Source organism: Perca fluviatilis, chromosome 19 (genome assembly GCF_010015445.1).
Source record: "Perca fluviatilis chromosome 19, GENO_Pfluv_1.0, whole genome shotgun sequence".
In the NCBI taxonomy this organism is placed as follows: domain Eukaryota; kingdom Metazoa; phylum Chordata; class Actinopteri; order Perciformes; family Percidae; genus Perca; species Perca fluviatilis.
Genome location: NC_053130.1, coordinates 1,776,658 through 1,848,746, shown reverse-complemented (window position 1 = coordinate 1,848,746; position 72,089 = coordinate 1,776,658). Strand labels below are relative to the sequence as shown.

General features: G+C 39.5%; 2 protein-coding genes, 2 long non-coding RNA genes and 2 pseudogenes across 5 annotated transcripts; 3 read left to right on the top strand and 3 right to left on the bottom strand.

The window, feature by feature from the left end:
• Positions 1-4,911: 4,911 nt before the first annotated feature.
• Positions 4,912-8,174, bottom strand: LOC120548427 (annotated as a pseudogene).
• Positions 8,175-17,992: 9,818 nt separating this feature from the next.
• LOC120548426 (psychosine receptor-like) lies at positions 17,993-20,782 on the top strand. Its single transcript, XM_039784689.1, has 3 exons — positions 17,993-18,664; positions 19,748-19,935; positions 20,245-20,782. Exons 1-3 carry the CDS (start codon positions 17,993-17,995, stop codon positions 20,780-20,782), a joined length of 1,398 nt encoding a protein of 465 aa, XP_039640623.1.
• Positions 20,783-31,604: 10,822 nt separating this feature from the next.
• LOC120548173 lies at positions 31,605-32,663 on the bottom strand. The gene is made up of 3 exons (XR_005637147.1): positions 32,574-32,663; positions 32,250-32,345; positions 31,605-31,928 (listed from the first exon to the last, which is right to left on the bottom strand). It is a non-coding gene; the product is annotated as an uncharacterized LOC120548173 (long non-coding RNA).
• Positions 32,664-32,986: 323 nt separating this feature from the next.
• Positions 32,987-34,320, bottom strand: LOC120548281. The gene is made up of 3 exons (XR_005637163.1): positions 34,289-34,320; positions 33,320-33,405; positions 32,987-33,040 (listed from the first exon to the last, which is right to left on the bottom strand). It is a non-coding gene; the product is annotated as an uncharacterized LOC120548281 (long non-coding RNA).
• Positions 34,321-37,196: 2,876 nt separating this feature from the next.
• On the top strand, positions 37,197-39,882 carry LOC120548425 (annotated as a pseudogene).
• A 15,263-nt stretch (positions 39,883-55,145) lies between these two features.
• LOC120548357 (alpha-synuclein-like) lies at positions 55,146-69,450 on the top strand. 2 transcript variants are annotated; one of them, XM_039784587.1, is made up of 6 exons: positions 55,146-55,422; positions 62,628-62,669; positions 63,075-63,202; positions 63,560-63,586; positions 66,242-66,289; positions 68,774-69,450. In XM_039784587.1, the coding sequence occupies exons 1-5, from the start codon at positions 55,302-55,304 to the stop codon at positions 66,287-66,289; spliced, it is 366 nt and encodes a 121-aa protein (XP_039640521.1). In that variant the 5' UTR covers positions 55,146-55,301; the 3' UTR covers positions 68,774-69,450. The 2 variants fall into 2 exon arrangements, with proteins under 2 accessions (XP_039640521.1, XP_039640522.1); XM_039784588.1 differs by lacking the exon at positions 63,560-63,586 and having other exon boundaries at positions 55,150-55,422.
• Positions 69,451-72,089: the final 2,639 nt, after the last annotated feature.

Below are 72,089 nucleotides of genomic sequence, written 5' to 3'. Positions count from 1 at the left end.
GAGAGTTTCCTGGGTGAAAGTCTTGTGTTTTCTGAACCAATCATAAATTTTGACCGTAAATAAATGTTGTGGGAGGATAGGGATTAAATTGAAGGGAAATGTAAGAACACAAGACCTAATTTTGAAAATGTCAGAAATGTGGGACCATAGGGCTGACCCCTAGCTAAGAATCATATTATCAGAAGTATCTGGACTATGAAGAGACTGTGAATTGGGCCGATTCAAAAGAAAATAACATACTGATTTAGATGATTTGAAAGATTTTGTGCATAACGAACAAAATTTATGACTTTCTCAAAAATAATGTTTTTATTACTACAAGTTTTCTGAAATCTTATGTTTAAAGATGTAAATGAGGCATTATACAATGCTAACTTTTGGTGATTTTAGGAGAAATCTACAGAAACAAACAGACAAAGTGTGTCAGAGTGTGGTGCTCCACCATACAGCCCAGCAGGCCCCGTGTGGTGCTGATTATGGCATAGCATTCTCCCCACCCAATTAGGCTCATAAAGTAAGAAGTTGTCATTGTCGGCTCAAGTTTGGGTTCAGGCTCGGGCTGAGAATCTAATCTCTTTTATGTGTCTCTTTATGATCATTTTGCTAAGAATCATATTATCAGAAGTACCAGGACTCTCTCTCCCTCCTCCCTCCCTCCTCTCTACTCTCCCTCCTCTCACCCTCCTCTCTACTCTCCCTCCTCTCTCCGTCCTCTCTATTCTCCCTCCACTCGACTCTCCCTCCTTCCTCCCTTCTCTCAACTCTCCCTTCTCTCCCTACTCTCTACTCTCCCTCCTCTCTCCTTCCTCTCTCCCCCCTCCCTTCTCTCAACTCTCCCTCCTCTCTCCATCCTCCCTCCCTTCTCTCTCCTCTCCCTCCTCTCGACTCTCCCTCCTCTCTCCTTCCTCTCTCCCTCCTTCCTCCCTCCTCTCTACTCTCCGTCCTCTCTCCCTCCTCCCTCCTCCCTCCCTCCTCTCGACTCTCCCTCCTTGCATATGAAATCTTATGTTTAAAGATGTAAATGAGGCATTATACAATGCTAACTTTTGATGATTTTAGGAGAAATCTACAGAAACAAACAGACAAAGTTTAGTAACATCAATGTTTTCTTTCCATTAGTCTGAATAAAGACATCTGATGGAAGATTAATGAATTGAAAAATTATCTTTTTGCCTGCAATGTCTCGCCTTAAAAGTGACGAAGAAAAACTGATTCATCTTCTCATTTCACACTAAAACATCATGACTGTGTATTGTCTTTGTATCACTGTATTTACAGGACAAAACGACGACAACACATGAATAAAGAGACTCTAAACAGTTACAATAAGATGAATTAGAGCACAAAGAAATGCAAAACGACCATAAAAAAACCTCAATATGACCACAAAGAAACAGAAAACAATTCAAAATGACCACCCTACAGGTGCATCAGAGCAAGGACTAACAGATTCAAGAACAGTTTTTTCCCAAAAGCCATAATCAGTCTGAACTCACACATGCACTGACTTCACAATCTTACCCCCAAGCCCCGGACTATCTCCTACACACATACTGTGCAATATTTAATACTTAATATTTAATACTTTTGATAATATTGAGAATTCTGTGCAATTTCATTACTTCACTTCACACTGAATATCACACTGTACATGAAACCATATCTACCTTTATATATATTTTTTTATATTTTTTAAATATATATGTATATAGCATCTTAGAACTGTGCACCTTACACCCTCCCCCACACCGAGTTGACTCTGAAGAAGGAGTTGCTTTCAATCTCGTTGTATATGTGTATAATGACAATAAAGGCTTCTATTCTATTCTATTCTATTCTATTCTATTCTATTCCAGATGACTGTGCCCAGGGAAAACACAAGACTTTCACCCAGGAAACAGGTGCATCTTTTTCTTGTTATGATTCATCTTTTTTTGACTGGTTTTGAGTGTCTCTGTGGTCATATTGTGTGTTTTTCAGCAACATCTGAAGAGTCAGGGCCCCTGGCTCTGTGTCTGTTTGTAATCTCTTGAAACAATGTGAATGAATGTGACTCTACATGATAAAGGATCACTCTGTGACAATCATGAATGGACCAATCACAGCGTACTGTCTGTGATGTTGAGTTACATCAGGTCACTTGTGATTGGTCCCTGCAAAACAAAAAACAGGGGGGAGGGAGAGAGAGAGAGATAGAGAGAGAGAGAGAGAGAGAGAGAGAGACAGAGAGACAGAGAGAAAGAAATGGTAGCAATAATATAACTTACAGTTATGTATTTTAGGAACTTTATCTTGTAGCTAGGATACCACAACAATAATGATATTGAATTTAAAGTTAACAGTGAAAAAGAAGAAGAAACAAAGCTGTGCAGCACGATTTATAACTCTTTTTATTTCACTTCTGTTGTTTTGTAAAAGAAGAAATAAGTTAATATCAGAAACACAGGTGTGTGTGTGTGTGTCTTTCTCTGTGTGTGTGTTTGTGTTTGTGTGTGTTTCCATTTTCATTTCTGTTACATATTTGATTTCTCTCCTAAAACGTTCTCAGAAGTGCATTTAGTTGTGAAATAACGGATGAAAATTGTCGGACTTGAGACCCTCCAGTCTAACGTGAGAAGCCAGCAAGTTGCGACCGGCCAATGAAGCTCAGAGACTCTGCTGTCAGCTGGAAGTCTCTCAACCCTCCCACCAGCCGTTGGGCCACGCCTCCTCATTTGAATTGACAAGTGTCACTTCAAAATGAAAAGCCTTAATGTTAAATAGAAATAGCAATGGTGAATGATCTGTGTACTTTTTCGTTCATTCGATTTTCATTTCATAAACAGGTATTAAAAAACAAAAAACAAATGGTTATTTGATTTTCGTTTTAAAATACAACATTTGAAATTGAAATACATGGTCAAAAGGGGATGCGAGAAATTTAAAATATGCTGTGATTTTCATTTTCTAATTCATATAACAAAAAAAAAAACACTCGAAAATCGAAATGAAAAAAGTCTTGTTTTTTCATATTCAGAGACCGGATGTTGTCATTTCCAAGGCAACAGCGCCAGCCTAGCCTACCAGTGTTGCTTTCAGCCCAGGCTAAAATTACTTTGGAAACCTATACTCTTGATAATGCTTGGGGGGAGTTTTATTTCATAATGTGACATTTATTTATTACCCTCTCTCCCTGCCTCCCTCTGACTCTCTGTCTCTACCCGCCGCAGACAACTTCTGTTGCTGCCGTAAGTTTGCTGATCTGGCAGAGAGTCACCGGCGGTTCGGGATCAGATCATGGGGATCAGACCTCCGGTGCTGGGTCTAATATTCTAATATTAGCTGCTGCAGCTAGCTAGCAGCTAGCCACCAGCCCTGTGACCTCGGTCCCCGTGGTTGGCTCCCCGGTGCTGACTGAGTCGGTCCGTCTGCAGAGCTGTGTTACCCGCTCTAGCTGAGCTGGCAATCCGCCGCGCTCGTGATTTATTCATATTTTCCTTTCTTTGCAGATAGTGATATGCTATGATGCACTGATGCCAGGCAGGCTAGCTGCTTTTAGTCGGAATCTGTGAGATAACAAAACTTCCTTTGAATATAATGTGCACATAAATAGACAAAATAAAGAAAAGTCCCCTGAAATAAATATAAAATAAATAAATATAAGTAAAAATAAATAAGTAAAACATATGTATTTAGGCTATTGAACTATAATGACTAATGCCTATGTTCATATTGCCTCATTTATGTATTTCATCATCTATTTCATAGCCATATTATTTATGTATAGGGAGGCAAAAAACGGATGATCAGTCGCTCAGGAAGTTATGGGCTACAGTTTCCCTCAATTGCAACCGGGATATAAAACGCTTAACGTGAAAAAGCTTAACGTGGTTTAATTTACCTAAACAATGATCAATCAGATATCATTCAGTTATCAGTCAGATATGCCCCAGCTGCAGTTGAGGAAAACTGTAGCCTATAACTTCCTGAGCGACTGATCATCTGTTTTTTGCCCCCCTTTACATAAATATGGCTATGAAATAGTCAGCACCGGGAAGCGAACCACGGGGACCCAGCACTGGAGGTCTGATTTTCATTCATTTCAGTTTCATTTCTATTTCCGAGTGATTTTATTTTTCTTATATGAAATAGAAAATGACAATCACAGCATATTTTAAATTTCTCCCATCCCCTTTTGACCATGAAAAAAAAAAAAAAGCCTTGTATTTCAATTTCAAATGGTGTATTTTAAAATGAAAATCAAATAACCATTCATTTTTTGTTTTATAATACCTGTTTATGAAATGAAAATTGAATGAATGAAAAAGTACACGGACCATGAATCTTAAAATGTCAAAAGGCAATTACCAAATGTAAAATTTAAAAGATAAAATTAAATTATTAATTATCTTTTTCTATTTGAAATTTTAATTTAAGTATTTTTATTTAAGCTTTTCCATTTCACATTTTGAGTTTCATATTTTATGTTTCTGTCATTCAATAAAAGATTTCAAAAATTTCAGTTTAAGCATTTATATTCAAGCTTTGCATTTTAAATTTGACTTTTTACATTGAACTTTACATTTTCAAATTATCATTTTACATGTCAACTTTGCTTTTTCAGTTTCCTTTTTCTTTTTTAAATTTAATTATGGCATGATTTTTCCTAGTAGAGAAGTAAAATAATATTTTTAACTTGATCTTGCTTCGTTTTCTCTTTGGACTTTCAATTTGAATTATTAATAAATATTTCTTCCACATGCTTTCGCCTCCTGCATTGGGTCGTTATACAGTTCTATCTGACCATTCACACGCACATGCCCAGTGTGTGTAAATGGTCATGTGATATGTGTAGTCAGACGTGTTAATATGGACTGAGATTAGTTCTGCTATTGGAGCTAAAACTCATGTGTGGACGGAGATCTTCTGGTCTCAAAAATGCTGCTTAAAAGCAGTGTGGATGTAGCCTGGATCCACTTTTCTATTTCTAACTGTTAGTGTTGTTTTTTCCAGACTGTTGACATCTTTGTCTTCAGCTCTGCAACAACACACAGAAGCCAAAATCTTGTCCAGGGCCCCTTTCTTCATGAAAATATACAGAACCAAGTCTGCAAGAGGATTCAAATTAAGAAACACAGTAGACAGGTAGGCGACAGTATTAGTTAGTGATTGGTCATTTGTGTATCTAACTACCGTTATCAAAATGATGTTGGGCACGAAAAGCAGCGTGTAAATTAGCAGCATCAGGACCAAAGTTCCTACAATTCGTCGTTTTTCCTCAGGCAGGATCGAGACGGAGGCAGACAGGACTTTGAGAGTCGCACAGCAGAAGAATATGAGCAGTGGGAAGGGAAGGAGCAGAAAGACAATGGCAATGATTTGTTACCACCGAAAAATATTGTGAAAAGGTAGAGAACAGGAAGGGCCCAGGCCACGACACAGATCACCACAGTGGACTTGATGGTTCGTCTGCAGCGGTACCACAGTGGGAAGACGATCAGCAAATACCTGAAATACAAGAGTTAAGTTTAGACACCAAAACGACTAGTTAAGTTTTCTCTTTAACTGCTTCCAGGACATGAACTCTGCTCCCTCTCTCTTTAAAGTCCTGTGTTTTAGGAGCCAAACATCCCCCCTGACCTCCTTCCTATGAGGATTTTCACGCTCTTATACAGCAGCAGTCAATGTGCTGCTGACAAAATAAATACCTGGAATACATATGAATTACAGAGCTTTACTTTTCAGAGCTATATGTACGAATAATTCATGAGAACAGCCTGGCTGGATAGATAGATACCTTTCCAGGGCGATGCACACCATGAAGCCAACACTGGTCACCAGATTGTAGTTGTAAATACATTGGTTGACAATGTATATTATCCTGCTCTTAGGGCATGCCATCTTGCAGATCATGCAGCAGAGCTGGATGAGGTCAGAAATCAGAAGGTTGATGACGTAGATGGGAGCAACGTGATCATTTCGTACCTGCAGGAAAGTAAATCAGAGTAAATCTGAACTCTCTGCTCAGCAGTTGCAGTCAGTCAGCTGGCTTTTTTGTCATCTTTTACATCTGTTATCAAACTCTTTTGCTCTCTCAGGAGCATCAGATATGATAACATATTCTGACTCCCAACTCGTCAAATACTGACACTTAGTCAGGACCCTATGGTGTAATCTTTCAACATGCAGGGTAAAACCACTTAGGGTCAGGGAAAGATCATGGGTGGGGTTACTAAATGGCATATAAGTGACAAGAACGGGATGACAACAGGACAGTTAGGGTTGGAAAAGATCGTGGTTCGGGTTACAAAATGTACGTTTAAAGGGATACTTCACCAATTAGCATTAAGCTTTGTATCATTAAAGACCCGGTAGTATTTTCGAATTATCATGCTTTCCTCCCTCATGTCCCCCTAAGACGATAGAGCTCTGTATTATGTGTCTGGAAAAAAAACTGTGATGACGCAAAAAACGTCATTTTGCGTCATCTGAGGCTTTTATTGGACCGAGGCTGTGGACTACAGCCATAGTACAGCCAGTTTGAGCTATTTCCGCATGTTTTCAACCCGCCCATAGGGAGTAGGACCTCACTCCCAGAATGTCCAAATAGTGTCAGCCATCTTGAAGCTAAGCTAACAGGCTCTCTCTCTTCTCAGCAGCAACCTTCCAATTATGTGCATTCAAACTACCGCACATGTGTACCACCAGGATACATTGGTGCAGATCGGAGAATATGCAGGACACTTTATTACAGACGGAATACTCGACACACTACGCAAGCTTCGCCTGCTACGGAGACCAGCACCTCAGCCTGCGGTGTCGCTTGATGCCACTGGCCGGGGAAGGGACATCAAAAGCGGTGTGTGAAAAAACGGAAATGCAGAACGAGGGCAGGAGTGAGAGCTAGGCCACCTGTTCCATGTATCCTGCTTGCAAATGTCCGCTCATTAGACAAGAAACTGAACTACATCCAACTTCAATGAAACTCCCAACGTGAGTTCAGAGACTGCTGTGTTTTTGTTTTTGTGGAAACATGGCTGAACAACAGTGTACCGGACTATCCAGCTACCAGGCCTGCTAGCCCTCTGAGCAGATAGAGATGGTGCTCTGTCGGGTAAGTCTCATGGAGGTGGGCTGTGCATATATGTTAACACGGACTGGTGCAGCAATGCGGTGCTTGTATCCAACTACTGCTCACCGCTGGTGGAGTAAAGTGACTGTTAGATGCCGACCATTCTACATTCCACACAAATTCATGGCTGTGTTTATACTCTATGTTTACATCCCCCCAAGCGCTAATGCTACCAATGTGCTAGTTGAACTTTACGGAGCTATCAGTGAGCTCCAAAGCGCTCATCCGGATGGACTATTTATTGTTGCTGTTGATTTCAACCATGCAAATCTCAAGAAAGTTTTTATATTCTACCTTCACCTGACAGTGAACCTAACTTATAACAATCAGTGCTCTGTTACAAGTCTACTTATGCCCTGTCTTTTGTTGTCTGTTGTCTGTCCTGTCCTTTGTATGGTCTATAATATGTGTGCACTAAATGTAGCTTGTCTCGTATGTCGTTTTTATATAATGTTGTTTTAATGAAATGGCGTTTTTATATATTTTAAATGTGTAACACCACTTGAGCCACGGTGAAACATTGTTTTGTTTCACTATATACAGTGTATATGGTTGAAATGACGATAAAACACACTTGACTTGACTGCCCTCTGTAACCGGTAGGCGTAGCTTGGGGGTGGCCTTGTAGGGAAGCAAATTTCTGGCTTTTCTCGGTCTAGAAGGCACCAATTTCTAAAATTATTTCACATATCTACTACATAAATGACCCAATTTAAATACATATTCATCTTTCCAGTGGTGAAATATCCCTTTAAGTGACCCACAGGACAAGAAGAGGACACAAAGATTTGAAACTTGGTGCCCAACCCAGATGAAGATCCTTTACATACAGTAAATGAATAAATCTCATTCCTAATGTTCATACCTGAGAGTAGAGAGAGTAGATGGCGACGAGGGTCAAAGGAAGGCCGATGCAAATGATGATGCACGTCACCACATCTGTGATGAATCCAGCTTCAGTGTCATCATGGTAGCCTAATGTCCTGTTGCTGTAATCATTGTAGCTTAAAGAACCTACATTTTCGTAGTCGCTTTTCTCCTGTGAAGTGTTGTTAATGTCCATTTTTCAGAGGGAAACCTGTAAGTAAGGAGATCAGGTTATAGAAAGGACATTTGGAATTTCAAAATTTTTGAATATATCAACATTTTAGCATGAAAATCTCTCAGTGTCATTGAGTAACAGTACAACAAACCCCTTTCCTGCTGGTGCAGAACACATCCAAAAGGTGACACTGACGAGAACTATATTGTGATCTTGTGGTTTTAGCTGCTTGCTAATGTTAGCTTGCTGGTTCGCCAACTGGAAAGCGACCAATACAAATCGAATCAAGACAATCGTAATTATGTTGGGGAAAGTGCAGCTAACATGGATAAACGTTACTAAACATACCGATATAAAACCTGAAAGGACAAACTTGTCCGTGAACAGATAGATTTTAGTCGGCAACGGTGTTTAAGTATGAGCACTACAACTCCCATAATGCAATGCAACTTGCCGACGTCATCAAAAGTCTGTGTTTACATCCATTGTTTGGTGTGACCCCTTAGCAGCAGAAAATTACAAACTGTACGTTTAAGACAAATATTTTCTGTATTAGAAGATTTCTGAAATGTTAACAATAAGGAAATACTCGTAGTTTGAGCTAAGGGGAGCATGCCTATAGCTAAGTTTCCATCCACTTGTCAATCGAATTATCTGAAGTTCGGTAAAAAAACTCATGCGAATAAAGCTGGTGAAAGTGTGTTTCCATCCAACAGTTTTAAAGTGAATAAAAACCTATGCGTAATGACGTCACATGCTGTCTTGCGATTAAATTGGTATATCGAATTGATTTGAGACATTTTAAGGTGTTTCCATTCATTTTTGCACTGAATCACACGACATTCAAGCAAACATTTGCGAACAACGTTTTTCTAGACAAAAGTAGTAGTTGTTAATATTAGAAGCCAAGGAAGCTACGATAGGCCTTTGGCCGAGGATCTGATCCAGCTCATCAGAAAGGTGGAACTTGCCTTTTATTTTCCCTCCGGCTCCGCTGAGAGACAACTCTCTTTTTTGAGACATGTATCGCTGTTTGAGCTCCTTCCATTTACTCCGCAGGACGTCCCACGGCTTGTCGTAACCTTTGTTGGTTGGCATTTCTTAGATTTTTGCTATCTAAAATAGCCGTTATATTTTTCTTGTCAATTAAATTCAAAAAGTATCTCGTCTCCTCGTTTGTCCACTTCCATCATGTCTTTGTTGACACCCGCCATGTGTGCAAACAGAGTGGAAATACTGGGCGGAAATGAACTAAAACAACTTCTTCTTTGTTTTATTGCGGGTTGCAGCCATAAAAATGACCTAAAACTTAATCGCAATTCATTAATTTATTCGGCAAATAACGTTTCCATCAGCGTTTGTCGCATAAACCGTATATATATATATCAATCAAGAGAAAATCCTATGAGACCGAACGTATTTTCTTTGAGTCGATATTCATGAAATTCTATCGAATTTTACTGTTTCCATAAGGCATTTTCATTCGATATCACTTAATTCGGATAAAAACGTGTGGATGAAACATAGCTAATGTTACCACAGCGCTATGTTCCCACATTTCTAAGAATTGTTTTTTCACTGAAAATTAGGCCCTACGTTTCCTTTTTCATGAATTTGTATCAGATTTTATCCCCCTAACCCTAAACATTTTTGTGGGAGGATAGGGCTTAAATTGAAGGGAAATGTAGGAACACAAGACCTAATTTTGAAAATGTCAGAGAAATGTGGGAACATAGGGGTGTGGGAACATAGGACCGAATTTTAAGAAAAATTCTTAGAAATATGGGAACATTGGGCTGACCCCTAGCTAAGAATCATATAATCAGAAATATCTTGACTTTGAAGAGACATTGCTGTAAATTGGGTTGATTCAAAAGAAAACAACATACTGATTTAGATGATTTTAAAGGTTTTGTGCATAGGGAACTAAATGTATGACTTTCTCAAAAAGAAAGCAAATTTTTGGGTGATTTTAGGAGAAATCTACAGAAACAAACAGAAAAAGTGCAACACGCTATCAACAATCATATTGTCACAACACAAAGGTATTTTGCATATCTCAACTGTTGTTCCTGGAAAACTGCTGCAACAACATGCAAAGATGAGAGCCATGTTCATTATATGTCTTTTAAGAGTAATTTTCAGTCTTTTAAGTTATTTTGGGTCTTTTTATGGTCATATTGTGTCTTTTAAGAGTCATTTTGTGTCTTTTGAGAGAAATGAACACGGCCCTGTGGCAGTTTCACGGAATCGCTAAACATTAAGTAATGGGCACACAGCTTACGGTTCCATGACACGCGAGAAGAACGGGACGTTTGGGTTTAGGAAAAGAAGAAAGCGACTTTAGGAAACGTGACATGCGGGACACGATCCCCGGTCTCCTGGGTGAAAATCCTATGTTTGACCCATCCACCCCCGAACCAACCTCCTTACTCGGAATTTCAGCCTTACATAATACTCTCTACCGTAGTCGCTCTCGTTCTCATTGACTTTACATTGGCATTGTTTTCCGTGGTGGCCACACAGAATTTTCACACATTCCGTGCCACCACCACGTAATGAGCTGTTAACAGTTCGTGATCATTTTACGGAATTCTGTGAGACCGGGCTGCTTTTAAGAGTCATTATGTGTCTTTTAAGAGTATTCTTTTGTCTTTTAAGTAACGTTGTCTTTTTATGGTCATTTTGTGTCTGTTAAGAGTGATTTGGGGTCTTTTTATGGTCATTATGTATCTGTTAAGAGTGATTTGGGGTCTTTTTATGGTCATTATGTATCTTTTAATGGTCATTTTGTTTCTTTATATGGTCATTATGAGTCTTTTAAGAGTCATTATGAGTTTTTTGCATATCTCATCTGTTATCGATTCCTGGAAAACAACATCAGCAACACCAAAAATAATTATAATAATTTGTAAAATGTACTCTAGATATATGGACTCCTAGCCTAGCATGTCTAAACACTACTTTCTAATTCATTGATATTCTTATATATCATTTTCTTCTTTCATTCTTCCTCTACCAAAGATTGTTTTACTTCAGAACACTGTATCTTTTTTTAAATTCTCACAGTGAAACACCCAAATGAAATGCCCAAATCTGTCTGCTCGTTACAGTTTCCATTTTATTTGCAGATCTTTTATTCTTGTTTAATAATCTCTCTTTATAAGAAAATGAGTAATGTTTTAAAGTGTACCTTTTGAAAGCTGTGAGCCGAGCTGAAAGAGTTGTCAGATGTTGTGTCCTCTGCAGTCTCCAGTCAGTACGCTGACATGGATGATAATCTACATCCTGTTCTGGGAGGAGAGGCGTGGTAGAGGATGTGGTGATGGTGATCTAGCACAGCAGCAACCTTGTGGAAAGGATGAGAGCCATGGTCATTATTATGGTTTAATCCCGGGAAACGGGATTCCCGGGAAATCTGATCAAAACCATTTCCCGTTTCCCGGGAAAGGTTATGACGGGAAACGGGAAATAAAATAAAATAAAAAAAGGCAAGGAGTGCGTGTCTATTATTCTCATACGGTAATGTTGATGCAGGCGACGGTAGCTACGGTAATACAGGCTCCCTAAATCATTACACAGGCTCAATACATTCATTCATTAAAGAAGAAGAAGAAGAATAAGAAGAAGTTCATTACGCAGCACGCACTACGCAGCTGGGCTACCTAGCTCCGTTAATGTTGTCTGTGGCCAGCTTTGTTTGGGAGCATTTTGAAAGACCGGACAATGAAACAGCTCAGTGCAAGTTGTGTGACCGGTTTATAAGGTGTATTTGTATTTGGTTAACTTTGAGTGATTATTCCCGTTTGCAGCCTCTTACACATCCTCAACAGGCACAGAATGGATTTCGATAACGTAATGGTTTAGAAATCATTCAATGGTTTACTTAAGCATATTTCGTTAGTTTGTATAATAGATTTCTATAAAACATTGATTATATAAGGGTTGCCTAGATTTTCATAAGACAAGTCCCAGACATTCCACCTGACATTTCATAATTAGCGCTGCAGCACGCAGCAGAATTGATCATTGCAAACTGTGTTGATGATGGACATAAACTGTGTTCTTTAGTCCTAAAAATGATACAAATAATATAAAAAACATCAGTTTGGGATTTTGGGAACACATATTTGAATGATATAGATACATTACTTGGGCTAAAAACAAACCAAAAAAACAGCCATTTCCTCGGCCATTTCCCGGGATTCCCGGAATATGGGCTGTCTATTTCCCGGGATCTGATTCATCTCATTTTCGGGAAAAATATTAAACCCTAGTCATTATGTGTCTTTTTATGGTCATTATGTGTCTGTCATGAGTCATTTTGAGTCTTTTATGGTCATATTGTGCCTCTTTGCATATGTCTTGTATATGTGTACACATATGTTGAGTACTGCTGTGAGGTCTTTACCTTCAGTCAGGTGTTTCAGTGATTTAATGTAAGGTTTAATATAAATGGACACTGGTTGAAGCGTTTCCTGAGTTTAGATGAGGATATTTATTAATTAACTGTAACTTCTCTTCTGTTACACAACTCTATTCTGCTGGGAGACATTTTATCAATAATCATGTTGTCACAACACACTAAAGTCTTTTGCATACACCAAAATAAATACTTGTTAGTTCCAGTCAGAAGGGAAGTGAAGTAGAAGTTTGCATTTGTATTTGCATTCCTGTTCTCCTTGTTTTTGTATCACTGTATTTACAGGACAAAACAACGACAACACATAAATAAAGAGACTCATAACTGTTACAATAAGATGAATAAGAGCATAAAGAGATGCAAAACGACCATAAAAAACTCAATATGACCAAAAAGAAACAGAAAACGATTTAAAATTATCACCCTTTTACATGTATGTTACCAGGAGAAAACACAAGACTTTCACCCAAGAAACAGGTGTTCATGTCCTGAAGAAGTTAAGGAGAAATGACCCCCCTTTTACATGTCTGTGCCCAGGGGTCCATTGTCTCATAATCCATCCATGGCACTCATCCAAAGATCGCTGCACCTCGCTTGATTACCATCACCACACCCTTTACCACGCCTCTCCTCCCACTGTGGCGCACGGCGAGACACTAAAGAAGAGGTGTAGAGTATCATCCATGTCAGCGTACTGACTGGAGACGGCAGAGGACACAACATCTGACAACTCTTTCAGCTCGGCTCACAGCTTTCAAAAGGTACACTTTAAAACATTACTCATTTTCTTATAGAGACTAGAATAAAAGAACCGCAAACAGTTATGGAAATGAAAATGGAAACTGTAACGAGCAGACAGCTTTGGGCATTCCATTTGTTTCAATGTTAGAAATTTAAGTTTGAGTTAAAAAAATGAAAAAATCTTTGGTAGAAGAAGAATGAAAGAAGAAAATGATATTTAAAGGATATCAATGAATGAGAAAGTAATATTTATACATGTTAGGATAGTAGTCCATATATCTAGAGTACATTTTACAAATGATTATTAAAATTATTGATGTTGTTGCTGATGTTTTTTTCCAGGAAACGATGACAGCTGAGATATGTAAATAGCTTTGTGTTGTGACAATATGACTGTTGTTAACGTGTTATATAACCAGAGACAGTACACAGTCAGTTAATGATGTTGTAGTGTGAAATGAGAAGATGAATCAGTTTTTCTTCGTCACTTTTAAGGCGAGACATTGCAGGTAAAAAGATAATTTTTCAATTTATTAATCTTCAATCAGATGTCTTTTTTCACACTAATGAATTTCTCCTAAAATCTCCAAAAGTTAAAATAAATGTAATTAAAAACTCTGGTCTCACAGAAATCCGTGAAATGATCACGAACTGTTAACACTGCATTACATGGTGGCATGGAATGTGTGAAAATTCTGTGTGGCCACCACGGAAACCAATGCCAATGTAAAGTCAATGAGAAGATGATGTAGCATTAGCATTTGCATTATGGTAGCGAGTAGTATGAAAGCCAGAAAATCTGCATAGGGAGGTTGGTTAGGGTGGTGGATGGGTCAAACAACACAGGACTTTCACCCAGGAGACCGGGGATCGAGTCCCGCGTGTCACGTTTCCTAAACCCAACCATCCTGTTCTTGTCCCGTGTGTCATGGAAACGTAAGCCCACCCACGACCTTTTCCTTAACTTAAGGGGCCGTGTTTATTTCACGGAATTTTGTGAGATCAGGTTGTAAAAAATGCAAACTTTAACAATCGGATAGCTTTGGATTGCAGGTGAACAGAATATTTTATTTGAGTGTTTCACTGAGAGAATTATAAATAAGTGATTGAATAAAAAAATAAAAGCAGTTTAAGAAAAAAGCGAAAAAGATAGAAGATGCCAAAATGTATTTTAAATTAAATAAAATTGGCTGAAGACAGAACATAATGACACAGAGATGCACAATTAATAAGAACATCAATAAATAAGAAAGAAGCACTTTTTAGACATTTAAGGACTGAATTATTATTATTTTTTTTTTGCAATTTCTTCTTTTAATTTGTATTATTGTTCTGTCTTTTGTTCTGAGCTAACATGAATCCACTGAGAGTTATTTAAAGGGATGTTTGGATGTTTTGTTTTCCAGGAAATGATGACAGCTGAGATATGCAAAAAGACTTTTGTGTGCTGTGACAATTTGTTTGTTAATGACACGTTCAGGCTGTTCTCCTTAAATATTCGTACATTCAGCTCTGAAAAGCAAAGCACTGTAGTTTGTGTGCATTCCATGTATTCATACTACATTTTACACGCACATTATATTCTGTGTTTTGCCCTTTTTTACGAAAAAGACAATGGGCCTCATTCACCAATATCTTCCTACGTTTTCTCTTAAATATGTCCTTAGGAAAGTTTCTAAGAAAAGTCTACGTCGGATTCATGACGTGTTCTTAAACAGCAGAATTGTTCGCACCTGTGTTCTTAGGATTGATGAATCCCACGTCTTCGTAATTGAAAATGCGTGCCAGTTGTTCCTAATTAGCATAAGAAAACGCCCCGCAAATTCCCATATAAGGACATGACTCTTCCTGTGCACCTCCTGGGAAGCACTGAGATGGTTGTCGGAGTCGCAGATGACTTGTACATTGCAGTGGTGTACTGAATCTCAGTACAAATAACCAGAGACAAATTTACTTTATTAAAAGTAGAAGTACCACAATGACAACCCTACTTAAGTAAAAGTAAAAAGTACCTGATTTTAAATGTACTTTAAGTATTAAAAGTAAAAGTACTTGCATAACGAGTTATTCTCTTAATCTTATTTGCATATTACCATTTTAAATGGTAATATGTCCACTACCACAAACAAGCATAAGCATAAAACGGAAATATGTTGTTAGAATCGGAATGCGGTTGGTTTTATTCATGGATTGATTTTAAGACGGTTTTATTTTCTATAACCGTGGAAGCGTAAGGAAATAAAGTGTGTGAAGCAGCGGGAATGGGGAGGAGATGTGAAGAGGTCCAGCCAAATAAATAAGATATGAACGCGTCTTACGCAGCCTGGCGGAGGAGTAAACAATGCTGTGGAGAGAAAAAGATGGCAACTATGATTTAAAAACGGGAATAATAAAAACCAAACATTTTCATTTTCACTTTTACCGGAGGCTGTATTACCGAGGGTCAGCTGTGCTGTGCCCGGGCTCTGGAGCACCGGAGCCGGCTCGGAAGCCGATGAAGGATCGGCGGGGCCCCATATATACAGTATCTATGGCAACCAAACTTTACTGGTGACGGTCAGGAAGACATTTGGCAGGGGGGAAAACTGATCAGAAAATGTAACGGAATGTTGTATAAATGTAGTTGAGTAGAAAGTATAGATAATTGCTGCAAAATGTAAAAGTCAAAAGTATGCACTATTGATTCTACTTAAGTAAAGTACAGATACATGAAAAATGTACTTTAGTACAGTAACAAAGTATTTGTACTTCATTAAATTCCACCACTGCATTTTGCCCCTATAAATAGCGTGATCAATCACCAAATAACGCAGGATTTAATCAGTTTAATTGCTAATGTAAATTTCAGTGTTAGTGTTTCTTTGCATTCATTCATTTTTTTTCAACAAATGATCTGAAATACATTAAAGTACAATAATATCATTGTAAACGATTGTAGAATTAAATAAAATGCAGTAACCAATTATTTGGAGCAAACTGTCGTCACCCAAATGTGCATAAGAGTGCTCTTGAGTGTTCGTAGATTTTATTCTTAGATAAGAACAAGTCCAAGATAAGAAAACATTAGTGAATGTCAGAATATTCATAAAATCTGCGTAAGTGGGGTTTAAGAACACGTTTCTTCGTAAGCTGTTTAAATGGTGAACGAAAGACAATATTCCACTAATATTCCCGTTTTCCTGCAGCCGTGCAAAATCAGTGTTGCGTTGTTTCTGCATATCCAAAATACTGTTCAAAACTAGCTGTTTCTCCTTCTTTTCTTTTGGCCGTGCATCTCTACCGCAGCCCCGCAAACTGTTAGAGGCCGTAAAACTGTCACAAACTGCAGTAAACACCCCATTTGAGACGCTGATTGTGAATGCGTTGCAACTGTGTCCAAAAATGCTTATAAAACCTGAATAATACCAGAATATCACACATCATACATATATCTATGAAAAGTAAGGCTCTGTAATTTGTATTTATTCCAGGTATTCATTGCTGTATTGCAAGAAGATCCTCATAGGGAGGAGGTCGGGTTTGAATGTTTGGCTCTTAAAACACAGAAGTTTGCCTGAATAAGATAGTGCCTCATTTACATATTTAACACTCCTGTCGTATTGGGTCAAATTTGACCAATTTTCCAAAATATGTTTCTTTCAACAAAACATTCCCAAAATAACGGATGGTTCCATACAATGCTTAACTGAAAATTGATGATCACTACTTTCATGGTCAAAATCTGTGAAAATGCATAAACATGTCCCTCTGATTTAAATATTAGTAAAAATAATTCTTAATTTCTCCTCATTTTACTCTATCTAATTAGTTATAATTTCATGGAAATGAAGCTTGTTTTTTTACCATGAATTCCAAAAGGTAGTGTAAAACTAGAAATAAGTTGGAATGTTGCAGGCTCAGACGACGTAACGCAGAATTGGGGGATAATTTATATGCTACTGTATGCTTCATTAACAGGCAAACCAAACAACAAGAACAAGGACAACAAGTGCATGTTGACGGGAAGGCATTCCGATGATTAAACCAAACATTTCTGAAAGCTTAGTTAAATTGTTACCCTATTCCCTAAATGGTGGAATGAGCTCCCTATTGACATCAGGATGGCCGAAAGCCTACGCATCTTCCGCAGAAGAAACAACAACAAAAAAAAATATCTCACCTTGGATAAACATAAAATATATATATATATATACATATATATATATATATATATATATATATATATATATATATATATATATATCTTGAACATGCACTTTCAAATGGCTCTTTGTAGCTTTGCTTATTCAAAACTAATATACTTGCACTTACTACTTATTGTGTGGAGTTTGAACCTTCAGGGTTGAAAGCATAGATATAGAACTATATCTATGGTTGAAAACACCATGTCTCCAGCCCACCCACCCCCTTGAAATATGATAGCTACCCCACAATTCATGTTTTCATGACAACTATCCAAAATTCTGATACCATGGAACCAGCACTGGAATAGTTTTGTTTGTTTTTAAAGGCAGACGGAGCCTATAGAAAATGTGCATTTTATTCAGATATACAATTAGTTAATGAAAACAATTGAAATTAATAATGAAACATGTTGATTTATTCCTAAATGTTAGAATTCCAAAAGTCCCTTTCTATAACCTGATCTCTTAAACTGCAGGTTTCCCTCTGAAGAATGGACGTTAACAACACTTCACAAGACAACGGCAACAGTACCTTCAGCATCCTTGATTATTTCAGGGGTAACCCTTTAGGCTCCGCTGATCACAATGACAGCAACTTCAGCATCCTTGATTATTTCAGGGGTAACCCTTTAGGCTCCGCTGATCACAATGACAGCAACTTCAGCATCCTTGATTATTTCAGGGGTAACCCTTTAGGCTCCGCTGATCACAATGACAGCAACTTCAGCATCCTTGATTATTTCAGGGGTAACCCTTTAGGCTCCGATAATCACACTAACAGCAACTTCAGCATCTTTGAGTTTTTCGGGGCTTTCCCGTTAGTGGCCGATACTTCCAGCAACAGCCTCATCACGGATGACAGTGAAGAACTTGACAACCTTTTGGCCAGGGATGATTTCAGCAGCATTTCCAAAGACTATGCTGATCACAGTAACATCCCCTCAGGCTCCAATACTTACAGCCACATCCTCTCAGGCTCCAATTATCACACTAACAGCACTTTCAGCATCCTTCATTATTTCGGGTCCGATAATCAAACTATCAGCACCTTTGGCTACCTCGATGACAGTGAAGCTGGATTCATCATAGATGTGGTTACGTGCATCATCATTTGCATCAGCCTTCCTTTGATCCTTGTGGCCATCTCCTCTCTCTACTCTCTGGTATGAACATTAGAAATGAGAACTATTCATTTACTGTATGTGCCATGTGTCTATCTGTGTGTAAAGGATCTTTATCTGGGTTGCAAAGGTTTGTGTCCTCTTCTTGCCCTGGGGGTCACTTTAACATACATTTTGTCACCCATGACCACATCTTTTCCAAAGCCTAACTGTCCTGTTCTTGTCACTTAAACGTACATTTTGAAACCCTACCCTTGATCTTTTCCTAACCCCAACTGCCCCGTTCTTGTACCGTTCTTGTCACTTAAACATACATTTCGTAACCCCACCCACAGAAAAATGTCCTAACCCAAACTCTCTTAAAAGTAGGCTACATTTTGTAGCCCCAGCCACGATCTTTCCCTAACCCTAAATAAGTGGTTTTACCCTGCATGTTTGAAGGTCCCATAACATGGTGCTCTTTGGATGCTGGGGGGGGCGGGGGGGGAAGGTGGAGAGTGGGGGTGTGGCCTTGCCCAACTGCCACTTTGCTCATTTGAAAGCCATGATATCTCTCTCTCTCATGGACGGGCCAAATCTTCTGAGTGGGCAAAGCAGAGAAAGGGGAGGTAACCTTTCCCCTTATGACCTCATAAGGAGAAGATTCCTGATTGGCCCATCTGAGCTTTCATTTTCTCAAAGGCAGAGCAGGATACCCAGGGCTCGGTTTACACCTATCACCATTTCTAGCCACTGGGGGACCATAGGCAGGCTGGGGGAATGCATATTAAAGTTAAAACACCTCACAAAGTGACATTTTAATGCCATGGGACCTTTAAAGATTAAACTATACAGGGGCTGACCAAGTATCAGTTTGATTAAAAATGTGAAATACAAAAAAGGCTGACTGACTGCAACTGTTGAGCAGAGAGTTCAGATTTATTTTGATTACTTTCCTGCAGGTACCATAGGGTCTTGACCAAGTGTCAGTATTTGACGAGTTGGGAGAATATGTTATCATATCTGATGATCCTGAGAGCACAAAAGAGTTTGATAAAAGATCTAAAAAAAAAAAAAAAAAGCTGGCTGACTGACTGCAACTGCTGAGCAGAGAGTTGAGATTTACTCTGATTTACTTTCCTGCAGGTACGAAATGATCACGTTGCTCCCATCTACGTCATCAACCTTCTGATTTCTGACCTCATCCAGCTCTGCTGCATGATCTGTGACGTGGCACGCCCTAAGAGCACGAAGATATACATTATCAACAAATGTATTTACAACTACAGTCTGATGACCAGTGTGTGCTTCATGGTGTGCATCGCCCTGGAAAGGTATCTGTCTATCCAGCCAGCCTGTTCTCATGAACCATTCGTACATATAGCTCTGAAAACCTGGGCGGGGGTTGCATGTTAACAGCAGGGAAACACTCAACGGGAGAACAGACTTTTACACAACACCGGCTCAAAATCACCTTCTGTCGGCTAAACTCAATACATATACAAATTCAAATTCTTGTGCATACATTTTCGTACCATCGTACGAATCACGTTCTTGAGAATATGTCGATCCAGCATGTGTAGCTCCGTCTATGTCTGACCGTTGGATTGTTGAAATCTGAAGCTGTTTATCTTGTATTTCAGGTATTTGCTGATCGTCTTCCCACTGTGGTACCACTGCAGACGAACCATCAAGTCCAGTTTGGTGATCTGTGTCGTGGCCTGGACCGTTCCTGCTCTCTACCATTTCACTTTATTTTTTGGTGGTAATTTTACTATACCACAAATCATCGCCATTGTCTTTCTGCTCCTTCCCCTCCCACTGCTCATATTCTTCTGCTGTGCGACTCTCAAAGTCCTGTCTGCCTCTGTTTCGATCCTGCCTGAGGAAAAACGACAAATTGTAGGAACTTTGGTCCTGATGCTGCTAATTTACATGCTGCTTTTCCTTCCCAATGCTATTTTTATAATGGTAGAGAGATACACAAATGACAAGTCCCAAACTAATACTCTCGTCTATCTGTCTACTGTGTTTCTTGAGCTGAATCCTCTTGCAGACTTGGTTCTGTATATTTTCATGAAGAAAGGGATCCTAGACAAGATTTTGGCTTCTGTTTGTTGCTGCAGAGTTGAAGACAAAGATGTCAACAGTAGGTACACAACAACAACCATAACAGTGTAACCTAGAAAAGTGCACTCAGACTACATCCATACGTTTTGTTTTTAATCGGCTTTTTGAAACAGTTTTAGCTCCAGTAACATAACTAATAGCCGTTTGACAACACATATCACATGACCATTCACACGCACTGGGCATGTGTAGTAAATATTCATTAATGCTAACCCATTATAGCATATGCTGACATGCTAACATATTTTTACATATGCCAACAAGCTAGCATATGCTGATGTGAAGATTCTACTGGGTTTTCTGTGTCAGTAAAAAAGGTTATCTGTGTTAGTAGAAAGGTTGCTATCATATGCCAACATACTGGCACATGTTAACATACTAACACTTGCTAACATATGCTAACATAACATATGCTAACATTTTAACCCATGATAGCATATGCTAACATATACTTGACAAATGCTAACATTTTGTCTTGATCTTAATTGGTTTCATTCTGGTTTTGTTGCGCATTGTTTAAAATGTTTTAAAGTTTTCTTTGCCTTTAATAGCCTCCATGTTTGAGGTGTGCTGCATAAATATCAACCAGACAATGACTTCTGTCATTTATTTCTATCGTCAAAGAGACCCACAGGAGCGTTTCATAAACTAGCCCCCCCTAGTGGCGGCAGGAAATACGTCCAGATATTTAAACCAGAGAAGGTAACGGTTGCAGTTTTAAACACGTGGTTAACGTTGTGAAACGGTCCCAGTTTGGTTAGGTTTAGACACCAAAACTACTGAGTTAAGTTGATAAAAAGACGGAGGTTTGGGTTCAAATCAGACATGACTTCACTTCCTGAAGGTTACCATGTGACGCAGAACGTGACGCAGCTCCGTTTGTTCCCTAAAGGCAAAAAACGTCTCTGTTTCCTTTTCTTTTCAAACAGGACATGAACCCCCTGGGTGAAAGTCCTGTGTTTGTTTGACCCATCAACTGCCCAACCTTCCTCCTTACCAGGACATTTGTCGCCGTAATAATTCCTCACCTTACTTCCTGCGTTGCTCCCATCAGAACTACTACGACCACTAGAGGGCGCCGCCACTAGAAACCTAAATATAGGCTGTTAAATCTTTAGTGTTCTGCTGCAGGTAAATGTTTTGGTCACCTTCTCTGGTTTCAACAGATATTAATTAAATGTTAGTTAGTTAGTTAGCTGTAAGTTGATGTCTCGTTTTTATCATCTAGTCACGGAAGTAGAGCAGATATTATATTTTAATTCATTGAGATGTTCAAAGAGTTTCCTAACAAATGTTTTTCCTTTTTTTTGGTCTTATACGCATTTTAATTTAATGTAACTAATGTGTTTAACTAATGTATGTCTGTCCAAAAACTGGGTTTGTTTTGCTTTGTTGTTATTTTTGTACAGATAATAAACTAAACTACAAACTGTTTGTTTGTCTTTCTTTGATAGGACTAATTTCGGTGTTTTAGTGGGAGGCAGGTATGATGTGATTCATAACGTAAAAGCTTTTACATGTCGTTATGGATCAGATCTAATCCCAGGAAAAAGCACAACATATTATGGTAAATGAAAAAATACAAGTATGAACCTGAAAACAGTAAACATTAATAGGTCTCCTTCAATACGTCACAAGCTCCCCTGAGTCTCTATAACACTGACAATTAGCTATTTGCAGTGGTGGAATGTAACCAACTACATTTACTCCAGTACTCCAGTACTTAAGTCCAAATGTTGAGCTACTTGTACTTTACTTGAAACTGTTCCTAATGGCGTTACACTTCTTATGTATATCATTCCTGAGCGAATAATAGAAGTTTTTGAGCACAGAGAACTATATTTTGCAAGCACATTACATTTTTGCAAAATATAATTTAATTTGAGCACACAAAGACCTATTCCGTGCTCAATAAATGTATTTGCATATTGCATAATGTTTGCTATTATCCATATTAACATGCAATAATAAACCATCTCATGCAGTTTACTTATGTGCCCCCTCAAAACCTCTTGCTCTGCGCATAGTCAGACAACTCATAAAGAGAATGCTGATAACATGTCTTTTAGTCTCATAAAAATGCTACAGGATCTGAGTTTCTGGCTTGACAAGACGTCCTGGGTGACAGATCTACCCCTACTCCCCCCATCACATCTTCCTACTTTAAGTATGATGGATGCATTGCCCATAGGTTTCACATTTGGTTGTTTGCCCTCCTCCCAGTGTTTCTACATGGGTAAGTAAGTCTTCTTTTATTTGTCTCATTGCTGTATGTACTTCATGTGGAGAGGGCATTGGCAGTTCAACAGAGCAGTAATGCTAACCATGTTACACTGTACTCTCTTGTAAAATGCCCACATACAGTTTGTTGTTTGTTCCAGCATCAATTCTGACCTATTTTTGGGTGACGCCCTCTAGTGGCAGTAGTAGTTTTGACAGGAGCAAAGCAGGAACACTGGAAGAAAGGCCACTTCAAAAATTGAATGAAAAAAAAGTGAATCATGTTTTCTTTTTGATTGTAATGAGTACAAAAAAATCTGCCAATGGAACAAGGAAAATTCACTTGGTTAGATTTCTTGAAATAAGGTTTGATCTTCAAACATTAAACAAGATGATCCATCTTTTACATATAACACAGCAGCTTAAACACCTTATTAGATGTCAGAAAAGCTTGATTCATCTGAGATATCACTCAAACAAGATGTTTGCAAGACTTTCACTTAACAAGATATTTAAGATGCATCATCTAAAAACAAGTCCCTGTGTCTCACTGAAATATTATTTATTGATTCAATTCAATTCAATTTTATTTATAGTATCAAATCATAACAATAATTATCTTAGGATACTTTACAGAGAGAGTAGGTCTACACCATACACCATATACAAAGACCCAACGATTCTAGTAATTCCCCCAAGAGCAAGCATTTAGTGTGACAGTGGCGAGGAAAAACTTCCTTTTAGGGAGAAACTTTGGACAGACCCAGGCTCTTGGTAGGCGGTGTCTGACGGTGCCGGTTGGGGATGTGATGAACAGTGGCAATAATAGTCACATAAGTAGTTACAGAGTATAGCAGGACGTAGCAGGACGTAGCAGGGCACTGCAGAGCATAGCAGGGTGTAGCAGGGCACTGCAGGGCATAGCAAGGCGCAGAGCAGGACCACGGTGACAGCTGCAACCATGATTTAGGTGACACCCTAATCCAAGGAAAACTGCTGGGCGAAAAAAAACATAAGGACTCCGGGGAATAAGCTGCCTAGAGCTAGGTTAGTAACAAGCATTTCTGGGAAATGGATGCACACAGGTGGAAAGAGAGAGGAGAGAGGAGCTCAGTGTGTCATTGTCTCAGATCCCTGACAATGGATATACTTGGTGAGATTAAGCTTTTTTGCAAGGAAGTACGGTGAGTACTCTTCTGTCACTCTCTAGCTCACACCACAACACACCGTGCTCGCAGGCGCGCGTTGAGCCTCCGAAAAGAAGTATCATTCTACCGATAAGCTTCATCGGAAAAGACAACATGTAAGAACTAAGACCGTCATGTTTCGATCTGTCCTGCATAAGGTTGGATTTCGTTGTTTTTTTTACCAATGCCTGAACGCTACTTTTAAAAAAACAATGCAAAACGACGTTGACATCAAAGAATGGCTTGTTTATTGCTAAGGCCATATGGTCAAATTAAAATGTAAGAGGGACTTTACAACATACCGTTGGTGTTGTTTCTCCGGAAGTGTTCACAGTGTCTCAAAGAGCAGCTAGTCTACTCTGTCTTTAGCTGAAGACTGCTGGACGTCCCGCTGTTGTAACTTGACGCAATCTGACTAGATGGTAATTAAACTATAAACCCAATTCCAATAAAGTTGGAGCATTGTGTAAAACGTAAATAAAAACAGAATACGATTTGCAAATCCTTTTCAACCTATATTCATATTTAACGTTGGAAAAGCTAAAGCAGATAATAAAGAACTAGAGTCATTAGATCTGAAAAAAAAGTATTTTTGTTACAGTCATTCAGCTCGGGGGCTGCACCTAAACCTTATAATGGAAATCCCTGCACTGTAAACCCAAATGCTCAAATTCATTAATTGGAATAAGTAATATCAGCTTCAGAAGTTCTACTTACTTAGAATTGTTGAGTGCCAGTTATACTATCTTTTGAGTTTAGTTAACTCTTATTTTTTTATTCACATGAAGTTTAGTGAACATGAAATACTGAGTTTTAATACTTACGATTATTCAGTTTTGTTAATTTTATATTTTCGAGTTGCACATAATGATAGTATTTGAGTTGGTTTAATTAGCACTTTAACGGTAAACCAAGAAAATTCAAGTTCACATTAATCCAAATATTTAAGATCTAACAACCTCAGACTTTTGAGTTTATAAACTCAACTGTGGCAACTGATTACTGAGTACTGCTTACTTATTCGTGATTACAGTGTAAACAAAACTGCTTTCTTCATATGTCATTTTCTTTGTTAATTCTTTTTTTACAAAATGTTTTTTTTATTTCTTTTAGAAATTGCTTTCAAAACTCAAACACCCAAATTAAATGCCCAAAGCTGTCTGCCCGTTAGTTTCCATTTTTAATTTTTATGACTGTTTGCAGTTCTTTTAGTCTTGAAGTGTACTTTTGAAAGCTGCGAGCTGAGCTGAAAGAGTTGTCAGATGTTCTGTCCTCTGCAAACATGGATGATAATCTACACCTACAGCGACTTTCGGGTGCGGGACTCAGTAGCGACCTGGGCTCATGCTCACTGCAGACTCTCAACACCCTCTCTTCCCTGAATATGAACTTCTGCCATCGGGGAGATTTTGTGTGCTGAGATGTAAAACAAACAGACTTAATGTCCCAGAAATGCTTGTTACTACCTTAGCTCTGAGGAGCTTATTCCCCGCAGTCCTTCTGTTTTTTTCGCCCAGCAGTTTTCTTTGGATTAGGGTTGCACCTAAATCATGGTTGCAGCTATCACCACGGTCCTGCTCCACGCCCTGCTATGCCCTGCTATACCCTGCTACACTCTGCAGTGCCTTGCTATGCCCTGCTACACCCAGCTACGCTCTACTGTGCCCTGCTACACCCTGCTACGCTCTGCAGTGCCCTGCTACGCCCTGCTACGTCCTGCAGTGCCCTGCTACGCCCTGCTACGTCCTGCTATGCCCTGCTCCACCCTGTACCGCCCTGCAGTACCCTGCTATGCCATGAACTACTACAACTACTATTTCTAGTCATAGTTCCATTATCTTTGTTGTGACTATTATTGCTACTGTTCATCACACCCCCAACAGGCACCATCAGACACCACCTACCAAGAACCTGGGTCTGTCCAAGGTTTCTCCCTGAACGGAAGATTTCCCCACCACCAGAGGTTTCTCTGTAAAAGGGAGTTTTTCCTCGCCACTGTCGCACTAAATGCTTCCTCTTGGGGGAATTACTGGAATGGGCGTGTGTGTCAGTTTTTTTGTAATTTACAGTAAGTCCCTGCCCCTCAGGGAAATCCCTTGTCAGGTGAAATGTTCTGACTCATCCAAATACTTTGAGTCATATCTTAACAACTCATCTGTTCTTCAGTTTTTTTGTTTTTTTTGGGGTTTTTTTTGCGTCTTTTGTAGTTTTTCATCTTTTTTTTACTCATTTTGAGTACAAACATTTTGGGTTTTCAACAAAAACTCATTGAGTAAGAAGTCTGGTTGTAGAATGAACAAGGGAAAGTAGATAAACACACAACACTTCCTCCTCCTCTCCCGGTCTTTGCGTCCGTCTTAAAACTGAAAGAAGGAAAAAAGGACAAGGAGGAAAAGTTAAAAAGCCTTCCATCTGAATAAAGGTGTTTTAACTTTTAGGCAAAGAGTGCCCTAGACCTTTCTACTATTTAAAACTTGTCAATTCTTCTAACGGCCTGGTTTGATCTAGAGCAATGGTTCTCAAACTTTTTTCAATAATGTTCCACCTTTGAATTGTGTTTTTTTCAAGATTATTTTTTTTGGGGTCTTTTCCACCTTTAATTTGACAGGACAGCTAGGTGAGAGAGAGAGGGGGGGAAGACATGCAGGAAATTGTCAAAGGTCAGATTCAAACCCTGGACCTCTGCATCAAGGCATAAACCTCTCAGTATATGTGCACCTGCTCTACCCACTGAACCAAGCCGGCCATATGAATTGTTTTTAAGCCAAGCAACCCCTGACCAGCATGAAAAAATGTTGGTAGAAAAGACTCTCCCTCCTCCTCCCCTTGCTCTCTGTCTATTGTTGGCATCCATTGTTCAAAACAGGTAATCTGACCTTTGACCTCTGTATAGGTCTATACTAAAGCAGTGACTGGTTAGTGTTCAGTTATGTAACTAACCAGGTAAATAAGTGTAGCATTTTGATTGGTTGTGTTTAGAAAAGGAAAGCAAGTCACTTCCTGTTAGATTTTTGTGTCTTAGGTAGAGAATTGTGTGTAATGTTTTGAAAAAAGTGTTTTATGCAATTGAAAACTGAGTGAAAGGCTGAGAAATAGCTTATGATTTTGGAGATTTGCTGGGTAGTTTTGCACTTTGAGTGTGAGTTTCAAAAATCATGTGACATGAAAAGATTTTGTGTGTAAACAGTTGGAAAAAACTGTAACAGTAAACCAAGAAAATGCAAGTTCACATTACTCCTTAGTGAGTACTTCTTACTTATTCGGGTTTACAGTGTAAACAAAACTACTTCTTTATTGACATTCCTATATGTCATTTTCTTCTTTAATTCTTACTTTTTTTACTTACTTACTAACTTAATTTTTTTTAAAACCCTCAGGGACCTAAACGATCGTATACGATTGAAAACAACACCTCTGATTCATATTTAAGTCATTTAACAGCCGTAAAATATAGAATCTTACCGATTTCTGCAGCTAAAAGCTAAGGAGTTAGCCATCACGGGGTGTCTTTGGTATCTTTCTAGTCTTTACAGGGGATTTTCTATCCAGCCTGGAAGTTATGCCTTTTTTGGGGTCGTTGAGCAATAAATCCAAACTCTTACATCCAAGATTTATCCATAATGTATATCCATGTAACTCAAAAACATTTAAATATAAAGAATATTTCACTTAATTCATTGATAATTATAGTACAATTATTTTATGAATTATGCATGGCATATTTTGAAATTAGCTTTTTGCAAAAATCTCACATACCTCCTGCATTCCTCCAAAGTACCCTAGGGGTACGCCTACCCCCATTTGAGAATCAGTGACCTAAATAACAAGCTCCAGACTCCCTTTTGCGTGTTGACGTTTGAAACATGACGTGTTCTGGCTGCAGGAGGTGTCCAACCGGCGGGACAGGTCTGCCCTGCAGACACACCTGATCAATTAGAGAGACAATTACTGTAGAAACACCTGATCAGTCAGAGAGGGGTCTCCTGCAGACACACCTGATCAGTCAGAGAGGCGTCTAGTGCAGACACCTGATCAGTCAGAAAGGGGTCTCCTAGTGGCAGACAACGGTTTGTTGAATAACGCTGGAAACAAAGGCATCGCCACGGTGATCGGGAAAAAAACGGTGAGTAGGGGAGACCGGGGACGGCTGTAACATGTTTGACATTTCCTGTCTTTATCTTGGACTTCTTTAAAGCCGCGGTGCGTTTAAAACAGAGCCGGCCCTAAACAATTTAATGCCCAAAGTGCATCTAGTTGCATCACTTTTTCACATAGTTTTTGACCGTTGTTATCACCATATCTGTGTCTAAAACAATGGAAAAACTAGAGCAGATAATAGATAAAGAACTAGAGTCATTAGATCTGATAAAAAAGTATTTTTGTTACATTCATTCAGCTTGGGTGCTAGAAACCTTGAAATGGAAATCCCTGCACTGTAAACCCAAATGTCAAATTAATTAATTGGAATAAGTAATGTCAGCTTCAGAAGTTCTATTTACTTAAAAATGTTGAGTGCCAGTTACATATACTATCTTGTGAATTTAGTTAACTCTTATTTTTTGATTCATATGAAGTTTAGTGAACATGAAATACTGAGTTTTTATACTTAAAATTATTCAGTTATGTTAATTTTAATATTTTTGAGTTGCATATACTGATAATATTTGAGTTGGTTTAATTAGCATTTTAATTTAACGGTAAACCAAGAAAATGCACATTATTCTCTTATTTCACGTTACTCTAAATATTTAACAACCTCAGACGTTTACAGAGTACTGCTTACTTATTCAGGTTTACAGGTGTAAACAAACGTACTTTCTTATTTATTGACACTTGTGATTGACACATATTCATTATTATATTGATTGATTTATTATGTGATTTTCTTCTTTAATTCATATTTTTTCACAATGTGTTTTTTGATTTCTTTTTGGAATAGTTTTTAAAACTCAAACTTAAAAATGAAAATGAGTGAAAAACCCAAATGAAACACCCAAAGCTGTCTGCCCATTACAGTTTCCATTCCATGTTGCATCCCATAGTGCTAGGGGTATCAGGACATAAACATAAACCAGATGTAATTGGTATTGGCATTGTCATTTCACCATTGCGATATCTTAGAGAGACAAAACATTTTAAGCTTTAAAAATTTTAAACATTTCAAGTATGCTTATTTGGTACACTGTAAACCCGAATAAGTTACCAGAACTCAAAAAAAGTGAGGCAATCAGTTGCCTCACTTTTTTTAAGTTGATTAACTTAAAAGTCAAAATTTTCCGAACTTAAAAGGTTGGTTGAATTGCTACTTGTACCTTTTGATAACAGTTAAATTAAAAGTGCTCATTTAGCTCAACTCAAATATTTGCAGTTAATATGACTTAGTTTTCTGTTAAGGGAACTCAATTATTTTCAGTTATTATGACTTACAGTTTTGAGTTTTCAAACCACAGGAATAAGTTCACAGAACTTAAAAAATAAGTACACAACCACACAATTTTTATGTTAATAAAACTCAATGTTTATTAGTTTGTTTTGTCATTGTTTTAAGTACACATTAGTCAAATATGTTGAGTTTGTTTACTTAAAAACATGTGATTCAAAACAAAATTTTTAGGCAACCGATTGCCTCACTTACATTAAGTTTAACTAACTTAATATATCTTAAAGTCGTGAACGTCTGCTTTTGAACAGTTACATGTTAAAATTAAATAGAAAAACATTTATAAATTAAAATAAAAATAATTTTTAAAATATACTTATATACTTTAATTGTATATTAAATAAATAAATACATTTGAGAGATTTTTTAAGAAGAAAAACTCAAAATTCTCTGATCCTATCCTTCCAAATGTGTTCCTGGTCACTTAAAACGAACCACGACGACTTAATGGGACTTTGTCTTATTCACCGTATCCTCCAGAGTTAGAGAAGTCCATAAATACCCTTCTCATCTCAGTGTGTGTTGTAACTCTGTCTGGCGCACCCACTGCAAGCCTAGCTTAGCACATGTTGTACAAATCACAACATGTAAATAGGAAAATGTTGGCGTTATTTTGTCACTAATTAGGAGCATAGATGGAGCCAGATACCTCCAGGATCTGTGCTAAGCTAGGCATGGGTGCGTCAGACAGAGATACGACACGCACAGAGATGAGAAGCGTATGTATGGACTTATCTAACTCTGGGGGATACTGTGAATAAATCCCAATAAGTACCGTATTTTTCCGGACTATAAATTCGCACTTTTTTTCCTACTTTGGCTGGTCCTGTGACTTGTGCGACTTGTATATCAAAATATATATAATTTAACATGTTTTTAAATGTTAATTCATACTGAACACATTACCATCTACAGCCGCAAGGCGCTCTATGCTTGTGACAACTAGAATGCTGCTCCTAAAGACAACTGAGAAAGAAAGAGATAAACTGCAGGTAGTAAAATATGCAGCGCGAAACCGTAATCGAAGCAGCAGAAAGAAAGTTTGAAACAAAGGGAGAAACTTGTGAGGGACTGGCGAAAAGGTGACTCTTATGCAATGAAGAAAACAAAAGCTAATCGGCTATCCGCGGGCTGAAAGCAAGATGGCCAGAGCTGGAGGAACGAGTCACACATGGGTGCTTGAACAACGTGCTGCTGGGAGAGGCTTGTCAACGGTGCAGTTAGCCGCTCCCTGCATACGCCCCTGGTAGTTGTTCTGTGTGCTATTGTATAGTTTAATAACTGTTAATGTGTTACGTTAACATACCGGACACCTACCGTATTCAGCCTGTTGTTCTGGGTGCTATTGTGTAGTTTTGGATTTTGTGAAATACATTTCTAAATAAATGCGACTTATAGTCCGGTGCGATTTATATATGTTTTTTCCTCTTCATGACGCATTTTTGACTGATGCGACTTATACTCGGGCGACTTATAGTCCGGAAAATACGGTAGGCATGTTTCTTTAAGGCCCTAGGAAATAAATATTTACCACACATTTCTGATATTGACCAGACAACTAATCAGATAGTCAGGAAAATAATCGGAGTAATCAAAAACAATAATACCAAAATGAAGTTATCGTTCGTTACAGCTATAAAAGAAAAACACTGCTTTTGGCTTCCTTGCTAATTCCTGAGTAAAGGCGACAGGGCAGCAATTTGGATGAAATTTCAAATATTCTATAGAGTTTAAGAACATTTTCACTTAAAACTCTAAAATGTAAATGGTTTTACAAACCATATCAAATGCACAGTGAAATGTGAGTCATCTTGCGCAGCCCACAATGGTTAAGAAAAACATTAAAACATACAAAACATTAGCGTTACTTTTGCATTATATTAATAAGAACAAAGGCATATTGAGTAGTTTGGGCCTATTGGCTGAACACCTGCAGTAGTGCAGTAACTTTTTGAGGCATTATTTAGACAAAAGGAGATAACTTTGAACTAGCGCTTTTATAATGCTTTACCCTGCAGCCTTTTTTCAGATGAGTTTCTACATCATTAATTCATTCTTGAGGGTCTGCAACCTCGGGGATAGTTTACCACTTTCTAGACCAAGTTAAATCTTTAGAGTGAATTCAAAAGTGTTGGTCAGTGCTTTGGGATAGCTGAGGTGTAGTGCATAGATCACTCCACAGATTACCAGGAAGGCATCGCCAAGTCTGGGAAGGCTGACCACGGCATCACTTTCAATGGACGACAGTGATTCTCACAGGGCGGTAGTGAACTGGACTTGCGTCATGGTCACCGATGAAAGTAATGAGGCCCACTGCAACACCATCAAGCTCTGGCTCATCAGACTCATCCTGAATGAATGAAAAAGAGATACTAATCACAAACTAACACATGGAACAGAACAGATGACATAATTTGTCTTTCCTTAACCAAGTCCCATTGAAATCCAATACCACTTTTACAAAAGAGACCCGGGTCTCATTGTAAGAGTTGAAAAACATAAGATCCATGTTCTGCACACATGAATCAGCCAAAATACCAGAGAATCTAAGTGCTGACTGAAACCAAGGACATTTACAGAGAAAATGTTTTACTGAACATTGAATAAAATGTTAATATTTACGGGTTAGATAATACACAGCAGAATCTGTTAGTGACTTAAGGAGACTCACTGTGCAGGTTCTTAAACATCCAGAGACGTCCTCTCGCAGATACACAGGAAGGACGTGGAGAACAGTAGTGCGCTTGGTGTGTATGTCATGGATTTCCTATTCAGATAAAAACAGAATTGCATATACTGAAGAGTTTACATAAAGCTGATTTTAAACAGTCCAAACAGAACATATGTCCACAAATAACCTGTTAACATCTTTAATGCAATCAGACAAATGGCAAACAAAGTGGACTAATTGCAAAAGTCAAAAGCTCATTTCAATCATTGAACCTGTTCAATGTTCTACTGGTTCAACCTATGAAATGTGTAAAAATCTATTTACCTGTTCATCATGGATTTTTAAAATTTCAGCCAGAGCATCTGCTGTCTTCCCAGTTTTGATGATGCCTTCCGTCTGAATAAGGTCATCAGTTGAGGAAGATAGCGGTCAAGCTCAGCATAGCACGTGTTGGGCAGGTTCTGATTTGTAATCCGCTGGAACTCTGCATACAACTACATAGAAATAACAGCCAGAGGAGAATACAGCAACAACACTTATTAAAAAAACAGTTCAATTTGAAGAATCTTGCACACATTCATAAAGCAAAAATATCAGCCAAATGAGTAAGAATCACAATTTTCACTTTAAAAAGAGAGAGCTGATCCATATTACCTCAGACTCTATTTTAAGAGCAAGCCAGAGGTCCAGAAGGTCGTTCACTGGTGGGCAGGACATCACTATGGTCTGTCGGCGTAGGGAAATGTGGTCTCCATCATCTTTCTAATGAGGGTCAGTTTCTTCTCAGTCTTCTTCAACAATTTTTGCAAGCAAATACAAAGTTAAGTAAAATATGATTAGTAGTATTCGCGTAGACAGAACACATTCATTATTTGTTGACTTAAATACAGCAAAACACTTTATTTTGATCAAACAGGCAAGTAAAAAAAACAATGATGTGTGTATGTGGGGTCGCGTATGATTTGGGGTTACCACACTAAAACCTTGTCTGAGAAAAAAACAACAATTCAAGTTATTGGTATTTAGAGGGCGGGGAGGGGTGATAGAAGAATTCACATTCATTGGATTACCTGGTATCGTTATCACATCTCCAGTTATCTTCCTTAACTTCTTGAAACTGGAACAGCAAGATGCAAAGGCATAAACTGATCTGAAACTGAACAATTAAAAGATTCAAAGAGTGTCAAATTATAAATACTTCCATTTATAAATGTTCCCTGTTAATGATCTTTTCATTTTAATCCCCATAAGTGTCAAGTTACTAAAGCCATCAAGCAAAATTAACATTACTGTAAAGAAAAGCAGCCACACTTGAACCTTAGTGCATGGTTAATCAACAATAATACCATTTCTACAAACCAAAGCTTTACTGTTAAGGGTTTTTACTTTATTCATCTTTGTCATGAAAGGGCGCTTGCCTCCAGCAGGGTCGTTTGTTTTAAAACCGAGGCAACACAAGTAGGCAGGCACGGGCAGTTGTTTCGTTCTGTTAACAGCAATCTCCGTGTCTCAGTCTGCTCACAAAGAATTTAAAACTAAGCGTCCCTAGAAGCTACACAGAAGGCCCGGACTTGCAGTGTAGGAACTCAGTTTGAGGCGTTTATGCTCTTTTGTGCACTATTGAAAGTTTCCAGCAACAAAAACTAACTATCGCATATGGAAGTGTCTGTTAGTGCTTCTACTAACAACTAATTTTCTAACACCACCTTTAAGCGGGGAATGAGCGTGTGATTACTAGATTCATCCGTCGTCAAATTCTTCAAGGAGTCGGTTAGTGGTAGCTAGGTCGCTAGTTGTGCTGCTGGAGTGTCGTAACGTCAAAGTCCTTCTAAATAGTCTCTGGTAACGTTATTGGTCGCGCTAAGTGGCTAGCTAGCTCTTTAGCGCTAACCTATATCTGACAAGTTGCCAATCCCTACAAGACTCCCGTGATAAGCCAGTGAAGGCGGGGGCTTGGAGAAGGTCCCGCTCTCTGAGACAAACACATACAAAATGTATAAAAGAAGTAAAGCGAATGAATATTAACATTCAAAACTTACAGTAAGTCCAGTGAGCCTGATTGCTGCTGCGTGGGTAGTTTCTGCAACCCTACTGTCTGCTGCTTCCCCCCGCTCGGCGTTGTTCAAACTTTTCTTCTTCTGTGTTTTTCCAAAAAGCGGTAAGGAATCAGTGTAGTGTGCAAATTAAACCACCACCTTCTGCTTCGCAGGTTGAATCAGAGATTAACTCTCCATACAAAATTATCCCTGCAGCTGCTTAAAATAAAATAAAAAGAATATATAGGCTACATTAAACTGATGAAGCAAAAAATAAATAAAATAAAAACATTTTGTCCTCCACTAATGTCTAATGCATTTCAGACCATTTGCTATTGCAATTTATTTATTATGATCGATTTTACTTATTTGGTAAAGCACTTTGAGATTTTATTGTATTTTAACATGTGCTATATAAATTCAGTTTATTTTTAAATCATCCCTATTTTAAACAATAGAAATAACAGGACTTTATCATTCTTAGTATGTTATTACTCAATTCTACTACATTGTACTTAAGTTATGTTTTTAAGTTATGCTTACTTATACACAAAATAGTTCCATTTAATCAAAAAATATTAGTTAACAATACTCAAAAAGGAAGAACATGTTACACCAACTTGACAAAATTAAGTTAGTAGAACTTGTTCTAAAACTTTGAGTATACACTACTTAATCTATTTAATTACTTTGAACGTTCGGGTTTACAGTGTATATGAAGTGTTACATAATCTTGCCCCCCGCCCCCGTCTGCTGCATTGCTTTTTCCAAAGACTTGAAAGCGGAGGTAGTACACGGGCCTCTATAAAAGGGGACTGTATGATACCATTTAGACGACCCACTTTTGGACAAAACGTATTGTCAGTAATAGGAGGTAAACTCTGGAATAGCTTGCCCCTCCCAATAACAGAGTGTCCTACATTCAATACCTTTAAAACTCACTTAAAACAGTGGCTTCTAGAAAATTTTGAGATGCACTCACTTTTAACTGTCACACATTTAATTTCATCATCCATACACTTTCACTGGTAAACTGAATGCAGTATAGAGGTTGATGAATAATGTCTTTGTCATCATGTATTTTTGTTTTGTCAATGTATATGTCACCATTATGTGCCTTTTAATGTATAGTGAATGAGTGCTGTATGATTGCTGGCTGTCTCGATGTTAGTCCTATGTCACCTGCCTAGGGACTGCAGAGGAAAAGTAGTTATTTTTACTAATTCTTGCATATTTACATGGTGTTTTTATACAACAATGTTCATAAATATGCATGGTCCCTACCAAATAAACAAATAAAAATAAAATAACTCACAACAGAAAAATGGGCCAATGGGTGCTGTGGAAATCAACAAAGAAAATAACAAAAGTAGATCCTTAAAAGGAAGACTACTACTACAGCTATAAGAAAACAAAAGGATAAACTATAATTCTCTTTAACTAAAAAACTTTGCAAAACAAAAACACAATGCGCACAGCATCCTTAACCTAGTGTAATTATACAAGACAAACCTGTTAAGTGCAAGAGTGATGTCAGTTATTAAAGCTCAAACCCCTGGCCCATTTCCTCACACAGACATACAATGAGGCAAACTAATCTGTTCTGACAGCTGCCTTGAACTGCCAGTCAAGCAGGCTATTTAAGCCAAAGGCGGACTTCACCGGAGCTCCTCGATTGGGGCAGTGGTGGCACCAATCAGCTTCACCTTCTCAGGGAACCCCAGGAACTGGGCGAACTTCCCTTAGCCAACTAATCCTCAGCATGGGATGGCACAGCCTGCTTTGCATCTCAGATAAAACACAATCAGTTAAACACACACATGAGGGTGCCGGAAGCAGCCATAACAATTTCTATGACTGTTTGCAGTTCTTTTATTCTTGCTGAATAGGCTGTCTTTATAAGAAAAATAGTAAAAACAGTAATGTTTTAAAGTATACCTTTGAAAAGCTGCGAGCCGAGCTGAAAGAGTTTTCAGATGCTCCATCCTCTGCAAACATGGATGATAATCTACACCTACAGTGTCTTCCGGGTGCGCGGCTCAGTAGCGACCTGGGCTCATGCTCACTGCAGACTCTCAACACCCTCTCTTTCCTGAATATGAAATTCTGCCATCAGGGAGAATATTTAGTGTGCCAAGATGTAAAACATACAGACTTAAGATATTGTTTATTCCAACCTCTATCAAGTTGCTGAACTCCAACAGTAAATCTTAGCACAACAGAGCAAAGTTCAATAAATACACTTCTCACTTTAATCATACAGTCACTTTTTAAAATGTCAAATTGTCTTTACAGTCATGTGTCCTTCCTCCATGTTCTAAGATGCTTCGTTGATCTTATGTCCGATGGCCGATGTTGTGAAGAAGATCGGCCAGTTGGCAGGAAATATCTCCCCTTTCACTTTTTTGTGATCTTAACTAACGGTAGTCGTTTTGGTGTCTAAACTTAGCTGTTGTCGTTGTAGGTCAGTCACTATTTGTTGGCTAATTGTAACTGTAAAGACCACTTAACTCAACTTTCACATAAGCAACGGCAGTCACGGAAATTTCAAAGAATATATATACCTGTTTATGCAAATAAGTTGTCTCATGAACAGTTCCTATGATATCCAACGATACACGGTGAGGTTTGAGGTGACGGTCTGGACAGTTTAGGGTTAGCAGATAAAAGGTAACCGTCATGCAACGACAACAGTTAATGAAAAAACTACAAAGACAAGCAAAACAACCATTAAAATAGACTCAAAACTATCACCCAAAAGATGCAAAACAATGATAAAACTACAAATCTGCTCAAACAAAGGTCCCTGGAACATGTTCATGCTAAAATGTTGATTTATTCAAAATAATTTAAATTCGAAATGTCCTTTCTATAACCTGATCTCCTTACCTACAGGTTAACCCTCTGAAGAATGGACGTCAACAACACTATACAGGACAACAGCATCTTTACCAGCATCACTTCACAGGACAACTTCACAAACAACAGCATTCCAAATCTATATCCATCAGAGATCAGTGACCCTTTAGGCATTCCTTTAGACATCAACCCTCAAAGCTCTGATATTTACACCAGCATATTTACCTCAGGCTCCAGTAATCTCACCAACAGCACCTTCGGCTACCTCGATGACACTGAAGCTGGATTCATCACATATGTGGTGACGTACATCATCATTTCCATCGGCCTTCCTTTGACCATCATCGCCATCTACTCTCTCTACTCTCTGGTATGAAAATTAGGAATGATATTTATTTATTTACTATATGTGTGTATAGAATCTGGGTCAGGCGCCAAGTTTCCAAGGTTGTGTCCTCTTGTTGTCCAGGGGGTTCACTTACGTACATTTTGTAACCCCATCCACAATCTTTTCCTAACCCTAACTGTCCCTTGTCTTACCTAAACATAAATTTTGTAACCCAACCCACAATCTTTTCCTAACCCCAACTGTCCCATTCTTTTCCTGTGTGTCACTTAAACATACAGTTTGTAGCCCCATCCATGATCTTTCCCTAACTGTAAGTGGTTTTACCCTGCACCTTGAAAGGTTAAACTTTCTGGGTGCTGACCAAGTGTCAGCATTTGACAAGTTGTGCTTATGAGAATGTGTGTCTGACAGCAAAAAAGAGTTTGAGTTCAGATTTTCTTTGATTTACTTTCCTGCAGGTACGAAATGATCACGTTGTTCCCATCTACGTCATCAACCTTCTGATTTCCGACCTCATCCAGCTCTGCTGCATGATCTGGGACGTGGCACAACCTAAGAACACGATAATGTACATTATCTACAATAGTATTTACAGCTACAGTCTGATGACCAGTGTTGGCTTCATGGTGTTCATAGCAATGGAAAGGTATATGTCTCATATCACAGGAATTGTTGTGCATGCATTTTTGTACAATATCAACAGAATCAGAATCAGCTCTATTGGCCAGGTTTGCGTAAACAAACAAGGAATTTGACTCTGGTTAATCTTTGCTCTCAAAGTACAACACTCACTTAACATATAAAGAATAAAAACAGAAAGGACAATAAGAAATAAATAAAAAATACTGTTAAGTATGCAGTATAACAATACACAATACAATAGAATTTACAAATTTACAAAAAATATACAATAACAATTGAAGAGAGGGAAGGAATAGTGCAATATCAGTGTAGTCCACATTTAAGATTTAAATATAAATATAGTGCAATGCGGTTCAGTGCAATCATAATATAATAATAACAATGTTGTAATTGTTCAGTGTAAGGGTGGGGGCTATTTCTGAGCATTCAAGAGAGTGACTGCTTGGGGAAAGAAACTGTCTTTGTGACAGCTGGTTTTGGCGAACAGAGCTCTGGATCTCATACCAGAGGGAAAGAGGTTTGTGACCAGGATGTGTGGGGTCTCCAGGGATTTTTGCTGCCCATTTCCTGACCCTGGACCCTACTAGTCCTGGATGGAGGGAAGGTCAGCTCCAATGATCCTATCTGCAGCCCTAATTGTCCGTTGCAGTCTGGCCTTGTCCCGTTTGGTGGCTGACCCAAACCAGGCAGTGATGGAGGTGCAGATGACAGACTGAATGATGGCTGAGTAGAAAGTGGTCAGCGGCTCCTTAGGCAGATTAAACTTCCTTAGCTGTCACAGGAAGTATAACCTCTGCTGGGCCTTTTTCTGGGCAGAGTCAATGTGGGGAGACCATTTTAGGTCCTGTGAAATGGTTGATCCCAGGAACTTAAAGGAATCCACAGTGGATACTTTGTCGTTCTGGATGGTTAGGGAGGGAGTGTGGGGGGGGGGGACTTCTCCTAAAGTCCACAGTCATACAGTAAAAACTCGTTCATGAGAATCCTTTGATCCAGCACGTGTAGCTCCTTCTGTGTCTGACTGTTGGATTATTGAAATCTGAAGCTGTTTATCTTGTATTTCAGGTATTTGCTGATCGTCTTCCCACTGTGGTATCACTGCAGACGAACCATCAAGTCCACTGTGGTGATCTGTGTGGTGGCCTGGGCACTTCCTTCTCTCTAGCTTTTCACTATATTTTTCGGTAGTAATTTTGACATCCCACAAATCATTGCAGTTGTCTTTTTGCTCCTTCCTTTCCCACTGCTCATATTCTTCTGCTGTGCGACTCTTAAAGTCCTGTCTGCCACCGCCTCGATCCCGCCTGACGAAAGACGACGAATTGTAGGAACTTTGTTTCTGGTGCTGTTAATTTACACGCTGCTATTCCTGCCCAACATCATTTTGATAATGGTAGTGAGATACACAAGCGACAAATAACTAACTAATACTCTCTTCTACCTGTCTACAGTGTTTCTTAATTTGAATCCTCTTGCAGACTTGGTTCTGTATATTTTCATGAAGAAAGGGGCCCTAGGCAAGATTTGGGCCTCTGTGCATTGTTGCAGAGTGGAATACAAAGATGTCAGCAGTCTGGAAAACAATACTATCAGTGAGAAATAGAAAACTGGACTCAGGCTACATTCACACTGCTACGTTTTGATTTTTAAGCAGCATTTGGAGACAGAAGCGATCTCTACGCAAACAATAGTTTTATATCCAGTAGCAGAACCAATCTTTGTGCATAATTACACGTTTGACAACACATATCACATGACCATTCACACACACTGGGCATATGTAGTAAATATTCATCAATGCTAACCCATTATAGCATATGCTAACATATTTTTACATATGCCAACAAGCTAGCATATGCGGATGTGACGGTTCTACTGGGTTTTCTGTGTCAGTAAAAAAGGTTATCTGTGTTAGTAGAAAGGTAGCTATCATATGCCAACATACTAGTATATGTTAACATACTAACACTTAGAGCTATGAACTAGAGAGTGTTCTAAAATATGGTATCACAGCCTGGTATGGTAACCTGACAGTACAGTCCAAATCACAGATCGCCCGTCAGGTACAGACAGCTATGAAGATTATGGGGGTCAAAAACCATCTGTCCCCCCAGACAATTTATGAGCAGTCGGTTATCAGACAGGCACAAAAAATAGTTTCCAATCCGACCCACATACTTCACCCATAATTTCAGCTTTTACCCTTTGGTAGAAGATTAAGGGTTCCTAAATGTAGGCTAAACCGATATAAACACTCATTTGTGCCTATATCCATTAAGCTTATCATCACTAACATGTAGGCTGGCTGGGTTGTGCACTATGTCATTGTGCAATAAGTAGGTTATTAGGGTTATGCAATATGTTAGTGGTGCAATACGTAAGGTGTTTGGGTTGTGCATTAGGTCATTTGTGAAATACGTAGACTATAGTGCTTGTGCAATATGTTAGTTGTGCAATACGTAAGGTATTTGGGTTGTGCATTATGTCATTTGTGCGATACGTAGGCAATTGGGGTTGCACAATATGTTAGTTGTGCAGTACATGGGCTATTTGGGTTGTGCATTATGTCAGTACATTGTGTAAATTGTGTCATTTGAGCAACATGTAGGCTATTGGGGTTGGGCAATATGTTAGTTGTGCAATATCTTATTGTGCAAGGGCTGTGCTACACTTATTGCGGAGAATGCAGCCAACAGGGTTGTTTAATTAAAAAATGAAAATGAAAGGAGTATTTAATGTCCTTACTATATGGAAGCATCTTTGTGTTGTATGAGAGTATGGGTTGAGAGTTATTGAGTTATGAGTCTGTATTTTGTGTTGTCTTTGTAAAGCTGCGGAATGGACAGAGTCCAAAACAAATTTCCCTTTGGGGACAATAAAGTATATCTTATATTATATCTTATCTTATCTTATAACACATGCTTATATATTCTAACTTAACATATGCTAACATGTTAATCCATGATAGCATATGCTAACATATCCTTGAATTTTGTCTTGATCTTAATTGATTTCATTCTGGTTTTATTGCGTATTGTTTAAAAAGTTTTAATGTTTTCTTTGCCTGTAATTGTCTCCATGTTTGAGATGTGCTGTATGAATATCAACCAGACAATGACATCTGTCATTTATTTCTATCGTCAAAGAGACCCACAGGAGGGTTTCATAAACTAGCGCCCCCTAGTGGTGGCAGGAAATACTTCCTCATATTTAAACCAGAGAAGTTAACGGTTGCGGTTTTAAACACGTGGTTAACGTTGTGAAACGGTCCCAGTTTGGTTAGGTTTAGACACCAAAACTACTGAGTTAAGTTGATAAATAGACGGATGTTTGGGTTCAAATCAGATGTTACTTCACCTCCTGAAGGTTACCACGTGAAGCAGAACGAGACGTAGCTCCGTTTGTTGCCTCATTTGGTGCTCTTATACTTCCTTACCTTACTTCCTGCTTTGTTCCCATAAGAACTACTATGGCCACTAGAGGGCGTCTCAATTAAACCTAAATATAGGCTGTTAAACCTTTTGTGTTCTGCTGCGGGGAAAATGTTTTGGTCACCTTCTCTGGTTCACTGTGACGGTTTCAACAGATATTAATTAAATGTTTTTATTAGTTAGTTAGCTGTAAGTTGATGTCTTATTTTTATCATCTAGTCACGGAAGTAGAGCAGATATTATATTTTAATTCATTGAGATGTTCAAAGCATTTCCTACCAAATGTTTTTCCTTTTTTTGGTCTCATACGCATTTTAATTTAGTCGTTTACTTTCTCCCAGTTATAACTAATGTATGTATATCCCAAAACTGGGTTTGTTTTGCTTTGTTGTTATTTTTGCACAAATAATAAACTAAACTACAAACTGTTTGTTTGTCTTTCTTTGATAGGACTAATTTGGGTGTTTTAGTGGGAAGCAGGTATGATGTGATTCATAACGTAAAAGCTTTTATATGTTTGTCGTTCAAATCACAGTAAAAAGCATAAAAGTATGTACACATGTTCTTGTAGCAACACAAAATACATTATGAACCAGAAAACAGTAAATATTAATAGGTCTTCTTTAATATGTCACAAGCTCCCCTGAAAACATGATTTGTGAAATTTTGAGGGGTCTCTAAAATATGACAGTAAGCTATTTTGCAGTGGTGGAATGTAACTAAGTTACTATGTACTCAAGTACTGTACCAAAGTGCCACTTTATACTTCTACTCCGCTACATTTCAGAGAGAAATATTGTAGTTTTTACTACATTCATCTGACAGCTTTAGTTACTAGTTACTTTACACATTAAGATGCTGTCTGTTCATATTGGAGCTGCTGTATCTTATATTTGGGCCTGTGGCACCCCCTGCAGTAACCTGTGTGGCTGTGAAGACTGATCTGAGAGCAGTGGAGTCACTCCCCACCAGAGAAGGGTCCAGCTGGGGCCTGTAGTCACTCATGCAAAGAAATTTAGAAAATAGGCTTTATTTCGAAGTCAAAGAAAACAAGGGGTGTTGCGTGAGCGGCAACAGGCGGCAGCTGGACCTTATTGAGACCTCCCACATTATTAGGAAACTGTCCCGGAGCCGCTCCGTACCTGTTCAACAGTTTAGTTTCACTTTTCTGCTCCTCGTCGAGTCGCAGCTTCTTTTCTCCCATATAAAGGATTGTTAGCTTTTACTGTGACTCTTATATGGCTCTTTTCCAGTTTAGTTTAAGTAGAAATCATCTAAAGAACAACACACTTTTTAACCCAAAGAATTCTTTTACATTTAAATATACTAACGAGCCCTTATCTAACGTTAACTTTTGTGATTTTAGTAGAAATCTACACACACAAATAGACGTGTAGTGTGGCAAAATAAATGTTTTCTTTCCACCAGTCTGAAAAAAGACATAAAAGATAAAGAGATCAAAATCTTAAAATTAACCAGAGCATGAAGTGTGTATGTCTGAAGTTTGTGTCGGGACTTTAAAACTCTTCACTTTTTGATCTGAGAGTAACTAAGTTAGAGTTCCACGCATGCGCTTAGGAACGTCTTTTCAGCAGCTGGTGTCATAGCCAACAGAATAATCAGCTGGTGGGCACGTCCTAGTGTGCATCTGGAGCATGCCAAACACTTTGGGTCATTTATTCAGGGTGACTCCTTTGTGCAGCTGTGGCGCATTTCTGCACCGAGCATGGGGTGGCGTAAGAAAGCTACATCATAGAAGCTGTGGCGATCATAACCAATCACGTTCCGGATTTGTATCCCCTTTATACGTGGAGGTGTGCGCATCATGATGCAAGAGCACTTTGAGGAAACATGTTGTTATCTTTTTTCAATTCTTTAGAGTACAAAAGTTCATATAAGAAGGTACACACAGATACATAGAATAGACAGAAATGTTTTTATTATACGGGCAAGTTTCTAAATATGGGCGCTTTAATTAATTTCTGTCTATCAGGTGCCATAAGACACCAGACTCTCCTGAACCTGGATGTGGACATGGATCCAGCTGTGTGTCCATAAAGAATTACCACTCTATGGGTTATTCTTAGAACTTCAAAGATGGACGCCAATCTGTTAAAGGGGTGATAGAATGCAAAACCGATTTTACCCTGTCATAGTTGAATAACGACAGTTCAGTGGGTAAATGGGACATACATAGAAGCTCAAAATCCCATTGACACCCCTTTACTATGAAAATCTCATATTTTGAAACTGCCGCTGAAAACGGGCGAATCTCAACAAAGCTGAGTTGCTTACGCAAGCATCTCAAAATCCAGAACCTTTGTCACAGCCGTGGGTGTATTAAGAGAACAGTCGCCCCAACATTTACATAGGCTACACAACTGACCTGAGATCAGGTAGTCTTCTGAATCTAGATCACGCAGATCTCTGCTATTCCATTACAAAATTCACTTCTGAAACTTTTTTATGCGAGAAATCATCTATGTAAAGCTCAAATATGGGCCGTTTTACAAAAATGTATGTCTAATTGCAAATTTTGTCCGACTGTGTGTCGGAGTTCAGCATCGTTGCTGCCTGTGTAGCTGCCTCGCCGCCCGGCCTGCCTTCCTTCACAGACCCCGGCCTGCTGTGAGCTCGATTGAGCTCCGTTACGGCTGGCAACCCACGGCAGTTCATACCCACGCAAGCTAGCCATCAATTTTCGTAAAACGGCCCATATATTTGAGCTTTATATAGTTGATTTCTCACATAAAAAAGTCTCAGAAGTGAATTTGGTAAGGAAACATTGCAGTGTCTGGAATATGAGATTCTTTCGCTTCTCTAATGTATGTGTATTGGGGATTCGCTCAACCAATCAGCGTGCGTCTCTAATGTGTGCGTATGGCAAGTCGCTCAACCAATCAGCGCGCAGCTCATCTAAATATTCATGACCATACCATATTTGGAAGAAAATCTCTTGTTACAAATAGGGCCAAAACACAGGGATGCATAAGGGCCAGTAAAATATCAACCAGGCCATTTTCAGCCCAACCAATGTTACATACCCCATTAGGAGACCATAAGGAACAGTGTGAAATACCCTATATAATCATTCTATCACCCCTTTAATCAAAGGTGAGAAATTCAAACTGATGATGAAAACAATATAGATAGATAGATAGATAGATAGATAGTCTTTATTGTCCCATAGGGATAATCATTTCCACACATCTTCCTCTTTTTTCCATAGCACAGCACCACATATAGAACACATAAAACATATAACACATATACAAAAACATCACATTAAGACACCCATATATAGACATATCAGATGTGCGAACTTTGCAAGGCAACTGAGATGGTGGTTATAGTATTATAGTTTGTTCAGCATTGTGATAGTGGTGAGGACACATTTTTTTTTTAAATAGGCTTTAGTCCAGTTCAGTGCTCTGTATCTGCATCCGGCTGTATCTTTATATGATCAAGATGATGTCAGACATTAGGGGAGTTAAATATACGACTGAAAACTCATTGCTTTGACAGTACGCCTGTTCCTTCTTTTATCCTAACTGGACGGCATCACTCTTTGACTTATATGGTTGCTCCTGCAATCCACACTGCACTGAATACACCTTTAAAATACACAACGGGCCTCATGCAGAATGCCATATATGGACAATTTTCTTATTAGGCAAGCAAAGCTGCCGCGGACCCTGTTGTTATTGCCTGTATAATTATTATTCTTCATCTTCCTAAGAAATCCATGTTCCCATGCATGAAAACTTTTTGCACACAAGTCCAGTCATATGCCAAACATAATCAGTGTGATTTGTGTGCTAATTGTCCTGATGCTACATCAGCCATCTAATATCCTAAACTCATAACAAATTAACCGTACATGCTACAACATCACAACTTAAGTCACACAGTAGCCCTAATAGAGCAGAAACTATACTCTGATTTTACCTAGTGGCAATTTTGAGCTAGTTAGTAGATTAAACTTTTGCCGTATCCGGTCGGCAAAACTCTGAACACATCTTCCTTTTATAAGAATGATTTCAGTGCCGTTCTTTGTTCTTTTCTCAAAGAAAAGCTTAACTCCAAGTCTTCCAGAAGACCACTGTTCCTAGCAGCAGCAGCCATAAGCCCCGCCCACCGACTCTATACACGATGTGATAGGCCTTACTAGAAATTGTTTTTTCCAGCTCGCAAGCCAACGGAGAGTGCCTAGACCCCCTGGCTGCACATAAAATTTGCTGCTGCTAGGGTACGTCTAGATTTCTAGGCTACTGCAAAGTCTCAAAGCAATGCTAAAAGATAAAAGTGCAGCTCAGCAGAGTTTTAACCCACCTCTGGTTGAAGATGGCACACTCAGTGTTTTCACTGATGGGCATGTCATTCAATCTAATGCTATTTTCTTCAGACCCAGATTCTTTAAAAGTAATGCTTTTTCAAGATGCCTTTGAGGTAGCTAATCCTCTTAGATCTGTTAAGCAAAAGCACAAAGTTTTAGCTATTTACCTCACGCTTGGAAATTTCCATCCAGACCAATGATCAACTGTGATCAAATACAGTTGGCACTGCTCTGTATAGAGAAAGACTAAATATTTTGGAGTGGACGTTTTCAGTGACCTTGTGTCTGACTTGTGTGAGCTGGAGGAAAAAGGCATATCCTTTGAGGTACTGTTGCATGCATAATGGGAGATAACCTGGGCTCCCACATGATTGGAGGGTTTACAGAAAATTTCAGCTGAGTCCTTCTGCAGATACTGACATGTCACAAAACATGCATTTCAGTCAAACCCTCTCACAGTTGTTACTCAGAGAGATCCTGCCAGTTACCATGAGTCTGTGTAGTTTTTGGAGAGTCATCCTGAAGTTACTATGCATCAGGGCATTAAAGGCATACTATGCAAATTCCGTTTTTGTCAAACAGCGATCCCTAGAGTCGTTGTGGAGTACTTGTATTTAACGTTACTATCGTAAATACCACTCACGCAGAACCGTCTCTGCACTCACGGTCTGATCCCCTCCCCCCTGTATACCGGTCCCTGTTCATTAGGATGGAAGCGTCGGACATCAAACAGGCAAAGATAGACTTCGAAGATGTCTACTGACCAGGTAATGTTTCACGATTTCATACAAATATTAGGCTACTGCATAATTGTATATGTTGTGCTATCAAAGACGAACTACTGATGATGGTAAAAGGATAATAAGTTTATGTCAATCGTTAGCCTACTTTATAATAATGAAGTATCCTACCGCGTTTGATGGCTTATAACTTTTTTACATGATTGCAGCTAAATTACAATTAAATAGCCTATAGGCCTACTGTATGATGTCATTTGTGTTTCTTGAGTGTAATGTAAACATTACAAAATGTCAGATGACACAAATAAAGTTACACATTGCATTATTTCATAACATTGACCGTTATGATCTCGTTAGACATTATTGCATTTATCCTAATAGTTTGCAAATTGCACTCGTTTACATTATTTACAATGTGCAGGCTTATTTATGTCCTGATAATTATGTGAGATATTGACAACTGTTCTCATGATAATCAAAGGAATCAATGTCAACGTCAGCGTCGTCTGATATAACCCAGGCGATTGGGGCCACATCAAAGAAGCAGAAACCTCCACGTAGGAGGTCATCGAAAGGGGGGCAGGGCGCAAAAACTCGACCCTGAGGAGCAGTCAAAGCTGCAGGAGCTGCGGTAAAGACATGCAGCTGAAGTGAAGGTTTGTTTATTACAGTATTGATCAACACATCCTTTTGGAGACTTTCAGCCTTTTCCACCAACCACCAACAATATAACCACCAACTCTGCTCCGGTTGCTTGATTTCCACACACACGCTCCCAAAAAAAAATGACCAACCACACACACACCCCACCAACACACCACCACACAACAACCACCCACAACACACCACAACACCACAACAACAAAAAAAAAAAAAAAAAAAAAAAAACTTACACACACACACACACACACACACACACACACACACACACACACACACACATACACTCCACTCACACACACACACACACACACACACACACACACACACACACTCACACACACTCATTCACACACACACACACACACACACACACACACACACACACACACACACACACACTCACACACACTCACTCACTCACACACACACACACACACACACACACATACACTACTCACACACACACACACACACACACACACACACACACACACACACGCACGCACTGAGCTCTCTTAAAAGGAGCCGCAGCACCATTTTACAACAAATGCCTTATCACGCTGATGTGACCCAGTGCGACCATAATTTCTAAATATCTGTCCGAACCCGGCCCGGCCACCGGGTACCGTCGGGACCCGTCAGCCTCGGGTCTGGTATCCATGCCTTAGCTGATACTACTTCTGAAGGAGCTAACTGAATTTTGCACCCCTCAGTCTTAAAACTAAAAGAAGGAAAAAAGGACAAGGGGGACAAATTCAATCTGAATAAAGGTGTTTTAATTTTTAGCAAAAGAGTGCCATAGACCTTTCTACTATTTAAAACTTTCCAATTCAAATGTAAAGAATATTTCACTTAATTCATTCATAATTATTGTACAATTATTGTATGAATTATGCATGGTGTATTTTTAAATTAACTCACATAACCCTTGCAGTCCTCCAAAGTGCCCTAGGGGTACGCCTACCCCCATTTGAGAAACAGTGACCTAGATAACAAGCTGCAGACTCCCCTTTGCATGCTGATGTGTGAAACATGAAGTATTCTGGCTCTGGGAGGTGTCCGACAGGTGGGACAGGTCTGCCCTGCAGACACACCTGATCAGTCAGAGAGGGGTCTCCTAGTGATAGACAACAAATTCGTAAATAGCTGGAAAAAGCTGGAAACAAAGGCTTTGCCACGGTGATCTGGAAAAAAGCCGGTGAGTAGGGGAGACCGGGGACGGTTGGAACATGTTTGACATTTCATGTCTTTATCTTGGACTTCTGTAAAGCCGCGGTGCATTTAAAACAGAGCTGGCCCTAAACAATTTGGTGCCCAAAGTGCATCTAGTATTGCATCTCTTTTTCACATAGTTTTTAAAAATATTAACTAATGGTAGTCGTTTTGTTGTCTAAACATAGCTGTTGTCGTTGCAGTCACCTTTTGGCGGCTAAATGTAACTGCAAAGACTGCTAAACTTAACTGTCACATGAAATATATGTGGAGCTCCTTCTGTGTCTGACCGTTGGATTATTGAAGTCTGAAGCTGTTTATCTTGTATTTCAGGTATTTGCTGATCGTCTTCCCACTGTGGTACCGCTGCAGACGAACCATCAAGTCCACTGTGGTGATCTGTGTTGTGGCCTGGGCCCTTCCTGCTCTCTACCTTTTCACTTTATTTTTTGGTGGTAATTTCAATGTACCACAAATCATCGCCGTTGTCTTTCTGCTCCTTCCCTTCCCACTGCTCATATTCTTCTGCTGTGCGACTCTCAAAGTCCTGTCTGCCTCTGTCTCGATCCTGCCTAACGAGAAACGACGAATTGTAGGAACTTTGGTCCTGATGCTGCTAATGTACACGCTGCTTTTCTTGCCCAACATCATTTTGATAATGGTAGTGAGACACACAAAAGACCTATCTCTAACTAATACTCTCTTCTACCTGTCTACTGTGTTTCTTAATTTGAATCCTCTTGCAGACTTGGTTATGTATATTTTAATGAAGAAAGGGGCCTTAGACAAGATTTTGGCCTCTTTGCGTTGTTGCAGAAAGGAAGTGAAAGATATTTCTATTATTTGAGACATGTATTTTACCAAAAGGTGTAATATTATTAAAGAAATAGTATAAGTGTCTCATGTGCCTCTCTGTGTGTATTTGCTCATTGTAAAATAAGCTTTGTGCAGTCATTGAGGAAGTGGTTCAAGGAAATGCCACTGACGTATAGAAGGTTAAGCTTGAACCACAATGGTTTAGCCTTTATGGCATAAGAGTGCATTGTATACCAGACTGATAAGCATAAACAGGAAAGATAGTAACAGTTCACCATGATGATTCTGTTTTTCTGTGCGATAGGTTTGCTTCAACATTAATGGCAGGAAATAGCCTGTAGGAATGTGTGTTTAGGCCTCGGTCAAAAGGTCACAAGATGATGAGGAGGAAGGAAGGTGAGGGCTTTCTGTCAACCCATTTGGAGAATGAACAGATGCCTTGCCATCCTTGGGTGGCGATGGAGTATCCCCCACATCCTGATGACACAAGAGGAGGACACACCCCAGAGAGAATAAAGGATTTGGACTTTTGTGAAACATGGCTCATAACTTGGTGGACACGAGGAGTCACAGTTATGGCCCGCATTTATAGGCCTGCATGTGTATTTTTATATTTTAAAATACTGTTACTAAAGAAGTGTTAACCTCATTTAAATGTCTCAGTGATTCTTCAAGGTGTACGGGTCTTTTGGGTCATCAACGAATACGCTGGGGATTAGAATTTAGAGAGATTAATGGAATCAGATTTTCTCTGGCCTTTGAGCCTTCCACTTTTTATGAAAAATCCCTTACAGAAGAAAAAGATGTCAGCAGTTTGGAAAACAACAATAACAGTGAGAACAAAAAAAAGTGGACTCAGGATACATTCACACTGCTACGTTTTGGTTTTGGAGAAAAAAAACGATTTCCATGCACACAGTAGTTTTATATCCAGTAGCTGAACTAATCTCCGTGCATATTAATACGTCTGACCACACATATCACATGACCATTCACACACTATGGGCAACCCAAACGCTCAACAAGCCTAACCCATGGTAGCATATGCTATCATGCTAAGATATCCTCACATATGATAGTAGTTTTGGTTCAAATCAGACGTTACATTACTTCCTGAAGGTTATCACGTGACGCAGAACGTGACGTAGCTCAGTTTGTTCCGTAAAGTTAAAGTGCTTTCGTTGCTCGCTTCTTGTCTTTTCTGCCTTTACTGTTGGCTCTGCTGCTTCTAAAAATCGTTCAAAAAGCATCCAAAAAATATCCCAAAAAGCGTTCAAAAAAGCATCCAAAATAACATTTACAAAGCATTAAAACATTTAAAAAGCATCAAAAAAAGCGTTTAAAATAAGGCGTTTATGTACTCTGCTCTGACTGGACAGTTGTTTCCTGAAGTTATCACCGTGCTACACACCACACAGCTGTTCCCTTTCTGTTATATAGTTTGTTTCAAGACCTCCTCTGAAAAAAATTGCTGAAAGTGTAAAAGCAAGTGGTGCTCTTTAAGGAGAGAGTGATTATATTTCCTTTCATTGATCAATGACACAACATGAATAACTGTGCGTGTGTGCGTGTTTGCGTGTGTGCGTGTGTGCGTGTTTGCGTGTTTGCGTGTGTGCGTGTGTGCGTGTGTTTCTGCTGAATTTGCTGTGTTTTTGGCAAGAATTTAGTGCTCTCACTAAGGTTGTGACAAAGGGCGCGTTCCAGGCAACCAGTAATTCATGTTTTCACAACCTTCTTCCCTTGAAAGTGCCCTGGAACGGCGTAACTTACCCGTGAACTCGTACCAGATCGTTTTACTCCCAGTTACAGTTTTTGACATCACACACACACAAACAACAATGGCAACCCCAGATGATGCTGTATAGACGCCGGTGATTAACGGTGAGAAATAGAAATAAATAGACATAAATAGGCAACAGTTCGTGATGGCATCACAAAAAGAAATCTATTAGATCTTGATACCATCACAATATTTTGAAGATTTTCATGATGGGATCATGTTTTAGGCATATAAACTAATGTATTTCAATACGAAGCATCTTTTGTGATCACAGCACGATTCTTTCTGCATGTTGGGCCGCAGCAGAGAAGCTGTCATTATTATCAGAAGCTTTATTATGACTTTTTTTGACATACTGTACTATGACTTTTTTATTTATTTGTTCAACATACTATACTATGACTTCTCAAAACCTGTAATCCGTCCACGGCTGAAGGATTTTTGGAGTTTCAAATAGCAGCTGTTTATTGATATGATATTATTTTAGAATATTCAAAAGTTGTTTATCTGGCATTCATTTTTACTAGGACTTTACATGTGAGTTTTAACACAATTTTACTAGTTTTAAATCAAAACCAGGGCTAAAAAACCTGCATACCGTTGGCAAAACAAATACCGTGACTTTGATACTGATTCCTAAATGATACTTATTTCGATAGCAATCCTATAAAACAAAAAAAAATTACATTACACTTTACGACACAAATCTTTTTATGTATGTATCATCTCCTACTACGTGAGCCGTCTCTGTGCAACAGACAGTTTTTCCTGTGTGTCTCTACGACGTGTAATGTTAGACAGCTTATCACAGACATTATTAGGCATTTTTCAGTACTCAATACTTTAGGGGCAATTCAGTCGATGCCTAAAAAGTATTGAATTCCGTACCCAACCTTTACATAAAATGTGAGTGCAGTCCGGTAAAATGTGTGGGATATAAGTCAAGCTCAACACGTCACAAAGAGTCACATGGTGGAGTTGTTATGTGAAAGTTTTCGAGCATCCTGTCCAGCTCTCAGAAAATCTCAGCACTGCATATCGTTCCAAATCACCACTGTGAGGAATCCCACACCTGCCTGCTAATTGATAGCTGCAGTGTTTTGTGTGTGTGTGTGTGTGTGTGTGTGTGTGTGTGTGTGTGTGTGTGTGTGTGTGTGTGTGTGTGTGTGTGTGTGTGTGTGTTGGGGGTTAGTTAGTTCTTCACATGGCGGTATCTGAAATAATTTGGTTTTATGACAGTAGTGACACAAATGTTTCTGCAAACCCAGCAACAACTCAACTCCACCCAGCTGTGACAGGTCGACCTCCACCGGAGACACTTCAGCGTTTAGCTGGCTGGGCGTTTATGTACTCCACTCTGACAGGTCGGCAGAAAAAGTGTCCAAAAAGTGGCAAAAAATATCCAAAAAAGCATTTATAAGTGTTTATAAAGCATCAACAAGGTGCCAAAAAAGTGTCTTAAAAGCATTCAAAAAGCATAAAAAAAATATCAAAAAAAGCGTCCAAAAGAACATCCGAAATATAATATAGAAATCATTAAAACATTTAAAAAGCATCCAAAAAAGCGTTTAAAATAAGGCGTTAATGTACTCTGCTCTGACTGGACAGTTGTTTCCTGATGTTATCGCTGTACTACACACCACACAGCTGTTCCCTTTCTGTTACATAGTTTGTTTCAAGACCTCCTCTGATTTTTGCTGAAAGTGTAAAAGCAAATGGTGCTCTTTAAGGAGAGAGTGATTATATTTCCTTTTATTGATCAATGACACAACATGAATAACGTTCGCGGCGCGTGCGTTAGGCGAGCGTGCGTAGCGTTCGCAGTGCGTGATGCGTATGGCGTAGCGAATGCAGGCGTATGCTATGTATGCGTGTGTGTGTGTGTGTGTGTGTGTGTGTGTGTGGTGTGTGTGTGTGCGTGTGTGTGTGTAGGCTGATGGTCAGGATTGATCTGTTCGAGGTGGACAATCCGTCCTGGAAAAAAATGAAATGGGGTCTAAAAATAGACCAACGCTGCTGGTAGCCAATCAGGGAATGATGGGTGAGGTTACAAAGGGTGTGTGTGTATGTGTGTTTGTGTGTGTGTGTGTGTGTTTTTGTGCTGAGTCATATTCAGGTTCCTGTCAGAACAGAAAACCCTGAGCAGCCATTTTAGAGTCCAACTTGCTGATGTTGTACTGAGATTATATTAGCATGCTAGGTGGTTGAAACGGAAAAAGTAAAAGACGGGATAGAATGAAATGAAAAACGAGCAAAGTAAAAGTTCAATTTGACATGAAATGATCATGTTGTCTTCATGAAAATTGAAAGAGGGACGGATGAAGGGAGGGAGGGTTATAGGAGGAGGACAAGAAGTGCAACTGCAAACTGGAGGGCAGCAACAATCACCACTCTGGTTTGGTTGAAATAAACCCTTAATTCACCCATTTACATGTGGAGATATGCTGTCTCTATACACGCTAAAAGTCCTGATTATTTACATGGAGTCTGGTGGAGATATGCTGGCTCTATACACGCTAAAAGTCCTGATTATTTACATGGAGTCTGGTGGAGATATGCTGGCTCTATACACGCTAAAAGTCCTGATTATTTACATGGAGTCTGGTGGAGATATGCTGGCTCTATACACGCTTAAAAGTCCTGATTATTTACATGGAGTCTGGTGGAGATATGCTGGCTCTATACACGCTAAAAGTCCTGATTATTTACATGGAGTCTGGTGGAGATATGCTGGCTCTATACACGCTAAAAGTCCTGATTATTTACATGTAGTCTGGTGGAGATATGCTGGCTCTATACACGCTAAAAATCCTGATTATTTACATGGAGTCTGGTGGAGATATGCTGGCTCTATACACGCTAAAAATCCTGATTATTTACATGGAGTCTGGTGGAGATATGCTGGCTCTATACACGCTAAAAGTCCTGATTATTTACATGGAGTCTGGTGGAGATATGCTGGCTCTATACACGCTAAAAATCCTGATTATTTACATGGAGTCTACGCTGAAAGTAGTTCTGTGTTCGGTATCAACGGTACAACATGCATTAAATAATCTGTTTCTTCTGCTGTTAGTTGGACATTAAATGGTCTTTTTTGTAGCTGCACTTCCAACAGATTACAGGAAGTCAGCCTGCCATTGGAATGTTAAAGCGTCTTTAAAATGGTGGCAGGAGAGAAATACAAAGCTAACTTCATGGACTATTTGTAGTTCAAAGCTTTATCCATTAAACACATTCTGTCTGTGTCTGGTTCTTCTAACTCACAGAGATAATGTAGTTACTCTGGTGTGTGTGTGTGTGTGTGTGTGTGTGTGTGTGTGTGTGTGTGTGTGTGTCAGCTCCCTGCTGTGCCGTACTACACCCTACTGCGCTTTGCTACGCCCTACTACGCCCTGCTGCAGTGCCCTGCCACGTCCTGCAACGCCATGCTAGCTACACCCTGCTGCACCCTGCTATGCCCTCATACATTTTTAACCCCATGTTTATCCCCAAAGAGGGGATATTATTCATGTGTATGAATAAAATGTAGGTCAACACTGAATGAGTCTTCTTGTGTTTGAGGTTCTATGTGTATCGTTAAGTCTTTTGTACAACTAAACCTATGGAGGGTTGGTGGTATGTGACACTAATATATTTGGTACCCCTAAAATCACATGTGTCCCCAGCCGGGCCCCTCTGGTTTAAATTATTATTATTATTATAAATGGTCTAGAAGCGCCGCTGTTCTTCTTCTTAACAGCAGTCTATTTTTCTCTCTCTCCACTGCACAACAAGAGTCCCATGTTACTTCTATCTCCATAGCACTCTCTCCCTCTTTTCTCTCCCTCTCTCTTTCCTTCTTTCACAGCCTTTCTTTCTCTTCCTCTCTCTCACGTGCCCTACCTCCACCTCTTCGCACTCTCTTTCTTTCTTTCAATTTTTCTTTCACAGCCTCTTTCTCTCTCTGTGTCTCTGTCTCTGTTTCTCTGCCTCTCTCTCTCTCTCTTTCTCTCTCTCTCTCTCTCACGTGCCCTCTCTCCACCCCTTCCCTCCCTCTCTCTCCGGTCCATTAGCAGGATCAGATCACTGCACAGACGAGAAGAGACGAGACAGCCGAGGCAGACGGAGCAGAAGAAAGAGGGAAACACGAGAGAGAAAAACACTGAATAAGAAGAGAGAATAAGATAGAGAGAGAAGCAAAGCATTATGGACGCTTTCAAGAAGGGATTCTCCATGGCGAAGGATGGAGTGGTAGCCGCAGCCGAGAAGACCAAGGCCGGCGTGGGCGAGGCCGCCGCCAAGACCAAGGAGGGGGTCTTCTACGTCGGTGAGAGGGCGGAGCGAGAGATGGAGGGATGAAAGGAACAAACTGTACATGTTTTTATGTGTAGAAAGTGAGACTGATGGATGAAAAAGTAAAAGCCAAGATAGAATAAAATGTAAAACAAGCAAAGTAAAAGTTCAATTTGACATGAAATTATTACGTTTTTTGATGAAAATTGAAAGAGGGACGGATGAAGGGAGGGAGGGTTATAGGAGGAGGACAAGAAGTGCAACTCATCGTGACATTATGCAGAAGTCTGTTTGAAAGGAAAGGAGAGAAAGGAGAGAGAGACAGATTGATTTAGAGAAGTATAGATGGCTAGAAGAAGGGACCGAGGGATGAAACAAAGAAACTGGCAAAGTAGAAAGTAGATTTCTACAACAAATTGCACAATAAATGTTTGATTAGAGGGGTATTTTGAGCAGGGAAGAAGGAAGAAGGGATGATGAAAAGGAGATAAAATCAGTCAAATTTGACATGGAATTCCACCTTAAATTATCAGAAATCTAAGGGGTTTTTGGTGGAAAAAAGGGGGGATGTGATTCAAGAACAAACTGGAAGGGAGGGATGGAGGGATGAAAGGAACAAACTGTACATGTTTCAAGTGTAGAAGTGAGACTGATGGATGAAAAAGTAAAAGACAGGATAGAATAAAAAGAGAAACAAGCAAAGTAAAAGTTCACAGTGACATGAAATGATCACGTCTTTGATGTGAAAAATGGTCCTTGAATGAAAGAGGGATGGATGAAGGAAGGGAGGGATATAGGACGACAAGAAGTGCAATTCATCGTGACAGTGCATCAGATTTGAAGACGGGAAAGTCTGTTTGAAAGGAAAGGAGAGAAAGAGAGAAAGAAGAGAGAGAGACAGATTAATGCAGAGAAGTATAGAAGGCCAGAAGAAGGGATGGAGGAATAAAAGAGAAGTAGTTGGCTGGAAGACGAACTGGGATAGATGGAGGACAAGAATCTGAATCTTAAAATATTAAAATTAAAATGAAAGAAAGCATGAGATTGTGCATTAAATTTTAAGACGCTGAAGATCATTTGCAGAAAAGAGGGAAGACAGGAAGGAGGAGAGAGAGGGAGAGAGTGAGAGAGAGAGGGAGGAAGGGAGGGAGAGAGGGAGAGGGAGGGAGGGAGAGAGAGAGAGAGAGGGGAGAGAGAGAGGGAGAGGGAGAGGGAGAGAGAGAGGGAGGGAGAGAGAGAGAGAGGGGGGAGGGAGGGAGAGCAAGAAGCTGAATCTTAAAACATTAATCTCAAATAAAAGAAAGAGAAAAGTGTGATTCATCGTGACATGAATTAAATTTGCAGAGCCACATGTTCTCTATTTGGAGCAGGAATGAGGGAGGAAAGATGGAGAGATAAATGAGCGAGTTAGAAGGAAAAGAAGAGAGAAAATGATCTAAATTTGACATTAAAATGCACATTAATTTATCAGAAATCTAAGTTTTTTCAGTGGGAAGTAAAGGAGGGATGAGATTCAAGAACAAACTGGAGAGAGGGTGGGAGGGAGGGAGGGAGGGAGGGAGAGAGGGAGGGAGAGAGGGAGGGAGGAGGGAGGGAGGGAGGGAGGGAGGGAGGGAGAAAGGAGGAGAGAGAGAGAGAGAGAGGGAGGGAGGGAGAGAGGGAGGGAGAGAGAGAGAGGGAGAGAGGGAGGGAGGGAGGGAGGGAGGGAGGAGAGAGGGAGAGAGAGAGGGAGAGAGGGAGGGAGGGAGAGAGGAGAGAGGGAGGGAGAGAGGGAGGGAGGGAGAGAGGGAGGAGGAGAGAGGAGGGTTGGAGGGAGAGAGGGAGGGAGGGAGCAAAGCTACTTACTTCAGGTTTGAAATCTCCCTGACTCATAACTTGGTTTAGGTTAAAGTTCACCATTGCATCCTACCTTAGGGACCAGAGTGAAGAAATGTCTGATGTCGTCTGATAAACAGCATTTTTGATAAATTGCCAACTAGGATTGTGTTGTCTTCCCATCGACCATCAACTTGTTGTCCATCCAGGTCAAAAGTGAATTTGAATTGTTGGCTCTTCTTTTTGCTTTTGACACTTTTTTAAACATTCTTGTCACTTTTTTCAACAATTTGTTTTAAATTCATGGTCAATAAACCTAATTTATATGACATTTTACCTAATCTTTTAGTTAAAAAAGCAGAACTAATGAATTATTTTGACTAATAGTTAAGATCAGAGGATTGATTGGATCACAGACTTTTATGGTTTATGGTTTAAAATCAATTAAACATACCCCACCAAACTCCAAATTCTCCAAATTCACCAAATTCAATAAAAGTAATCATTAATTTTACGTGCAAAGATCGTTGCATGGATCCCATACAATGTACATCCGTGCATCCATGTTATTTTTGGGCATTTTTGTTCAAAGAAACCCATTTCTGATATGAAAAACTTTGAAAATTTGACCCGAGGACAACCCAAGGGTTAACGACATGAACCCCTGAGTCTGCTCTCCACTGAAAAACGCTCCCATAGGTCGTTAGTCCAAGCAGCAATGTTACTTTACGGTACAAATAGAGCAAGCCTGGTTCAGCGTCACGAGCGTAACCAGAGGGCAGAAAACGCCCCTGTGGGTCTTATTATGGGCTTTTCAGTTAGAGGCGTTTTCCCCGGGATTTGCCGCAGCGATTACACACAAAATCAATGCTAAGATGCAAATAGACACAAATTTGAAGCGGCTGTGCGAATGGTGCTATGGCTTTCACCCAGGAAACAGGTGTTCATATCCTGAAGAAGTTAAGGAGAAAACACAAGACTTTCACCCAGGAAACAGGTGTTCATATCCTGAAGAAGTTAAGGAGAAAACACAAGACTTTCACCCAGGAAACAGGTGTTCATGTCCTGAAGAAGTTAAGGAGAAAACACAAGACTTTCACCCAGGAAACAGGTGTTCATGTCCTGAAGAAGTTAAGGAGAAAACACAAGACTTTCACCCAGGAAACAGGTGTTCATGTCCTGAAGAAGTTAAGGAGAAAACACAAGACTTTCACCCAGGAAACAGGTGTTCATGTCCTGAAGAAGTTAAGGAAAAAACACAAGACTTTCACCCAGGAAACAGGTGTTCATGTCCTGAAGAAGTTAAGGAGAAAACGCAAGACTTTCACCCAGGAAACAGGTGTTCATGTCCTGGAAGAAGTTAAGGAAAAAACACAAGACTTCCACCCAGGAAACAGGTGTTCATGTCCTGGAAGAAGTTAAGGAAAAAACACAAGACCTTCAACCAGGAAACAGGTGGTCATGTCCTGAAGAAGTTAAGGAGAATAAACCAGTAGCGGAGATAGCGTGGGTGCTTGGGTGCGGCCAAAGTTACACATTGCAGATTATTAGCTGAAAGAAGCTAATTACTGCATATGATTTCACGTTGTGATAATCCAGCTCTTCTTATCAAACTTTTTGAGCGCACTTGGCCTGTTCAGCACCATCGCTGTCCATCAGCTGTCGCTGTCCATGGTGCTGAAAATTTTTAATTGACTGGCAAACTGTTTTCTTTGCTCGTCAATACAAACTTGTAAAAAGAGGGAGAGGGCGGAAGGGAGGGAGAGAGAGAGAGAGAGGGATGGAGGGAGGGAGAGAGGGAGGCGGGGAGAGAGAGAGAGAGAGAGGAAGGGAATATTTCCCAAAACATTAAAACATATAATTGTTTATTGATTATAATTGCCATTGTTCCAGCAACAGGAAGGATGAAGACATCCGTTAGAGGAGATAAAAGCTGAGCTTTATCAAATATGCATCAGATGTTAACCGCTCGGCTGCCTTCCTGGAACCGACCGCACACCAACGGAAACGCCTGACAGACACTTTTGGCGCTGTTTTTCAACGCTTTTTCCGACCTGTTTGGTGCTTTTCTCAAAGGTTTTGACGGTTTTGAAGTTTATTTTTGTTTATTTAACGTTTTTTTCTGAAGTTTTTGTCGCTTTTTTCGGCGCTTTCGATGTTTTTTTTTCCAAGTGGTCCCGTTGCTCATCTTCTGTTTCCAGCCTTGTGTTGAGTTTTGACATGTGTGTCTCTTGATATAAACCAACACTGTCAAGGATCGGTAAGGGCGATCTTCCAGGTTCAGAATGCAAAAGAACGAAGGGAAACGGACGTTTCAAATGCAGCTTGAATGGTAAAAATGTGTCGAACCAACACATTTTTGGTAGAAAAAAAATTCTCTATAAAGAGGAAGAATACAATGATGTCAGCGACAGATTTACTAAACAACAGCCTTGGACCTGGAAAACATTTAGATGCTGATGGTAAAAGGAGACAAAAACTTGGAAAAATAGTAATAAAAACGAAGGCAACACTAGGGCGACAAAAAGTGACAACAAATTCAAAATAAGCAACAAACTCCAAAAAAAGCGACAAACTTTGAGTAAAAAAAAGACAGTAGAAGTAACTACAGCCCTGAAAAACATTTTGCAAAAAGTTTTACGTACCCCCTGCAGTCCTCCAAAGTACCCCTAGGGGGACACGTACCCCCTGCAGTCCTCCAGAGTACCCCTAGGGGGACACGTACCCCCTGCAGTCCTCCAGAGTACCCCTAGGGGGACACGTACCCCCTGCAGTCCTCCAAAGTACCCCTAGGAGGACACGTACCCCCATTTGAGAAACACTGTCGTAGTGATTTCAACATGTTGGCCGAGAGAAACATAAAGTTCTGAGGACATGAAACCCTCTAAAAGCTCTTCTTAATGAGTCATATTTAGGGGTACTGAGCTGGAGAACATTATAAGAGTTGTTAGCAGCTGGCTGGAGAATAAAAGGAGATATGACCTGATGGAGACCTACTTTAGCTACTTTATGTATGAAATCTCAGAGACTTCAGGGGTCATCTGCTGGCCGGGAAACAGACTTTTTTTCAGAGGGTTTTGATGCTGTTTTCAACACCTTCCTTTTTTTTTTCGCGACTTTTCCCAACGTTTTTTGTTTTTGTTGTATTTGCATTTATTCAATGTTTTTTCCAACATTTTTGCATGAAACTTTTAGTTTTTCTGGGTCCAAAAGTTTTGGTCTTCTTTTGTGACACTTTTTCCCATAATTTCCGTCACTTTTTTGTCACTTGTTTCAACATTCTTTTATCAATTTTTTTTCAATCAAATGCTTTAAAATTGAACAAAACACCCAAATTCAATGAAAGTAGTGAACTGATCATTTATTTTACTTGTAAAGAGCGTTCCACTTTATTTGTTTTTGACAATTTGGTTAAAAAGAAACCAAAATTTCTGATATAGAAACTTCTTGAAAATGGGTCACATTTTTGACCCGAGGACAACAGGAGGGTTAAGAATAGATGAAAGCTTCAGCCTGATGTCTGTAAACGGTTGGCTGTCTTCCAGGAACAGAAGCTCCAGGGGGAGGGAGGGAGGGAGGGAGAGAGGGAGAGAGAGAGAGAGAGAGAGAGAGAGAGAGAGAGACAGAGAGACAGAGAGAGAGAGATAGAGAGGGAGGGACGGAGAGAGAGGGAGATGGATGGAGAGAGGGAGAGAGGAACAGAAGCTCCAGGGCTCGGCTGCAGCCCCTGTGTTTCCTCTCTGGGTTTCTGTGTTGTAACGTGTTTGTTGTGCGAGCAGCAGACAGTGAATCACACACTGTGTTCCCTCAGACAACAGAGTCTGTTCAGTCTGATCCGCCTGCACGGCGCCCACTGGAAGAAGTATTCACATCCTTCACTGCATTAAAAGTACTAATACCACACTGTTAAAATACTCTGTTACAGTTAAAGTCCTGCAGTGAAAATGTTACTTCAGTAAAAGTCTGTAAGTATCATCAGGAAAATGTAGCTAAAGTATTAAAAGTAAAGAACAATCCTCCCATTTAGAATCTGTGAAAAGAAAAGACTCAAAGTACAAGTATCTCAACATTTGGACTGAAGTACAGTACTGGAGTAAATGTACTTAGTTACATTCCTCCAGTCCAGTGATCCAAACAAAACCACAGACAGGGAGGGCATTGTTGTGCCACATTTGGCCAAATCATAGACGGATAGTAAAAGTACAAATGGCGGCTGCTGTCGTCTGAAAATGCATGACGGGACTAAATAATTCAGAGAACAGCTGAGCTCAGAGGAAACCAGGTCAGACTAACACAGAACTGCTGCAAACAGCCTGATAGATTGAGAGATGGAGAGATGGAGTGAGATAGATAGATAGATAGATAGATAGATAGATAGATAGATAGATAGATAGATAGATAGATAGATAGATAGATAGATAGATAAGGCGAAGGGACACACAAACCCAGACAGACAGACAGAAAAACAGCATAAAACTCCCCCATTAGTGGTATGTTCCAGCACCATTCTGACCTATATTTAGGTTTATAGTGGTGGCGCCCTCTCGTGGCCGTAGTAGATCTGACGGGAGCAAAGCAGGAAGTAAGGTGAGGATGAGCGCGTCAAATGTCCTGGTAAAGGGGTTTTTACACTGGATGCATCCAAGGTGGCGCGCGACATCGTGACGTCAAAATTATGTAATATCTAGCCGGCGCGTCCGATTTATTGCGCGCAATCCGAGGTTGCGGACGGCTCTTTTTTTTTCAACGGCGCGCGACAAACCGGAAACAGGAGCCTGAATGAGTTCGCCGACAACCGGATGTCAGGACTCTCAGAGTGACTGCAGTTCTGTCTGGTAAACTCACTGCGTTAAGATGAGTTCTTTTATGGCGAATGAAAGCCTTGATCTGACGAAGTAGTATTGAATCAAATCGAAGCATTGACAGCAACGCTGCTGCCAGTTCTGCCGTTGTTTACATTTTTCTTCTTCTTCTAGTGCGTAGAAAGAGCAGCGTCGTTAGCCTTTGCTCATTAGCGCCACCGCTGTTCAGGAGAAGAAGGTTGGGGGTGGGGACATGGGTCAAACAAACATGAAACTTTCACCCAGTAGACCGGGGTTCATGTCCCATTTGAAAATAAAAGGAAACATAGTGGGTTTTTTTACTTTTATTTGGTGCCTAATATTAACCGTCTTCGCGGCATACGCTTACTTTTTGTCGCCTGAACTTAACCGTAATGTTTGCCGAAGCTCACGGTGCTCTGTACCTGGCTCACAGTCACCTTTTATCGGGTAACTGAACCACCAACTACCGCCAGTACAACAGAGCTCTGTAGCCGGCAGTCTCCTTGTTTTGGAGGATATGAAATGTATTGGTATGCATAAACTTCTGTACTATATCATACCAATGCGTTACTAAGAACACGTTTCTTTTCTTCTTTTCCAGGAAACAAGACGATGGAGGGAGTGGTGACCGGCGTTAACACAGGTAAACTAACTGCTGCTCTCTCATCAGCACCAGAAAACAACAAGGTCAGAAACGTACGGAGGGAAAGTTTGGCATTCTTCTTTTATCCCATCGGACATTATTACAGAGGGAAAGAAGGACATCATCAACATAACGCCTGATTCATGACTTTTAAATGGCAAATATAATATGAGAAAATATATTTCATGTTCTCCTTCTGTCATACTTTACTATATCATATTATACAATGACTTTTTATGACTTTTTCAACATACTATACTATGACTTTTTTGACATACTATACTATGACTTTTTATGACTTTTTCGACATACTATACTATGACTTTTTATGACTTGTTTCAACATACTTTTTTATGGCTTTTTTATAACGTTTTCAACATATATACCACGACTTTCTGTTTCCAGTTGCCCACAAGTCGACAGAACAGGCCAACGTTGTTGCCGACACTGCGGTTACCGGGGCCAACGAGGTGGCCCAGGCGGCGGTGGAGGGGGTGGAGAACGCGGCGTTAGCGAGCGGATTCGTCAGCACGGTAAGAGATGACCCCTCCAAAAAAACAGTCAGTCAATCAATCAATCGATCCATTTTATTGTCACAGTAAATAGTGGTTATTTTAGTTCATACATTTTTTGGTTATTTTAGAGACGGTAGTTTAAAAAAGTATGACAACAATTTTAAGTCTCATTTTCTCTGCAAAAAATAAATATATTTTTTCACAAGTTTCACAGATAAATGAACAAAAAAATAGGAAATATGAACAAAAACCTTAAGATAAAATATTGATTAATCGTCCTATACAGTAATTATAATATATAATATTATAATCTCTGTTGTGCTGATAACTTTTATTTTCTCTCTTCACAACTCTCTGGTGTTTGGTCGGGAAAAGGAGGAGGCGGGACCAGTGGCTGAGGAGGTGCCTGATTGGTCATGCAGCATGTTATGATGCTCGCTGCCTGATGAATGATTTTTAACTAACAGCTTCATTAATCTGCATTTCTTCATTACAGAGACATCGTCTGCAAGAAATCATTTAATGTTTTTTAAATGTTTGAGACTGTGTGAATGCAGTGCTGGCCCAAACCAATCTGGTGTCCTCGGCAATATTTCTGTCGTTTTTGTAACCTTTTTTTTTTTTACATTTTACACGTTTTGGGGCGTTTTTTTAAAGTCTTTTAGAAATTATTTTTAATATTTTGGGTAAGGAAAGTTGAATTATTTTGAGAAAAAACATTTAAATACTTTAGAAAATTAAAATAAATTTAAATTTTTTTAACATTGTAGAAAAAAGTTGAAATATTTTAGAAAGGAATTGAAATATTTGGAGAAAAAAATGGAAATATTTGGAGAACAAAATTTAAATATTGTAGAAAAAAGTTGAAACATTTTAGAATTTTTTAAATATATTTTTTGAATTTTTAAAAAAAATAGTAGGAAACAATTGCAATATTTTAGAAAAACAATTAAATATTTTAGAATTTTTATATTTTGAGGTTTTTTTTATATTATAGAAAAATAATCGCAATATTTTGAGAAACAAAGGAAAGGCCAAAAAACCTTAAAGTTTTAAGTACCAAGTCTAAAAATACAGTAAATTTAGACAACAATCAGTGGTGAAAAGTCATTAAGTAAATTTCCTCCAGTACTGTACTTTAGTAGACTTTTGAGGTGCTTTTACTTTACTTGAGTAAAGCATTACCTGCAATCTCACTAAAGGGACTTTTAATAACTTTGGAGATATTTAATCAGAGATACAAAATGGCTGAAAAGCTGCTAACAGCAACGTGTGTCGATGATTTCTACTAACACATTTATTAAACTAACAAAGTATGAAGGAACAGGATGCATGGTTTAACGCTGGCAGAAAATAAAACATTGTTTGTTACGCAGAAACCTATCTTAAGTCCACCACTTTGTTGACAACACCCTTTGAAATAGGAACAAATGTCTTTGTTCTTTCATCATAATCCCACCAGACTCCATTTAAAAAAGCAATACTTTTAGCGTGTATAGAGCCAACATATTTGCACATGTAAATCGTAAATTATGTGTTTATTTCAACCAAAACTAGAGTTGTGTGGGTTGGTAAGGTGTAAAGATGACCCAAAACGGCTTTTCATAGTTTTATTTAATTTCTGTCGACGTAGAATGAAGTGTGTTTTACGATGATAAAAGTATTGTTTATTTACAGGGAGTCTGGTGTGTTTAGCAAACGCAATTTCGCAGATGTTTTAATGTTCAAGAAAACACAAACAAGTAAAGGCCGGGAAATAAAACAATAAAATAAAGTCCCGTTGGCTTTCATATTATGTCAGCCTGTTCTCATGAACCACATGTTCGAAAAGCTACGAAAAGATAAGCACTGTAATTTGTTTGATTTCCACGTTTTGTTTTTGCCGTATGCACGACATTAACTACTGCTATATAAGAACGCGGCTGGCGGTGTAGGGTGGGTGTTACAACACAGAACTTTCAAACCAGGGACCGGAGTTCACTTCCTGGGGACAACTAAAGCCTTTCACCCAGGAAATGTGTGTTCTTTGGGAGTGTTTTAATTCAAACCACCATCTTTTTCCTAAACTTAACTAGTTGTTTCAGTGCCTAAAACTCAAATTTTCTCAACACATAACGTTCACGAAATGAACGGCACCTGTCAATGAATAGTCACCTATTCTCGGGTAACTGAACCACCAACTTCAGCTGACCTGATGGAGTACCGTGCAGAGCACCGTGCAGAGCACCATCCAGAGCACCGTAGCCAGTATCACAGAGCTCTGTAGCTGTTAAACACATCTACTAATTGCTGCTGATACGAATGAGATGTGAGGGAGGTCTGTAGCCAGAGGCAGGAAGCCCTGTAGAGCTTTAACAGCTGAGTAGCCAATGTCTCGTGACCAGCTGGCAGCCTCCTAGTTTTCGTATGATATCTTACATTTTAGTGTGCATAACTTTTCGTACGATATCATACAAACCCGTTCATGATTTTGTGCGTACCAACTGAGCTTAATGTACATTTCCATCGTTTACTAGTTTACATGCTTTAAATTTACAATCCGTTTTAGCGCTTGTCTCTTTAAGCCGCCCTGCCGAAACCAAGCTAAATCTGCTCTGATTGGTCAATAATATAAAACATATCACGGTCATGTCTGTTGTTTTGGCAATCGACCCTGTGTGTTGTTTAGGTTTGAGGACGTGTTGGCCTTAAGGGAACCGTGCAAGTTTTCCACAACACGTTCCTGCAAATGTTTCATAATAAAAGCATTGTTAAGTGAAGGGTTTCTGTCCCCTGAAACACTACAGGGCTTTTAATTTGAAACAGATACAGGAACTGTTGTTTGAAACAGCATGTTACCAAACAGGAGCGGATTAAAACGCTATCTTCTGCAGTGGAGCTTCTTTTTAGACCCGGGTGCAGTCACCTACTGCTGGAAGTTAGACAGAATGCAGCTTTAAGGAGCTTCCGCTTCACTTTTCAGACCCGGAGGCTTCGTTCTTTATTTTTCCAGTCTGTGATATGAATGAGTACGTGGTAGGTGGAGTTATCATGTTCTCTGCTCCGTCTCTCCTGCAGGCCGACCTCCCGAAAACAGAAGCAGCGGGAGAACAGACTGAACAGTAGGTGAGAAAACTACCAACAATAAACTGCAGATTTATCCTCATCTGGTGTTCTAGGTACCCCCTTTAAAATATGTTTTCATCCAAGTACTCCCTGACCACAGCAAAGCATTTTTGGTAGAAAAAGAATAGATTTTTAAAGAGGCACAATACAGCGCTGCGCCATTGGTGTAACTGAAAAACACTTAAAGCTACATTTTAACTAGTAAGAATCACTAAATTACTACTATATATTAAATTATTACTATATCATATGGTTATTTAAGGAATTACACATCATAGGTGTTGTTTAAATTAGCATTTTGCAAAAATCTCAAGTCCCCCCTGCAGTACTCCAAAGTACCCCTAGAGGGACATGGACCCCCATTTTAGAAACACTGCTCTAGAGAAGTGATACCCAACTAGCAGAGGTGGTAGAAGTATTCAGATCTTCAACTAAAAAGTTGTAATATTTCAGGAAAATTTCAGGAAAAAAAAATCATGAAAAAATCATAATATTTCAGGAAAAAAATGAGAAAAGTCATAATATTTCAGGAAAAAAGTCGTGAAAAAGTCTTAATATTTCATGGAGAAAGTCATAAAATTTCAGGAAAAAAAATCTTGACAAAATTTGTAATGTTTCAGGAAAAAAGTAGCTGTTCTGAGCACACATCGCTGGTCGTCTAAGTGACATCATCAGTCTGAGTGACATCATCAGTCTGTGTGAAATCATCTCTCTCTCTCCTTCACTCGCTGTCTGTCAGCTGCTCATTGGTCGCCTTCGTCTCAAAGATTAGAAACACTAAAGCAGAACCAGGAATCCCCAGACGTTATAAATGTGGTGTCGCTCCGTTATGTCTGAGACCAGAAGTGTCGGCGAGTTTCAGATATTCTGTCCAATAAACAAGCGACTGTCTCGGCCGTGTGACGTTTGTTTTACAGTGTTTGGTGCGTTTAACAAAGTGCAGTGTGAACACAAACTGAGCCAAATGAAAAATGAGTTTCACTGGCTACCCTCCAACATGGCAGGTAGATTGACAGTTTCACTCACCTTAATGGCAAAATTCACCCGCATTTGCGTGTGGCTGGGTGTTAATTTTAGGCCCTGATTAGTTCTATATGTTGGTAACTTTATACCCAGCAGTCTACACATGGGTACTGGTGGAAGAAGTATTCAGATTCTGTAGAATAAAAGTGGCTGACAGTTAAAATTGCATTGTGTTGCAAAAGAGCTGTGTTAGTCAATGAGGAAGTGGTTAAAAGTTCTCTGGGTAACCTCTGATGCACAGAAAGTTAAGCTTAAGTCATAAAAATAGTTTAGGCTTTTATGGCATAGAGGTGCATTGTTTGAAGGTTGCAAGAACGGAAGAGGAAATTGCCCCACACAGAGGCCCCAGCCTTGGTCTGTGTGTGTGTGTGTGTGTGTGTGTGTGTGTGTGTGTGTGTGTGTGTGTGTGTGTGTGTGTGTGTGTGTGTGTGTGTGTGTGTGTGTGTGTGTGTGTGTGTAAGATAACAGTTTCTGCCAAAGAAACAAGAAGCCACCCCCCTGTGAGGATAGGATAAAAGTTTGAGGGAGAGAATAGATCAGGGCTCATAATTCGGAGGACAACTTGGTGGACCAGCTCTGACTTCATGTCTGTCGCTGGAGAAACTTAAAATAAGTTCACACCGCAAGTCTTAATGCCTAATTTTTGCTCTGATCTGATTTCTTGTTAGGCTTTTCACATGACCTTTTAAAATGTGGCCTATATCAGATTCCAGTGTGAGCTGTTTGCGGTTTCAACCTGACCCGTATGCGCAAAAGAACACTAACAATGACATCAGTCGCAGCACGCTGTCGCACTACAGTTAGGGAGGTTATGGAGGAAGTCAGCATTTTCAGGAGGAGAAGAATGAAGAGAAAGAGAGAGAAATTGGCTATTTTGGCGTATGGCTGAAAATTCACTACAGAGGTCTGTGTGACCGGATGACCAATTTGCACGTCAGGACCGCTACGGGCCTCCACCAGAGTTTCCTCTGGCTTCACCCTGCCCAGGTATAGTTTACCACCTTTCGGGTCCTATCGCACAAACTAACAGTCCACCTCCCCAACGGTGCGGGTGAAAGGGGCCGGTGAGGCACCCGACCCTGAGGGACCGGGACCAGGATCCCACCCAGTCGGCCCTCACTTCCATTGCACCACGGGGCGACTCTCTGACTCGCGCGTGTCCATGTGGTCCGTGTTTCAAGAGGGGTCGGGTGGGTTTCCCACATTGCCTTTTGACGTGAGCCGTTGCTTAACTGAACTCTTCGCATCAGATTGATCCTTGTGTTCTGGTAAACTTAAGTCCAATGTAAGAAGGCTTTATGTAAGAAGAATTAATAAATTGGAGTCAGATTAGACAGGCCTAGTGCCTCATTTTAGAAACAATTCCCTCTACAATTCCCAGCCCTATTTTCTACCCATGTTGGGTAACATGTAACAAAACCACACATGTATTAACCTTCATTTTGTGTTTGTGTCTCTCAGAATCTCGTCCTCCCTGACCTGCAGTCACTTCCTGTTTCTTCCTGTCCAATGAGCAGCAAGAGAAGAAGAAGCTCTGACCCTCCCTGACATGTTAACCCTCTCCCTGTGTGTAACTAAAGCTCAGAACGTGTCTGTCTGGAACGGACCGACTGTATCGCTGCTTGTAGCTTTCTCCAGAACCATTGAACCCCAAAATAACTTCTTAATATGCAACTTAACTGTGTGCTATTGACATACTTTGTACTTTTACTTCAAAGGAAAACATTGTACCACATTAACCTGTTGGAGAAATGTTACTGGTTATGTTGGAGATTAAGGTTTTACTCACAAAATATCACAATTAAAATAGATTAAAAAGGTATTCATTTTCAAATAGGCTTAGGATATATATATATATATATATGAAGCCCTAAAGCTCTGCCCCCAAAACACACACACACGCACACACGTAATTATTCTGTTATGTTCTCTCACGAACAGTTCATGTACGCATGCAAGTTTGCACTGATAGTCAAATATGCAAGGTCTCCTTCTCACACACACACACACACACACACACACACAAACATACACACACACACACACACCTGTGTTTCTGATATTAATTTCAAGCTTCAAGCTTATTTCTTCTTTTACAAAACAACAGAAGTGAAATAAAAAAAGAGTTTAAAATCGTGCTGCACAGCTTTGTTTCTTCTTCTTTTTCACTGTTGACTTTAAATTCAATATTATTATTGTTGTCGTATCCTAGCTACAAGATAAAGTTCCTACAAATACATACCTGTAAGTTATATTATTGATACTCACCTATTAGGGATAATGCTACCTGATGTAACCCAACATTCCAGACAGTACGCTGTGATTGGTCCATTCATAAGAGCAGACACTAGGTGTCAGGACAGAGACGTTCTGGATCAGCCTTTTTCAGAGAGTGATCCTTTATCATGTAGAGTCACATTCATTCACTTTGTTTCAAGAGATTACAAACAGACACAGAGCCAGGGGCCCTGACTCTTCAGATGTTGCTGAAAAACACACAATATGATCACAGAGACACTCAAAACCAGTCAGAAAAGATGAAACATAACAAGAAAACGATGCAAAATAAATAGAAATATATGACAAAAAGATGCAATATTACTTCAAATCTGATGAACAGATCAGTTGTTGTTGAGATATGACTCAAAGTATTTGGATGAGTCAGAACATTTCACCTGACGAGGGATTTCCCCGTAACACGGTCTGTGTTTCAGTGTTTTACAGTGTGGTATTAGTACTTCTACTGCAGTAATCTGAATACTTCCTCCACCGCTTCCAGCCAGTTGTGTAACTGAAGACGTTACACAACTCTATCCTGTTAAATGAAGCTACAGTTAATTAATAAATATCCTCAACCAGTGTCCATTTATATTAAACATTACATTAAATCACTGAAACACCTGGCTGAAGGTAAAGACCTCAAAGCAGTACTCAAAATATATAAGACATTTGCAACGAGACATAAAATTACCATAAAAGACAGTGACAGTGTCTGACTGTCCCATGACAGTCATGGGAGTCACAGGACAGTGTCTGGGTGTCACAGGTCAGTGTCTGACTGTCCCATGACAGTCATGGGAGTCACAGGACAGTGTCTGGGTGTCACAGGACATTGTCTGGGAGTCACAGGACAGTGTCTGACTGTCCCATGACAGTCATGGGAGTCACAGGACAGTGTCTGGGTGTCACAGGTCAGTGTCTGGGAGTCACAGGACAGTCAGGGGAGTGACAGGACAGTGTCTGGGTGTCACAGGACACTGTCTGGGAGTCACATGACAGTGTCATGGAGTCACAGGACAGTGTCTGGGAGTCACAGGACAGTATCAGGGTGTCACAGGTCAGTGTCTGTCTGTCCCAGGACAGTCATGGAGTCACAGGACAGTGTCTGGGTGTCCTGGGACAGTCATGGGAGTCACATGACAGTTTCTGGGTGTCACAGGTCAGTGTCTGGGAGTCACTGGGCAGTGTCTGGGTGTCACAGGACAGTGTCTGACTGTCCCAGGACTGTCATGGGAGTCACAGCACAGTATCTGGGAGTCATAGGAGAGTGTCTGTATGTCCCAGGGCAGTCATGAAGTCACAGGACAGTGTCTGGGTGTCACAGGACTGTCATGGGAGTCACAGGACAGTGTCTGGGTGTCACAGGACAGTATCTGGGAGTCACAGGACAGTGTCTGACTGTCCCGGGACAGTCATGGAGTCACAGGACAGTGTCTGGGTGTCACAGGACAGTGTCTGGATGTCCCAGGACACTCCTCAGGACACTACTAACAGGACAGTTTTTGCTGCCACTGCTGCTGCAATACACCTATAGAATGTTAAAGTGTGTGAAAGTATGGTTATAACTCAATTTGATTCATTCTTCCATTAAGATTATACTGTTTAAGTTGAGTGCGTATGCGCATGTAGTCCAGTGTAGTGGACATGTCTTTCTGAAAAAAATCATATTTTTGAGAAAAAAATCTGAATTAGTTTTTTTCATGCCCTAAGAAGACTAAACACACATGAAAAAAAATACAAATTAGACTCAGGCTTTCATAATTCATGCATCAGAGGATTAAAAGACCCAAAATGACCATAAAAGACTCAATATAATTCTTAAAAGACATAATGACCATAAAAAGACAAAATGTCCATTAAAAGACACATAATGACTATAAAAAGACTCCAAATGACTCTTAAAAGACTCAAAATGACCATAAAAAGACACAAAATGACCATAAAAAGACTCAAAGTGACTCTTAAAAGACACATAATGACCATGGCTATTATCTTTTGCATGTTGTTGCTGCAGTTTTCCAGGAAACGATGACAGCTGAGATATGCAAAAAAACTGAATATGACTGTTGATAACGTGTTATATAACCAGAGACAGTACACAGTCAGTTAATTATGTTTTAGTGTGAAATGAGAAGATTAATCAGTTTTTCTTCATCACTTTTAAGGTGAGACATTGCAGGCAAAAAGATTACTTTTCCATTTATTAATCTTCCATCAAATGTCTTTTTTTCAGACTAATGGAAAGAAAACATTTATATTAATACACTTTGTCTGTTTGTTTCTGTAGATTTCTCCTAAAATCACCAAAAGTTAGCATTGTATAATGTCTCATTTGCATCTTTAAACATAATATGTCAGAAAACTTCAAATGCCAAAACATTATTTTTGAGAAAGTCATACATTCAGTTCCTTATGCACAAAACCTTTCAAATCATCTAAATTAGCATGTTGTTTTCTTTTGAATCGGCCCAATTCACAGCAATGTCTCTTCAAAGTC

Excerpts from the sequence above, each read along its gene's own strand:
- LOC120548426 (XM_039784689.1), top strand. The coding sequence starts at position 17,993 with ATGGACGTTAACAACACTTCACAAGACAACGGCAACAGTACCTTCAGC. Across the intron at positions 18,665-19,747 it reads TCTCCTCTCTCTACTCTCTG|GTACGAAATGATCACGTTGC; the intron begins GTATGAACATTA and ends ACTTTCCTGCAG. Across the intron at positions 19,936-20,244 it reads GTGTGCATCGCCCTGGAAAG|GTATTTGCTGATCGTCTTCC; the intron begins GTATCTGTCTAT and ends CTTGTATTTCAG.
- LOC120548357 (XM_039784587.1), top strand. The coding sequence starts at position 55,302 with ATGGACGCTTTCAAGAAGGGATTCTCCATGGCGAAGGATGGAGTGGTA. Across the intron at positions 63,203-63,559 it reads CGAGCGGATTCGTCAGCACG|GAGGAGGCGGGACCAGTGGC; the intron begins GTAAGAGATGAC and ends GGTCGGGAAAAG. Across the intron at positions 63,587-66,241 it reads CGGGACCAGTGGCTGAGGAG|GCCGACCTCCCGAAAACAGA; the intron begins GTGCCTGATTGG and ends TCTCTCCTGCAG.